The following is a 72,089-nucleotide window of genomic DNA, read 5'->3' as shown; positions in this document are numbered from 1 at the left end:
TTGCCTAGTATCTGGTGGAGTATAGTGGGTTTAATCTCCAGTGCATTCGTCGGTGGTTGCAAATGATCATCTTTTTATTTCTCTAGCCACGCGTTTCCAATCCTTCTTGCTTGCCTTTGCTCCACGCATTGCTATTGCTAGCGTGGCTGGTAACACGGATATATCGCCTTGGTACAAGGGCTTGGTTGTTGGCTAGGGAGCATTGTATGGATGACGTCTAGAAACGCTTGCTGTGATGTGGATGGCGCCCGTAACATTTGGCCTTCCTTGGAGCTTCGAAGACCGTTGTTCCTTAGACTAACAATAGTAACAGAAGCCCGGACAGACAAGAACTGAGCGGATGAACGTCTGTGGACGCCTTGTGCGACCTTCTGACGCCATCACGCTTGCCGCGCCACTGAGCATCGGCTAAGGATGGACAGTAGCCGATGAGCTCTATGCGTTGCGGCGGGCTGAATTTATTTATCTGATGGTTGACAGCCAACAACGGTGCTACTGTCTTATGCTTCAAACTCTTCATCTGCTTCTTTCCGGATATATATCATCATCAGCTGTGGGCGGGCCCACCGGCGAACTCGATGAAACGATCGAGCAACGTGGAGAGAAGAAGATAGAAACAACATGCCCTTCTTGATCAACTACGGTAGCCAATGGTTTCCATCAATGGTTCCATGACTGCTAGCTCCCCAACTCTTGAAGAGTTGACGCGGTGAGGCTTTTCGATGCGGATCAACTGCGCTGCACTCACACTACCCCTGGGGCCGGCTCTATTAAAACCGAGGCTGGCTTGCAAAACGCAGTCAGAGTGTCCAAATAGACTCGGTACCAAGTCAAATGTATTTTCAGTACAATCGTTTGTAGTAATAACGTTGGTGGCGGCAGCGACGACGGAGGCAATGGAGATGATGGCGCTGGACTTGACTAGGTCGAACAAAGTCTTGCTGTTTCCTTCGGTGACCTCGTTTAGCCGATAGCCTCTAGCTTTGGCTTTCTGTCTCCAATTCCCGGGGGTTGGTTTGATCAGTCGCCTGCTTCTTGGATATAGGTAGCGAACGATGACCCTGATTGTTTTGTCTCCGACTGATAAACGAGCAAACGGTGCGCCACAGTCGAGATGATGGTCCTTGCTTGACCGGATAGAGGGAAGATGATACAAATGCTTAGAGCCCTTCAGGACGGAGGGACGGCCTAGTGCTGCCTATGTGTAGGCCGCTCGTTCGGCCGTCCTTTTTTCCTAGCAAGACGAGCGACCGACGCGAGTCCGTACAAGAAAAAGCCGGTGGCAGGCAGCAATGATAAACAACGATTACGAACATGCCCAGTGGGATATCGTATACTAGGACTTGATGTGAGGATGACGGCAAGCCATTGTCGCCACAAATGTGGCTCGTGTGAATCGTGTTCAATTGCGTCTACATTGAAAACAGTTATCACATGTTAATCAATAAATAGTGAATAGCTATACGAAAAAGCGATCCTAAGCATTTTTCAAGCAAAAAGCAGTTTAGCTGTGACAGCAGTAATTAAGTTAATGTATATATATATATAGTATTCTACTAACTTAGGTTTATACACAAGCAAAAACTACAGTAACGGTGACACTACCTAGCTATGTATATGCTGTAGTCATTTCAGCGGCCCATGAATCAGTTCGCATATATACCGGCTACAAAAAAACAAATAAAGTAAAGGAAGGCTGTTAAATATTATGGATGCATTAGTAAGATCACGCTCGCAAAGGGATGATCTGTAACAGTTGAGTGTATATCTCACAACGACACATCTCACCTGTTACGCCGACGGTCATCCTAAAGTTACGATTTATAGTTTTGCAGAAGAATGATCAGCCGATATTATCTTCGGGTGAAGTGACTATCAAGCGGTGTCGTCAGGATCCTATTTATTGCGTGTTCGGTTTTATCTTTCAATAAAACTCCGAAATGTATCGCAGACCAAGCATAAGTTTCCACCCTTTTCCAGAATCTTCTTTCTATACCCGTCTTTAACGATCTGTTATACGATTCTATGCTAAAATAGTGTTGCTTTTTTTGTTCGTGCTATTCTTAAAGTGACAAATACCGCGTGAATAAGACTGTTATTACCGCAGAGGTGTTCCTGTGCGTTGTGGTACAAAGCATGAAGCATATAAGCGTATTCAACGGTCAACATTTTCCCAGTTATCATTACTCCTATGGGTCGCCACATGTGCCATAAACCCGTGACTTCCTTGTCAGGACGAATCCATCCCTTGAACGATCTGTCAGACTGAAGTTCTCATTCCGTCGTTGGATATTCTTTAAATGGGAAGCCATCCTCGCAAGATTAAAATAACTATGGCTCCACAAGATCGTGTTCATAGCATGGTTTTCTAGGTCACGCATCTTTTTTGCCAGCCGCCGTCTAACCTGTCAAATCGAATGCTGTTCAAGTCTGCCCCACGCACACTGCCGTCTATTGAAACAGAAGGGCCGTTTGCCTCCAATAACCCCCCAAGCAAGGGTTCCTATAGCGCTCAAGACTTCCGCGTGTAATCCGCCTCGCCCAGCTCGAACAGCCTTTGCCGCATCACCGCCTACGAAGGTGTTTCCACTGGCGCGTTAGCCATTAATCTAATCGACGAAGGGCAAAGAGGCCGAGCGACTGTTACACTCCACAGCGTAATGGGCTGGCTATAGGGCAATCTCTGCTCCCGAATCTCTCCACGTCCATACGACGACAGACGATATCCGTCTTACCTTAGGTTGACGCAAGGGTTCGGGTGTGTGAGGGCAAAGCAAGCGAAGGGGCAAATCTAGATGGGCTAGTGATCTAGACAAGGATGGTGAGTGCACCAGATACCAATCACTACAAGTACCTTTACGGGGATTTACATATTACATGGTCTCGTGGTTGTGTCAAGGCTGTAGTCGAAGGCGCAGTGCGGCTGCATTCAGTGCTAGGAAAATCGCTGTACACCCCCACACCCCCGTAAAACCAAAACAGACACTACTGGCAGCGGAGCCATGCAGGCCGAGTTTGCTGCATGGAGGGCCGGAACAGAACGAGCATCAAGGAAAGTAATGGATGGTTTGCATTTATAATTGGTGGGTTTCTCCGAAGCCAAAATTCTGACGAACTGGATATAGTAGCAGTATTGGTGACATTATAATCCATCTTGATTGTCTTCCATGCTACATCAAGTAGCGTCTCGCTTTTAGTGGGACCGACCCCCCTATAGTAAGCCCGATCCATGCCCTAGTTGCATATTCTCCTGTAGGAGCAAAATAGCGCCCAGGATACTCGTTTCTGCCGCGTCATTCTTTCAACCCCCCCGTAACAGTCCTTGACGTTTTATCAATTCTACTCGCAGCAGGGCTTCGTGGGCCCGCTAAGTTATATCCTATCTACATTTTCCTCCGTTAATTTAGCGAAGTTTTTCGCAAGATTTTTAAGGTCACGAAACATACTTCGCAACTACTTCTGTCGATAGATGTCTGAATACGTGTACTACGTCTAAATACAGCAGAGTATATGATTTATAAGCTCTGGACATAAGTATTTGCTCTTATTTAGATGATCCGATTTTTCAAAACAGCGCGTTCGTTCGTTGATTGACTCGCAGTCGTGTAATTCGACTTGTACATGTAAGATGGCTGAACCCAGCAGCCTGTCCCTGTGATGGCTCAATGTTTGCTTTCTAAATTGATAGACAAGCGAAGTAATCTAGACTCGAAGTCGAACTTCTGAGAATGGCTTGACAGTGTTGAACGAGTGGAATACAGAGGAAGAACCGCATGGAAGAACCTACAATTTCGATCCGTTTTGGCTGCTCGTAACGAACGTTATGGAATCTGTTGTATTAAATGCCGGATAAGCCACTACCCCATAGACTCTTGTAATTTTTTGAGCTTTTCAACAGTTTACCTGTGCCAATCTATTAAACTTACAACGCCACTAAAATATATTGTGCGGGCCTAAATTTTCCATTCGACAATGCCGTTAAGCGTCGTCTCAGACAACTGGTCTCCAGAAAGCAGAACGACAAGAACGACTCTGCATCCAGTCTATTTAACAACTTCACCGGTACTCACAATTCATCTGCGATATCGCTATATTATACCGTGCGAGTGTCTAGGATGTGCATAAGATGATGGCGGAAAATGCTTTTGTCTTCACTAATCCGGCAACAGAAACTTGTACCAACTACAATGTTTTCAAAGAAGAAAACCCGCGTTCGCAGCCGACATTGTTGCGATACTACTGCCGTCATCGTAGGCCTTTCTCTTCAGCGGACTTCGTTTATTTATGCCGTATTAGTCGTTAAGCATTATTCTTCAATAAAGTGTCCTTGAGAGGGCCCTATGCAGATATAAATCCTGCAGCTAATCTTTGCGTGGAGCGAAGTCAGCTAGCGCCACAAAATCGACTTGGTCCATTATGGTGGCCGGTTTGATTGGAAAATCACGTTGAAGCACAGAAAAATTCTTATTTTTTGTTATAGATCCGATCATATCAGCGTGTTATCATAGTCATCATAAATAAACTTGTGTCCCGTCATTGTTTTCATATTACAGTCGGCAAAATTATCTATAAAGAATATAATTATTGAATTTAGTGCGAATTACTGCCCTTACGACGAGCTTAAACCTGAAAAGCTGATGAGGAACACGAGAAGTGTTGGTCGAACTGGAGAGGCTCCTAGGAGTGTGCACATGTCCACGATTAGCAACAATGACGACAACAACCTTAGACCTTTTTCCGGAAATAACTCTTCTGCGAACGTACGTATGTGTTTCTTATTGGCGTTATACAATAATATGTTGTACACGGTAATCGATCTAATGACTCGTTTGCAAAGTATGACGACTCACTTTTCTATGTTGCTCATTCATTTGCTAGTGCATAGCAGTGGGAAAACAGGATCATATATTACTAAACAACGTTATTACCGTTGAGGTATAGTAGACTTATTTAGCAACGTTTATACTAATTAATTAATTTCACGATCAATTTTTTTTTATGATTATATTAATTCACGATTACGTAGTAGCATTGACGAGTCTGGGCTCTCAATACGAAGCAATCTATAAAATACTACAAAACAGCATGAAACGAGGCGTCATCGCTAGGATTCAAATCTACTTGCCCTAAGGTTTAATAGGAATGTTTGAATTTTTACGTCCGGCAGCAGACGGCTGAGTGGGTTCCAGCACGAAATAGAATGTGTCTATACTCGGTAGATCACAGTCCATCCCTAACATTAGCACGCAAACACGCTATCCTTCGGGGTCATTTCATTGCGCTAATACGTTACTACTCTACTATTAAGCTATTCCTGCTCATTCTTTACAATGATTAGATCAGGCGGTCTATAAGCAATTGTGAGCAACCGCTAAAATAGAACGGAAAACACAATTTTTTTACAATAATTTACGTAGTTCTTTCAAGAGACGCTGTGTTTCGGTCACAGCTAATGCAAGCAAGCGATTCACTCAGACAATTGATTTAAGTACCGCTAAATCGACTAAGCCGAAGGTACTTTTTGCGATTTCGGCCCGATAACATCGGGGCCCCTCGATCGTCTAGTTACTAAGAGATCGCCTCGATCGCCTAAGAAATCCAGGGGGACACGTAGAAATCTAGATTCGAAATCGGCCGTAGGCATAGTTCGTTTAAGTCATAAAGTGTGGAACATTTATCACGGTATAGACTAGCGCGGGTCTTAATGTGTTCGACATCTTTGTTGCCTGCTTTTGGCACTTTAATCCAACAATTGGCTCAGCCTACAATACTCTACTTAGCAAAAATGGTCAACTAAGCATACTTATTTAGTAGCGTTCTTCAAAGAGGCTTCAGCAGCGACTTTAAAAGGCTGAACGGGCAGACTGACCAATCTGTATTCTTAGAAACGCTTTATCTGAATTTCGTCAACACGGCGAAATTGAATGTGTAGGAGAGATTGTTCCTTGTTTTAGCGCAATCAGAACAGACAATCACAGCGTTTTACTTAGACAAATAGATTGATAGAGTCCTTTAAAATGTATGCGGTGCTCGACTACATCTGCTTAGTTTGAAGTATAGGTATCACATAAGCTAAATGCAAGAATAAGAACAGACGTATTTTAATGAGCTGGACCAAAACTTATGCGACCCCATTACTCAGCTTCTATATGCTAATAATAATAATTAGAACATAAGCCCTTAAGCTCACTAGCTAGCAGCATGGAAACAGGCTCTTCGGGAGTCACGTTTTCTCAGTCAGTGATTAAGGTTACTCACACTATAGCTTAGCACAAGGCTCGCCGGCCTACCAGGGCATAATCGTGTTTTCAGAGCGATTAGAGAAATTCTATAAATTGCAGTAAACGTCAGGAATAATAACTGTCTCTAGGTGTGCGTAAAGTTTCTACGGACGCATACTCGATAAATTGATTTCGATTAAACGGAACGAGAACACAGTGATCACAGATTGGTAATTGTCACTTGTCCCCACATAATTTTACATTTATCTTCTATTTCATTTGGTTAAAACCCGCCGCCAACCGAGGTCAAGATTAGCGCCATTTTACCAGAGACTTCCACTATAGATATGTATATATAGGTTTACTTGAACCGTCTGCACCTGGTAGGTGCGGTGCATTCGTCGGCCGCCATCATGACCTACCTTTACGTCCTCTAACGGCATCTTTTTTTTGGATCACAAGCGGTGGTGTCATAACAACCTTTGCTATAGTACAAGAGACGCTCCGAAGGGACCGGGGGTCGGGCAACGAAAAACACGCGAAATTATTGTGGGTGCACAATGAACAAACAGAATAAAGTTAACATCTCAGGCGTTTCTGCTGGCAAATATATTCCACTTAATAGGCGCACAAACTCAGACTTTCGTGTCTCAGTATTTCCGACTAGCTTGTATTTGCACTCACTGGGTGCATACCTTACAGACATATGCACATATGTAGTTGCATACGATGCTGTATCGGAAGAAACGGGTAAAATATTGCGCACGAGTCGTACCATTTACTACAAAAGAGAGTTACTCCTGAGATAGTAATTCTTGATAAAAAAAAAAAAAATCCGGTACATATAAATTCAGCTAATTAGTCGAGGGTCTTTAGGCAAAGCGCATACGGCTTGAAAATCAAACAACAACACCAATAAGTGGTAATGAGGTAATTCTCTATCGCGTTTGACCTTGAACTAAGGTCCTTGTTACTGTGACCGTCAAAATAAAGAGCTAATTAACATCTTTTAAGGACTTTTTTTTTTACCAATCATATTATACATGTTTTCTACTGCGTCTCATTATCATTGTTGACATTGGGGTTGACCTGCCTTCGGCATGTTAGACACGTTGGTAAGTGTGCTTTCCTGTCGATAGGTTTTGCTCATTACTTTCGTAAAATATGCACGCACTAGGATTGGCCTAGCTAGTCTATTTTAGATTGTGTGTTTCTGTTCGCTTTAGACACCTGTCTATTTCCATGACGTTACAGTGGTAATGTACTTGCCCACTAAACTTAAGGACAGGCAGTGGTTTAAGCTGTTTTAGGCATACCTCGTTTCTAGCTGGGATCCAACTGTCTGAAGCTTTGCTCAATAACTTACGTACCGTACTATGTATCGGAAGAGAAATTCAGTTGTATATCTGCATACATGTTTTAATAGGATTGCCGTATCAATTTCAACAATGCAACGACATGGCAACGACGGCACTCTTAGTCGTGGTTATCAGGTTGCTTTGAACTTGCGTAACGAACGACGCTTCTTCATGTAAATTCCAAAAAAAATGCAACAAAGGAACATTATTTACTAAGGAGAATTAATTGCTCAACAAAATTCTTACAGACCACAGGCTCACTTAGTCTCTTACGACTTGAAACTTGCTAAAAACATGTTCACTATCGTTTAGGATAGTGGAAGCCGAAACTAACAAACACAGAATTACAATTTTATACTATAAAAAAGCAGTATATAGTATAAGATGCACAGTTTGGTCCAACTCATAAAAAGTGTTTAATTGCTGCCAAAATCAATTTTCCTGACATTGACTTTCAGATGATGCAAAAAAGTCACTTACTCATGGTATAGTAAATGGGTAATGATCCCACAAAGACACAACCTTGCCTTTCGTCAAAGGTAATAACAGTAGACGAATACCTCCGACCCGACCGCCACGCTGTTGTCTCATGTACACCTTATTGTTAATTGGCAATGAGCTTATTTAAAGCGATAGGCAGAGAACAAGCTAAATAACAGATGAACTCATTTTGTAAGCACTGCTTTGCTTAGCTCCTTCTCCAATTAGCTGTGGAGCGTGTTTGAAAACGGCTGGCTGAGTGGGGGTTTCTTGAAGTGCTACGACGGCCCTTCTCCTTCATGATCTTTATCCTTTCGTGACTCTGGCTAAGAGACCTACTACCCCAATAGTCATGCATCTCCTAGACTTCCTTTAGAAACCGTTACTATGTTTATGAGTGGTGGCGAGTACTTTCACACGAGCAAAGATGGCCACTGGGGATCTCTGACATTCGCATCCCCCGTTGCAAGTAAGGCTAGTATAGGGGCTGCCACGGATGCCAGCATATCGTCGTGTAGGTGGGGTTTTGCTGTGGGGTCAGCAGGATGCTAAGGCGTCTGATCCATAAGTTCAACTACCTCGTTCAATTTCGCTCATTCACTCAGCGATTGGTGACGGTGAAACGCTAGAATGGCGGAAAAATGAAAGCAATCTCTTCGTATTGCAGCTCTTAGTTTCTGCTATCAGTGACTGTGGGTAACTCTATATCATTTGCACCGTCGTCTATACACTTAAAATCAGCAACCTGGAACAAGCCCGCTAATGGTATACTACCACAACATCGATGGCCAACACCAATTTGTGATAGCATGCTTTGGCCAAAAGCATTCGAGGTTTGAAGAAACAATTCAGTCTAATAATGAACATGCTGACATACTAGAGTTTCCACAGTATCTAAATTTATCTATCCAAGTGGCTTACACTTACCTGCGCTTATCTGGTAGAGTACAATCTATAAATTATTGCACCCAGATAATAAACACTTCTCAAACTACGGGCAGTCAATACAACTACGGGTCAAATCTACTCGAGTTAAAATTTGGTATGTGTTTTTATTTCATAGAATTCGTAACGGAGACTGGGCCTCGCTACTACACAGCCTGTCATAACTAACTTCCCGCCAACCCACCAAGGACTAACGTACATGCAATGCTTTTTGCAAACGTGTAAGAACTTGTGGTTGGACGGAGAGCCGATACAATCGAAGGGGCCAAATTGAAGTTGGCATTACGATATGCTCACATCCAAGGCTGTCGCTGTTGAACTTGGTTTGTGACAACTTGCTATTTGCTTCACTGAAGTGCCTCAGATATGGTGATCTGATAGCATATGAGTGAATTTTTAGAGATTATATCATGAACTTAATGTACAGGTTGCTATGAAAGCTCGCGATTCAGTTTAAATCCAGAGGTTCAATTGTCAGATATTTCTTGCTTGTTGTTTTGGGCTAGCAGGAAAGGACGCCGAATATCAGGCCCATTTCCATTTCTGGCATATTAGCAAGATGACTTTAGTTTGCTATAGCAATTTAATTCACCATTAGATAGTGTTTTCTGTTAATATGTTCCGTTTTTACGGATATATGACATTCTGTTTATTGGAAGCTCATCTTCCAGTTCGTTGTAAAGGTACTTATGCAGCCGCTCTACGCGCAAAGGACCGCGTGCTGGAATTAATGCATCGAAACGGCTGCCAATCGCAGGCAGAATCGCTCTGAGGGGAGCCAGTAGTAACATCGATCAACATGTGCGCATCTAACTGTTTTATTTCGATTAAAAAAAAGATAGTTTACAGATAAATTTGACAGTAAAGCAAATGACGATAAAATTTCATACATAAGGAAAAGTAAGTGTGAATTTTCGGCATCCAAGCTTTATTGATACTGTTATTCATTAATTTAACCGATGTACTCCTAGTGCTGGGCTCTACTATCAGAGTCCCGAAGACTTTCTTCCAATGAATCAAAGTGCGACCTACATGTAAGTCTATGGACAAAAACAATGCAGAGCTTCCGTCTAATCATCTCTGTGCTATAGAAAAAGTTTTCTTATTTAGGCTGATCCCGCTTCCTTTACCCTGTGTCGTTTGCTTATAGAAATATATTCTTTTGACTAGCACATCCATCCAACGCTGCAGGGTTACCGACTGTGTCATAGATCCTACATCTATAAACGCTACTGACGCTAAATACCACTGATTCAGCGGCGATCTGCCAGCCAGTGTTTGCTAATTGACACAGTGGCCTTCCACCAGTCGTTATTTCATTCGCACCCCCATCATTGATACCGGCCTGATCTCTGACGGGGTCGTCCCCCTCCTTTCACCTCGGTTACAGCAACGCCATTCTGCGGCTTCTTCCCCCGTGGAATCAACAAATCGGGATGGATCATTTAGCCCCACGCCTGGATTAGAATTTCTGATGTCTCCGGCTCGCTGTGTTGTTCGGGGCTTTTGGAGCTTTTGCTTCTTGTCCTTTGGTCGGTTGGAGGCAAATCGTCGGTTTCGGGAGCGACTCTCGATGCCGCGGAACCTCCTCCTTAGAGGGGTCTTCCGCGAGGCCTTCTCCTCACCAACGCATCTTCGCTTGGCTCGGCTCGGCTCGGCTTCGCTCGTCTTCGTCGTCATCGTGCCCGACTTTGTTGTTGTCAGCGTCATCGTCGTTGGTGACCGCTGCTGCTTCCTCTTGGGTTTTTTGATCTCCGTTGCCGTACACCGTCACTACTATGGATCCTCTCTTTTCCTTACTGTCGTCCACTAGCGGTTTACCTTCAACGCTCTATTGCCCTCGTTTTTTTGGGCGGCTGTCGCGCTATCCGTTAGTCTTCTATACCTTCTTGCGACACATACATGCCAAGACATACATAACGTTGCAGGCACACACATGCTGACACACACTGTCTTTTGCTGTCCCGTGCAAACGTGCGGTATTCGCCGGCGGTGGGTTGTCGCCGCTGCGCCAACCGTTGACGTAGGACCGTAGAACTAGCGACACAGGCCATTTTTGGGCTCACTTGCGTCCACCAGCCGACGGCGGTTGACAAATGGTCCCTCCTCCCACGACGCTCTTGCAATCCCAGGGTCCTGTGGAACCGCTTAGGCGGCATCCTTTGCACCCGGCCTCCAAGAGAATACTGCGGCCTTGTGGTGGTATACCCCCTTCCCCTACTCCCGGGGGTAGCTGTTTCTCCTATTCGAGCAATGACTTGAGCCCTCAGCGGACGACGAGATACGACCTGCAGTTGCTGCCGATGCCACCGTCGCCTTTACGTTGTGGCAAATGCGGCATTGCGATGACAGAACGAAAGGAAAAGAGATATGTGAAAGGTACGACTCGAGAAACGTTTTGGCCAACCCATCTCGATTGCATCGTTGACGTTGTCGATGTTGTAATGGCAAACTGAAGGAACGAGCGAACGAAGTCGTTCTTCGGGGCACCCGTCCAAAACTAGCGAAGCACTCTGCCGATAAATGAAAAAGATAACAGCGAAAGGTGTAGATATAGTCTACTTATAAAAACAGTAAATAAGCCAACTATATTGCTAGAAACAGATATTCACATCAAGTTTAGTTTAAATGGCTTTGTTTCATAGCTTTTTTAACACTAACGATATTTTGACACTGCAATCTATACATGCTACTTAGGAAACCTACCCTTATCCTCTATTGAGACTTGGGTTTTGCACAAAACGTCAGGTGTACGTTGTGTATCTTGTCTTTCTGGAGAACGACGGGGTGTGACAGGTCAACCACCTTAGGATGTGACTGCACGTGAGCTCATGCTGTAGCGTAGCAGGGTGGTAGCTTCTCACGGAGATAGACGCAGCAAATCTATGCTGGTGTATAATGAATTGTTCAGGTAATAATTTATTATGATTCTCATTCACTATTCTCAAGTCACCAATTAATAAATATGGCGATGTTGACCATCAGGACCGTAGGGTATTTAGAATGAGCGCCAAATGAGAGAGGTTTGTTTACGTTTGTTTCATAAGTTGCCATTGCAGAAAAAATAGCCCTAACGGAGAACATTATCAATCCTGCTAGACATTTGGTAGCACGTATTTTTGATTATTAAGACATCTGGTATAAGAATTGGTGTTTACCCCCGTAGGATATTGAAAAAGGGGATCAACTCCAATGTCTTGAAAACGCTAAGAAGTAATTTTTTTTTGCAAAATTTGTTGTGAATTTCATATCTTCGCGCTTAAAATTATTAGCAAATATATAGTTCGGATTACTTAAAGGCGAATTGGTTCTTATATATGTATCGTAGAGGCCGTTTCGGCCATAGTGCTAGCAGGGGGCTGGTGAAGTTTCAGATTCTTAGCTTAGAGTGAAACTCAGTGATTCCTCAGATTCGTTAGTGTTCTTGATACCAATTTACTGTGCAGTTGCGTCCTATTCCAATATATTTTAATATATTTAAAATGCCTCTTATATTGTTGGCATACGATTGGCATATAAAACGAATTGCGTACTCAGTTACGATGACGTTAGATAGGGGACGGATTACGGACTACATGGCGATCTGAAACACAAATTAACCAAAAAAAACGTTAGCTGTTTTTATTAAAGTTAACTTGTCGATTCCTTGAAAAAATTCTGTTTTTTCACTGCTTCAGAACCAAACGAATGAACGATGCTAGATGATCTAATACGACATACCAACTGTGAAATTTATATATATATATATATATATATATATATATGTTGCTTTGTAGGGTAACCATTACATAACGATAATCTATTACAGGCATTACAGAGACGCCTGAATAGTGAATCAGAGACAAAAAATAATAACCGATTTGTACAAAGCAAAAATCATCAATAATAGAGATTAACGTTAAGGGATCTGGCAGCGGTCGAACGGCTGATTATCTAACTTCAGTCGTATATTGTATTCATTCTTAGCTCTCTATGAGATTTTAGTCCATAGTTATAGATAGACTAAGGTGGCTTTCAAGTCAGCTTCGACGTAAACGAAGACACAACTATTCACTGAAACATATACTATGTTATTGTTAACGTCGACGAAACTACAAGCTTTCTTATTGCCCAGCATATTCCGAGTTCGTTTGGCAGTACTCCGAAGCTTGCCTTTCTTCTATTTGTACCTTTCCACGGAAGCTCTGCAGCAGAAAAGTAGCATAGGGAAAAGGTAGATGATATGGCCCTCGCCAAATCTGATATGGCGGATATACAAGCCATCATCAAATGATGCCGGCAAACGTAACATCGTCATTTGTCGGCATTGTAATAAAACGAGCAGCAGCAACAACGAAAGAAGCCGAAAAAGGTTCTGCTCGAACATGGGAACGTAAAAAAAAACAAAGAAATAGATAGCTAGAGAAAGGATGACCGAACCTATGAAGGTTATCCATTGGCACAGATAAGGGACAGCAAGATGGGTTGAAAAGAACGCTAAAAAGGAAGCGGTAGCCTTTCCTGTACAAAGACTTGACGCTTAGGTTATTCTGCAACCGAAGTGATCGAGACCACCAGGCCGAAAGCTGGCGAAGTAAAATATCGAGCGGAAAAGCTGACAGGCCAGTTAGCGCTTTACTACTGAAGCAGTTGAAAAGAGAGAAATTGAAAACCTCGATATCCATGAGCGTTGTAGCATAACGTCGGCCTGCGTCCCGCTATAATTGTTTATCGGTGCTAACATTTCTTTTTTCATTGTGATGTTATGGGAGTATCAACTCTAGCCAATATCTTTGCGACCGTTTTCTGATAGGAAATCTGTAGGGTAGAGATTTCTAAGATGGCTGTATGCAACATACAACGGGACAAATTGTGCCTGGCCGGCCAGTTAGTGCTGCTTCGCTTAGCAAACACAGAGGAGAAAACACTCACGACAAAAAGAGGAGCAAATCGGGGATGATGGAGTCCGAGTGATGTGAATGGGACAAATCTCGCATCAGATCTTACTTGGTCTGTGTGCCAAATTGAGAAAAGTCTGCGGCCAATGGATGCTACGCGAGTGGCAAAGATGTCTAGACAAACGAGACGAGAAACGACAAGGCGAAGAAAATCGTTGAATCTGCCAAGTTGATTCCAACTTTGATCACGTTCGTTTTGGCACAATTTATGGGGTGTAGTTTGGGTTTTAGGTTAGGTTGGTGGTGAAAAGATGAAGGGAGTGATATGAGACAGCTACCAGGCTGCTTTCGTCAATGAAATAGCAACAGATCTTTCACGAAAAGAAAGAGACCTTGGCAAAATGAGTCTAACGTTTGGTAAAAAAAACCTTATTGTATAATACAATAGGTCGGCCATACTAAACCTAACTTTCCGCATCCGCTGTCCCCTTAGGGTGGCATTGGCGTTAAGACGACATAAGCTCAATGAAATAAAATACCATTCTCAGGACTCTGATCGACTCTGCAAATGAGCCTTTGCGGCCGAAACAGCGGGCGCGAAACTGGTGTTTTATAAGCAAGCCTTTGTGCTGGTTGCTGCTTAGCCTTTGTTGTTGGTTCTGTTTAATGAGTCCCCGGAAGAAATGACACAGACTTTTACACTACAGAAATGCGAGATCCAGAAGCCGAAAATCCATTCCAATCAGAGAGCACAGAGGTATGTCCAAGAGTGCACAGACTCTCAGCAGAGAGGAAGCGTATGCGTTTCAGGAAAGCAGGGCATGAAACTGCGTACGTGCGTAAGCCCAGTTTCAGAGGCGATAACTATCGATGTGAAGATAAGAAATAGTTGAAGAGAACGAGAGACTCGCTAAATGTAATAATAGGACGTTGCTAAGGGTGGTTTGTTCACGCGACGGAATTTAATGAGATTTTGTACAATCAAGGTCGTTCGATGTGCAGGATAGAGGCCTTCGTTTCGAGTTCTCAAAACGAGTGTAGTCAATTCTATGTTTCAAAGATAGAACAGCTCGAATATCAGGCGTAAGTGGCAATTATCATCTGCTAACTTGACAGTCGAGGAGTTGCTTATGATAATAACAAGTTAGGGCGATGATTGTTTTGCCTAAGGCAGCATTTTAATGATTCGAAGCACTGCATTTTACATAAGTTTCCTACATTACTCTCACCAAAAACAAACACCAAAATGTTATATGAAGATATATATGAACTATGACACTAACAATGGGACATATTATTATTCTTCTTTTCTTGTGGCATTTTTATGCAGATATTTAATCCATGTTTGTTTAAACTACGTTACATAATTACGGAAATTATCTCAATTTGCCCCTATCTGCGCAGATTTACCATCGGCACTAAATCTGTAGTACTTCATTCACCAGGTTTACTAGGCCAGTTGATACTGGCCTAATAAACCTGGATTACTCAGAGTCAGTCGCTTCGATGTGTTTCGTAAATTGCACCCTTCAAATCTGAGGACTAAGGAGTACCTGGACCCTTGTAAAAATTGATATGAGCATTTAGGCATTGTTATAATAAAACGCAGAAATTATCCATTGCACACAAAGTTGTCACTCACTCGAATAATCTGGGTAAGCTTGAGCCCGGGTGTTCCAGTGGTTCGGAGATTTTAAACAGCTCTTAAGTTAATGCGTGTCATTTTCACTGTAGTATTTGAAAAGAGTATTAATATTTGTTCACCGAGAAAGCCACCGATCTCAGCTAACGTAAGGGTCAACATTAGTATCATCTGAAAACGGCGATTCGCTAGTTGTAAACGCATGAAGATTGTTGGAACGTCTCGACTCAGCTTTAAAATAAAACGTTTTAAAGACAAGCAAAATTTTTGCAAAAATTCTATGAAATATTTCGCAATTTTTCTATGATAAATATACAAGTGCTACCCAGGCCTATAAAGAATATACGCTGTTTGTAGCCCAGGTGAACAGCTCTTTTCATCTCTCCTCGTGATCGGCCGTTTTAGAAGTGGCCACATTTTGTTTCGTTTTAGATGAAAATATGATCGAGTATATTCTTTTACTTCATACAAAATATCGAGCTTATCGTTTAAGTTGGCTTACGATCTTTTAGTTTTTTGACAATATTATGGCTACTCAGCTATCGGTCTCGGTCGATCTCCGACCTTTGACGTAATCACTCGACCACTGCGAGAGGTACCTATGACAATTTTCAAAACAAACTATTTTAGGCCGTTTTTTTTCCAATAAGGCATCTTGATGATAAATCGCATACATTTTTATGGACTTGGACAGCATTTGTATTTTTATTATAACAAGTGCAAAGTATATCAAGTTTTTGTAAAAATTTCATCTTCAAGGCCCCATGTCCTAAGTCTGTATAAAGGCATTTTGTGACTTTAGCACACCAATTACTGTCGAAATGATGCCCGACTCATTTTATTTGAAAGATATAATTTTAAAGCTATCTAGCTAAAAAACGGTTCATGCCTTTTCTACAACTTAGCACTATCTTGTAGCTCACTGCGAGCCTTGTGTTTGCTTTACGATACAATTTAAGACCATCAGCGTAAAGCTTATAAATAACTGCTGACGAAGTTATACTTTTGATGTCTGAACTGAAATCTACATATAAAACATGTCGGATAAAGCCTGAGCAACTCGGCTAGAAACCCTCAAAGGACAGCGGCCATATCAGTGATTTGAAGCTGACACTGATGCGCGCATCAAATGAACGCTCGTTGTCCATGGAACTGATTCCGGGTTAATTTTTCTTATTACTTAGCGCTTAAAATAGTTCTATTAATCAGAACCGCTTTAGAAAAACAAACATACGTGGTTGAGAAGCTTCTTGTTGTCGACATCAGTGGCCTAATCTGGAACCTTATCAAATATAAGCGATAAACAATAATAACATAAATTTTTTTCAAGTAGCGTTAATCTTACTTAACTTATGAGACTGGCAGTTGATACTGTGTATCAACTGTTTCTAATGCCTTATCTTGTTTAAGCTTTTAGCCTAAGAAGCGGTTCAGGGTCACAATATAGACCTTTGCTATAGTGCACTTGTCATATTATTATGGTTGGCTAGTGCCAAAACTCAGCATGACACCCTTAACATTAAAAAACTTTTTAGGATCGAAATGTTTTATCGTGCAAACATTTTTGCCTCAATCCAACTGCAACATTCCGCATATGCACGCCGTCTCGTACGTGCAGCGTAGAAAATGAACCAGTAGTAAATTCAAAGATAAATTTGGCATGGAATTGCTCGGAGTCGCCCGAAAGCCAAGGCCCGGTTCAACGTTCCTGTAGCATTCGCAAACCTCACTCGCTCACTGCAACATGCGGAAGATCTAAAAAAACTTCAATTTGTTTACGTTTATTTTGGTTGTGGCTCCTTCAACGCAGTCTGGGCACCAACGCCGATCCATCTATTACTCTGGCCGCGTGTTGTATTCACAGGCACCTTGCAACCTTTTAGCCTTGACAAATAAGAAAATAAAAAAGAGCTGAAATTCTCGTTTGATGGGATCCCAAGAAGCTTTTTTCGCTTTCCTTAGGTACTTCATTCGTTCGTTCGTCCGTCCGTCCGTCCGTCCGTTCGGCGTCCGACTCATCAGCGACGTCAGTATGGCTCCAAGACACACAATTCGTCTGTGTACTAGGCCGTACTATTGGTTCTTTCTTCGACGCTATGAAAATGCTTCATCATCAGAAAAGAAACCAGTTTTGTAGCTTTTTGGGTAGGCCACGCAAAAAACTGAGGACTACAAGGAGCATTCAACAAGTAATATAACTCCAAAAAATTCGAAGTGTCTTTCTTTTTATAACTTCAGTTAGACAGGGAATGCCACGGCGGGTTCAGAGCACATTGATTGCTTGCACATCTTATTTCAGCATTGGGACAGCGCATGGCCGACGCATGAACGGTCACGTCATGACGCTGCTGGCCAGCTGGACGTTGACCTCAGTACCACGAAAATCCGATACGTTTGTTAAGCGATTGGTAGCGTGAAAGTATTACTAAGGCTAGTGAGGAAGCCGACCACACCTATGGGCCACTTCACCATCAGAGCGAAATGATTCTCCGAAGCCGGACGTCCAATCACCGACGGCCCTTCAACAGAATGCAGCCGAGTCGAGCACCGATCTATTCATAGAGAGTATCGACGCTTGTAAGTAACCATGATAAGGTAAATGCGAAGGAATACACTATAGAAATTGAGTCTCAGATTCCACACGGTGAACAGCACCTAGTAACTAATCACAGTACTATATATAATGGTTATCAAAGGTTTTAATCAATGAATAATAAAACTAAGGGTTTTCTAATCGTCATAAAATAAATACATACTGATCACTCAGGCCAAACAAACCGGGTATGCAAATACATCGAATTTGTAAAAAAAATTATGGTGAACCAAGGGTGCGAGGATTGGAGATAGATAAATAGTAGGCGTCAGTATTTCAAATTACGGTACATTAGGCAAAGCCGCTATCCTTCGACTCATACAAATAACGGATACTATTTTCATCTATAATAAAAAAAAAAATCATGAGAATCCTTTATAAGGATTTACATACAGTCAGCTGTTTTGAATCATCTCGGCAATCAGCCTTTGAAACCACTGGGAACCGCTTCAGATTCTCGTTAACTAGTTAGTTAAAAAAAAAAAATCATTCAGATTTTGCTCATATTGTTAAAAAAAAATCGATTAAAATGAAAAACGATCTATTTTATACTGTTGTTATCCTGTTTATACTGTTGATCGAAAACGCCGGAACTAGCACGACGTCCTAATTGAATCGTTTATCCATGAACCGTATGCCAGAAAATTTGTTACCATAATTTTATTCGCAACGCTCGCGTACGTAGAGCACACCCTCCATTCCGTACCCTCGGAAATACGTCTCATGTTTAACTACGTCTAAATAAATACATCGTTCAAGTTTCCGCCAGTACAGCGGTTAAGTGGTGCCTCAAACAGTTGTTTTCTAGTCGCCCGGACTCCTTAAATTTACTAAGCAAACATATCACCATTGCAGTATGACGGAGGCGTCTATAAGTCTGTTGAGATTCAAATGATTTGGCCCATGGCGGAAACACCGATGACTCTTTTTAAAATGTTTTTTTGTATGACTCTCATGTTAGCATTAATCAAATTCGATGATGCGAAAATCATCATCTCCGTATGTTGAAAATATGCTTCCCCTGATAAGCTTGTTACCGATCTCGCGTTGTTCATGCATACACTTGGCTAGGGAACTATGATTCTCTTCCACCAGTTCATATTAGCTTGTTCGTACTGACTTAATATATCTATCTACCCACTGATTGTAACTGTAGAAAACTTAAGTAGTAACTTTGATATGCTCTCTAAGCATTGCATACAATGCATACTGTTTCAATGTTCCGTCCAAGCCATGTTTAAGCTTTTTTTTTTTTGAAACGACCTTCTTGATCATTCGACAAAGTCCTTTTTTCAGCTTACTTTTTATTTATCAAGCCTAACCATAAAGATGTTCGTAAGAAGACTGTCATTTCTATAGAAGCAATTGATAACACGACCGTGCACTTCAACAATAGGCGTATCACAATTCACTAGTCGGTAGCAGAAGCGTTACACGTGGTGACTTCGACGTTCTACCTATTTGTTAAACTGAACTTGACACACGAAAAGACGCCATGGTGAGCGCCTACAGTGAGGACGCATAGGGACATTTTTTAAGGTAAATTTCATCATAGGCTAGCTCAGGATTAGTGGTCCATGGGCAGATTGATCAAAAGAGTTGGAATCAGCATCAACCCTCCCTTGTATCATTGCCAAGCCCTAGGTGTCATCGCCTTAGTCCTTTAGAAAAATCCGTCTTGATCCAAGACAACGACGCCCATGATGATAGAATTCGAAATCATCCACTCCCAAAGAGTCTAGAAGCCCCTCATCCGATTGTTCACAAGAACACGAGCAAGCTTTGGACACTGCGAGGCTTGGCTATGAGCTAAACGATATCGGTCGACCAGGAGCAGCTCCACCGTAGTTACGGTACCCGTCTGGTAGTGCTCTGCAAGTCTGGAGCTTCATTCAATCTGAGCGGCAGAGTTTCTCGTTTTTTTCTCTTCTTCTTTTTCTTCTGTCGCTATCAATTAGCGTGACAGATCGTCGAATCTGCAAGCTCTCTACGTCGATAGCTCAATTCAACCATTATCGAGACGAGACGCCTTTCGAGACATTTCTAATAGTGTAGTCATCGAGCCGTTGAAGAGAAACTATCGAGATTGTTGGAACACAACACTTCTATAGCTTTCACTCTCGTCGGCTTCTCCAGAGATTCCCAAGCAAATTTTACCTGTAGCCAGTTACGTATATATGAAGCGCTTACCAGTACATTGACAGTGACAATATATTGGTTGCGTCTGCGATGTCAGGACTTCTGTCATTGGCTGGTTGATTTTATGAATATCGGACTTTGCGCACTCTGAAATCTATTCGCTGAAGTTTATCGAGCAGAAGACATTCAACCTAACGCACCTAGCGCAGATATCTTTTAATGGGTAACAATCTGTAGCAATACTTAAAGATTCTAAGGCCTACTAACGTGCTTCAAAGCGCAGATGATTCACCCATTATTACATCAGGTGTAAAACAAATATATCGACTGGTATACGGTTATAGATTACTACTATAATTTAGTGTTGGTTATAATTATAGTTATAATTAACTATAAACGACGCCCAACCCTGAGAACAATACATATTTAGCACAAAGCAGACCTTCTTTACGGACGCAACACAAATTATTCTAAAAGCTCTATTTAAGTCAAACAGCATATAGTTTTACCTCTGATGTGTTAATAATCAGCACGACAAAGCTCACCAAATATTTTCACTGTCTGCCAACGTCCAATAGGTCACTAACTTGCACTGGACTTGTGTTAAGGCCTGTTCATGTTGTCTGTCTATATCCGCACCAATGCGGTGGCACTCTATAGGGCCCATTTTTCTGACTTGTCTCGTTCATAAGGCCCGTAGGCAGTTTGCCACGCAAGCCCAGTCTACCCACAGTCAATTCTCAAGAGATGCGCTTTTTTGCAAACGTTGAACGTTTCTAGCGCGCAAGCCACAGAATTCACTTTTTCGTTTAACTTTCCCAAAGTCTTCTTGTGTGGTCCTGCTGATATCACGGGAAGTTAAAGCACTCGTAGTTTTAGCACGATTTTCGTTGTGCTGCGGGAGTAGCCAACCTGTATGCGGTCCACGAACGCAGCGGCAGAGGCAGTTCGATTGGTCCGGCGTAGCTTACTCCCAGCAATCGCATTAAGCCTTTGCTAGTTGCACTAGGCGCGCATAACCTCACTTTTGTCAGCCTTACAGCTCCTTAAACATAGTTGACTACTGGGCCTGTCTATGTGAAGTGCCTGTGTGTTTGTTCGTCACCTTAAGGAACAAAGGCGTGCCTGCAGAAGTAAATGCGAAGTGTAATTCCGTAAACAAGTTCAATTCAAAAGTTAGCTAAGTTCGCCTTAGTATCTGCTAATGCGCTGGGAAAATGCATTCCACTGAATTTGATGACAACGGAAACGGCGAAACCTTAATCTCGGTAAAGCAATTTTCTATTTCACTTTCATAAAACTTTTGCGGTCCACATCAACTTCTACTCTACCCCACTATCCGCAGGCTTTTGGAGATGAACCCGCTTAATCTTCAATGATAATACATTTATTTTGATATTTGACCAACAAATCGAATAAAATTTTCCACCGAGCGTTTGAAATATATGTATATCCATCACATCATAGGGAAATTCCTTCATTAAACTTCTATGTAGCCGAAGCGGAATCCTTTAATTTTATAATTTTACCCCGTACTTGATTCCAGAACAGTAGTAACCTAACTTTTCATATTCCGTTCTACATCTTTTTATACCGTGTCTGAGAATACACGATTATCTCATAGACAAATTAAAAACATATTTTCCGTCAAGTGTGATGATTTTTCCGGATCTCCTTCGCTACACCGCCTCCCGAGAGCGTGCGGTCCTCTTGTCACTTCGTTTACGTCTACGCTCTGAGCATCAAGACTACTGCACAGTGAGCGTCGCGCGATCCACCTCGCACCATGTTCACCCTGATCGTAACATCAATTGCTCAGCTTGAGCGCCGTTGTAGATTGGTGGCCTGGCATCTGGTCCTATTGCTTTCGTCATTCCTACAGCGTCTTCCTATCAGTTTAGCCCTGTCAGAAGTCGATCTCGCCGACGCGATTCGCTGGATGACGGGATTCTGAACGTCACCGGCACTGTGCTGTTAGTTACCTGCCGTATACTACGAGTAGACGGCCGACGTACCTTGGGGACTATCGGACGTTCCAAGTTTCTCCAACCCACCGGGCGCTTTTGGTGGCTTGAGTCCACACGCTGCTATGCTCTTCGTCAGGTAGCTCCTCAAAAGCGAAGGCAAACCTTTGGCTGCTTCGTTCTCTTCTACCGTCGCCGCTGTTCCCATCGCCGCTTTCGTCGTGTAGTTTGCGATCTGCAACACAAAACGGGTGGTGCAACATGAGAGTAGATAGAAAAGAACATCTAGAGCCTTAAGAGTTCTACGTGGCAAACAAGTGGCGGGCAGTCAAGAGATAGTCGCTTAAGGGACCGCGGCATAGCCCACCAGTAGGGCAGTTGAAGGCAGCATAGTGAGGAAAAGAAGATGAGACGCGAACGGATGAAGAGGAACCGGTGGCACACACCTTTAATCAATGTTACCGGCTGAGTCGGCAGTGAGCGAGAGGCAGCCGGTGGGCTGTGAATTCTAGCAAACCGAGCCGGAGAAGGCCATTGACTAGTAGCGACAGGGCTGTACTATGGCGTTGAAGGCGGTCGACGGCTAAGACCTTGGCCGAACCTCAGCAAAGGATCCGATCGCTGGATAAAAACGCATTCGCGGCCGCGTCACTCTGTGATCTGTATAAAAAAACGAAGGCCTCGGCTACATCGCTCTGTGATCTGTACAAAAAATGGAAGCCTCGGCCGCGCAGCTACCGCCAAAGAAAAGTCGGAGCTCGCTTTCATAGGTCTACGCCCCAGTCGAATTTGGCACCGTGTAGAAAAACACGTTGGAGATGACGCTGGCAAAGGACGGTAAAAAGGCTGGAAGGCGAGTGGGCATTGGCTATCGGAGGTTTGCAGTAGCCGAACTAACAAACGCAGCAGGTAAATGGCAACATAGTCGGCATTTATTCGTCCGGTGGCAGACGACTAGATGAGGGAGTAGCGGAAACAAGACCTTCTACGAACATCCAACGATAACACAGGAAACATACAAAACTACGCGACCGACGCCATAGCAATCCTTGGCCAACGTTGGAGGATGCAATAGGCAATTTACTAGAGATATACGCAAGCATAGTCTGCTAGAAATGTATGTTAAGTGGTAAATGCTCGCTGCTCATATCAGAGTATGTACAAATAAAATGGATTTTTTAAATATATATGTCAATCAAATGTATGGGTGCGTGATTTTTAAGAAATACTCGCTTTTTGGAGCGAATGAGGGGAAACACACTTAAATTGTGCAGTCCATAGAAAAATTCGCGCACTTCCATAGTTGACGTATCAGGAACCTCTGCCGTACCTAACATATAGCATAAAAAATCCAGATGTTTATTCCACATATATTCGCTTTTTTAATAATATCATCGTCTTTGTCAGGTGTCGATAAGTATTGGTCAGTGGAAACACTTCAATGTCAAACAACGAAAACAGAAAATCAATGAGAATACTGATTAGCCTCCATAATTTTTCTCCGATTATCCTTCAACTGGATGAAGTACCCATTCTTCCACAGCCGGTATAGGTGATCCCTTCATGCAGCTTGGAGGTAAACGCCAACGGTGAGCTTTGCACGATACTGCTAGCCCAGGCAATCAGTAGTTATTATATGTCCACCTTCCTTTGCCACTTATTAGATGAACCGTACACGTATGTAGCTGCCACAGCACCAAGATATTACCAGCACAGCGTAGAATACGACCAGATACACGCCACCATGTATCTAGTGCTCCCTGAACTAGAGCTATTTCGACTATCAATACTATAACTAGAAGCAGAATTCGCTGTCCCAGTTGTGCGCGTGCGTGTATGACTAGCCAGTGAACGGTGGCAACGAACCGAGCCGGGTCAGTCATTCGGTCCTTCGCATTAACATATATTATAATAATATTGTATGATTTATCACTCAACCCACGAGAGCTCAGAGCAAAGGGACGAGCGCAGAGCAAGCTCTGGCCTTCGCCACAGAGCGGCACCCTCAGCAGTGGCAGAAGCAGTCTGCGCTGCGGCTGTGAAACAGGACTACGAAATAGGAGCGTAAAGCCTACGGCCAGAAAAGCCGAAGGACAACGTAAGGACGGCGGACGAACGTGCACCACTCTTTCGTATGTGTTGGCTGGAGCTGAAGCCAGCGCGCTCGTGGGGCCTAGTGACGGGCCCTGCAGGAATGCCTTACGGGGATGATGTCCTTGCACACTACATGTCGTCCTGTTTCGACTAGAGGCGTCCAATATATCACAAGACGACATGGTGCCTGTTGCTGCGAGTTGTGGCGACAGTAGTTGTGGTCACTATGGTGGATGATTGCAGCGGTTAGGAAGGCAAGTTTGCAGAATGTACTTGCAGCGCGTCCGGTGACTGCAACCAACAAAATGAGGTAGTGAGTGAGTAAAAATAGAAGACGGCAGCGTTCCTATGAGATGTGGGAGCACTTTACCATTTGAGGTGTACAAAAGAGAGCGATTAACGGCTTGCGGCCGATGTCTTGCAGTGGTACGCCTCTATTTGTCAGGCGGGATCTTGTCTACGTTCAGATTTGGGGTTTGCTAGGACCTGACAACTATACGTACGTACGGCGAAAGACATGAAAAGATAATCGAGGAAGCAAAGATAAAGGGTAAGCAGGATAATAGTTAAAAAAGGGGTAGTTCACACTAATGTTATACGAAAGTACGTTGAAGAAGAACGAGGAATGCATCGGCGCCCCTGGCGAGAGACTATCCGGAGAGAAATAAGCTAGAAACGGTCGGATGTGACGCTGCTCAGACAGATAGAACCTGGACAGTTATATCAGTTCGAGCAAAGCAACGTGTCCTGTTATCCCTATCTCACAACGGAGAAAAAAGCTAAGAAACGAGGACCACTAAGGAATATAAAGAAACCGAAGACAGTGACAGTGAAACGGGCTGTTCGTTCAGCAGGAAGAGTCAGAGGTTCCCAAAGCAGCAGGGCAAATGGTGACTCAACAAATCTCGATTCCTTAGTACTGTGCAGAAGATGACCGGCATGAGGAGACTCAGAAGGAGGCCCATGGGAATTAGTTACCCCGGCTTTGCTTCTCCAGTTTCAAAGAAGAACACAACGGGGGAAACATCGTGAAGAGAGGAAGATATTGAGAAGAATCGAGCACGGTGAGGATGCAACAAACGAATGTTCCCCCAACTGGTCGTCGGCATCAATATCCTAAGACTGAAAGATAAAAAAGGAGCAAGCGAAAACTAAATAGAATTAGAAGATGGAAAAGCTAGATTGTGGTTACGCTGTTGCCATACGAGACCGCTACGAAAATCGCGACTATGGCCCATATGCGTCATCTGTTCTGCAACTGATTCATATTATTAAGGGCATTGCTATTCACGATGACTGGAACGATATGGAGTTACATTAAGCGTCGAGAACGTATTTGTACGTCCCCGATAGCTAGACAAGATACAAACAGTAAACATATAGATGGTGCCATGTGAAATTCGCGTGTGTGACTAAAGATAAAGATTATCCGTAAAGCGTGCCAAATATAGATATAAGGTAGGGCAAAGATCGCTTAATAGTTTGCAAATTTTCAGTTTACATCTGTAGGTGAAATACATGTATTTCGTAATAGACGCGTTTTTTGTTCTAACTTCATTTATAGATATATTCAGTTAAATAAAAGGTACTGCAGTGCAGCTAATTCTGAGATGCCCCCACCCCCACTGATTTGGGGGTATGCAGGACAAATAGCTACAAGAGGCTACATAATAATGAATATTATATCGTAGCTACTTTGAATCTCAATGTAAAAAAAAGTCGCGCTTTCTTAGTATATACTTACTTTTAATGTCAGAATTGTGTGAAAGGAATTGTGTTTCCTGTCTTCAGATAAGTTCGCATAATCCCGTTTTTCCACAACAGATGCGGAAAGTTTGAGAAGTCGTATGTCTTTGCTCTCACTAACCTTCGTATCAACGGAATCTTTCTCTGCCACTAGGCAGATCCTCCTTCTTCTTATCGTAGCTATCACAGACGTGTCAGCCAACATTTGGCTTTTCGCAGCTGTCTTTCATCATCTTTTCCGTAGCGCAAGGCTTTTGCCTGGGCCTATACTTAGTCCTAATTCACATGTCATTGTAGAACCAATCAATTTTATGGCGGGCACGAGTTCTACGAACTGATCTGTGTTTGATTTATTTTGTTAAAACGCATATGTGCACATGCCATCGATTGGCGTTTGTACGGTCCTTTACAGCAGTTAAAGGTCTATTTAAGCTACTAGTGAATTTCACGTTATTCATTCGGGAAAAATGGACATTGTTTCTCCATCTACAAACGGCGCGTCCATTGTTTACACGTTTACTAGCCTCGGATAGTTGACGGGCGCATAGAAGCAGAGTGATGGAGCAAAGCGTCCGATCGCTTATTGTACGTTCACAGCGTAATCTAAGCTGTTGCTCTTCGCACCGAACATTGGCGCTTCGCCGTGGTTTCTCAGATGTTGCCGCAGCTATTTCTCCAGGCCTGTGAGAAGCTGCCGGCGAGCCCTGTCTAAGCGAGACTGGCCAAATTGGCTTCCTGTTTGGCTGGATGGTGCCGCTCTAAAGTCACCTCAAAAAATCACCAAGCTTTCCGCTTTTTCTAACGCTGAGAAGCGAACGCAAAGGGCCTAAGTCAAGAATGGGGAGTAGAGCCTACGGGACCGGCAACTCTCCTCAACCACCTATTCTGTCTGGCTTCCTACTTCTCGTGCTGCATCCGCTGGCGCCGTCAACAACACATCCTGCTTCCGGAAATTCGTTTTTATAATTTGTTTCCTTTTCACAATTGCATCAGTTCTGTTATTAATGACGACAAGCAGACAGATGCACAGGCAATGGGCGGTGGGCGGGGGGCCTGTCGACGAAGGCAACGAAACACAGTAAAATGGTTAACCCAACTGGCCAGATACATTCTCAGATGACACAGTTATAGAGTACATTCACTATTGTACTTCGTAACTTTCAACTATATACAGAAGCATGGCTTAATCTTTCTTCGCCGTCGGAATGATCATTGAAAGGGGAAAAGACTCAATCGGGTACGAGTGAAGTGACAAGAGGTGAGAGAATAAAGCGATCAATGGAAATGAAAAGATTAAGTTCATATATCATTACGAGCAGAAGTTTTAAGAGAGTAACAAATATCAAAGATTCATCTATTGTCTGACCATGTGGGTGAACGAACGTATACGCTAATCTTGTGGGTTAGACAGTTAGATATACTCGTATATACAAGACAGGATAGTCTCTAACGAATTAGGAGGCAATATTCAAATATGTTTCGTTAAGCCTTATAATTTGCCGGATCTTATTTGCGTTATATTTCTATAAAATCGGAAAATACAAATCTACGAAGCTACCAGATTTAGCTCGACAGTACATGACTTTTCCTTGAAGTACTTCAAGCGGTACCACTGGAACCTGGCAGACATGAACATCCTTCACAGAATGGAACACCATTCTAAAGACTGAACGTATAATCGGTACTCAAAGGCTTGTTCGAGGGTTGTTCAGCTGCGATCACAAAAACAGTAATGCAACTCTAGTAGTCGTATGGGTGGCGAAGCTCACAGATAGACAAATCAGTATGAAGAATCAACACGTGCTTAAAAGTAGATAACGGAAAAGGTTTTTCCATTCATCTCAATAACTAAGTGACCATTGGTTGGGACCATTTTTGATTCAGGCGCGTTCAGGCGGGAGCGTAACTGTATACCGATTCATGTCATCATACTGTGTATTTGATCGTATTATGTATGATAGCCGTCAACATCTAACTAATCTTTATGTAGCCCGAACAAGCTGCCATCGTAGCGCGTTCAATATGCGCTTTTCGTGTTCTCTTTTCGTAGACAAGCTCAGTCTGCGAGAATGTTTATAGCCGTTAGTACTCTAAATGTTACGGGTAGAAACAAGTTAGACGCCCTAATAAGAATGGTTAACGAATCTCACTTTTGATAACAAACGAGATCTAAGGTCACACGAACAGGACTCTACGGACACTCTGACACTTCGAAACCGTCCGTAAGATCTACATGAACCTAATTTGAGTGACTAAATGAACCTAATAACACGTACAATGTTTAGCCGTATGGCTAAAAAAAGATATACATTAGTTGTATAATAGTCCCGATTAAAACGTCACTATTTGCTAAGCTAATTTGTGCTGAATAATAATGTGCTAACATGTAAACTAAGTATTAAAGGTGGTATTTTCATGGCTGATGGTGAAAAAGAACTTCTTCCACCCAAAATTTACCAATTTTTATTCCGTATCAATAAAGTTTTGTCGATTTCAATACGGCCATTTTCCCGTTTTTTCCTGTAACACAAAGGTGATATCATCGAACGCCTCAAGGGGGAAAGCAATAACTACACCCAGCCTCCTTTTCGAAGAATTTACACGCAATTCGGGTAACAGCTGCGGCTGCAACTTCGACCAGCGAAACACTATCAAAGGGATTTATAACAAAGAAATGTTTCAGATATTTTACACGAAAATTAAACATTATTTGTATACAATATCTCAGCTCAACCAAATGTTAGTACTAGCATTTTGTTGAAGTCTCACAATTGGCCAGCCTCAGCATAACTTTCTCTTTTCTGAAGCGAATATATAGACAAAAGTGATTATGTGTAAACGATGACTTACGAAATAGCCGTTAATTCCCTTGTGTTGATGAACATAATTATAAAACCAAGCTCGCGGACCAAATGGTACCCGGTTCCTTTCCATGTACCGTCCTAGTTACTTGGGGATAGAGCATTGTCTTTGGCTGAGTGTTTTGTAAGCTTGAAGTTCATTAAAAGGAATTGCGATGATGTTTAGAAGCGCTTCTCATTCAAAGCCGTAAACTGCAAACCACAGAATTCTTATCATGAGCGAGTAACCGGACCAACTTACAACAAAGAGGATGTTGATCACCTCTCATTCAGAATATTAGTCAAGCGTAGTCACCGGTTTAGTAGTTATGCTGTGATACAAGGTAACCTTAAAGTTGTTGCTTGTTTTTTTGTCCGTTGAAAGTTCTTAAGCTCGAGTTAAAGTGTTATTTTCCATTATTTCGACATATAACCACATAATGCTTTATGGAAGTATACGTGAAATAAATACAATAATTTACTTTGTATCTCTTCTTTTACCATTCTGTGGTTCCGCGTAGAATACGTATGAGTTACGCTTAGCAAAGCTTTTCCAGACTGTGTTGGCTTGGATGAGAAAACGTTAAACGTGTTTTCGTTTTTTGATACCAAGCAATACTTCTGCCCATCCAAAGGGAACGTCATTTGGCGATATAATTGAGCGCGTTTCCTATCATTTCCGCAACTGTACCATAATATAACAATGTACCATTACCATCTTACCGAAGACCTAAAAAAGCTGTGCTATAGCAATTAACTATTGACAAATGCGTTCATGTTGGTTTTTCGTTAGCATAAGCGCATGCACAATGAAACGCCATTCAGCTATTTTGCCTTGCGACTTCGACTTTCCTGCAGGAATTGCGATTGCTTTAGCTGTTACTACTACAGGTTCGATTCACTTCCACTAGCGCCGGCGTCGGCCGCACCGGCTTTGCTCAAACTCGGAATCGACGCCAACGTCCGCCACAAATTTTCGCAATTCGTGTTGACGGGCCACGTTTTCGAGACCATTTTCGGGCGACGGCATCCATTTTAACGAAAAATCCAAAAGCTTTCAGCCAGCGTTGACCGGCATCCCATACGCGTCAGCCCTAAAAGGGCCCACTTGGCAAAGGAAAAAACATCAGTTGGCCGATCCAGCCGCAGTTCGGCATGGAAGGCGGGGGCAATTGACATCGATTTTCTATACATCAAATTATTTTCCTTTTCTTCCATTTTAAATTCCCTCTTTATTTTTCACTGGTACCCGCTTTTCTGCGTGTTCTCCCTTACATTCTCCTTTTTCGATTTCTCCACTTGGCCCTAACCCTATTTCCAATGCCGGTCTGGCCCTTCAACGGTGGTTGTAGGCCCCTCATTGCGACTTTCTCAGTAGAAGCTCGGAGGAGCAGCGGCTTCCTTAGATCGGTAGAAGTACTGCAATTTTTCTCTTTTTCTTCCCCGCCCTCCTCTCTTTCCATTCGTAGTGTATAGTGGACCGGTGGAGCTATTGGAGATGGCAATAGCAACCTAGCTTGAATGGATATTAGAGCAACAGAGAAGGGCGAATCCGAAGGAAGACGAAACAAAGGTCGAACAAGGTCCCACGGGACCTATCGACACACATGGATGCAAGCACAAATTGGTAGAAAAGAAGTGCGTGTACGAAAGCAACCAGATGATCTTTCTCATGCGTGCAAGGGTCTAGGGCAGGTTAACGAATATCGCTTGCCAAATGACGCTGCTTCGCTTGTAGATGTATGTTTCAGATGAATAGATTGATATTAAGCTGTATGTTCTCATTAAATACCATACATAAAGTAAAAATGTATTGGGGAATCGGCATTTATCTTTGATTTTTAAAGACACGAGATCGTATCGTTGATTCTTAGTAATGAATTGTGTCCCTTCTTATTTGGAAATGACCTAGCTTCAAGGTGCTATATCAACCTTCTTGTAGTCGTAAGCATCGCTATGCATAATGCCTGTTCCGCTCAACTAAGATCAATCAGGTCTGATTGTTTTTAAGTGAACCGTTGTCGTCGCAGTAGACGTTAATTATATCTTTTACAGAAGTCTGAGAAGAAGGATGTATATTCTCGAATAAATATGAGTATATTCCCTTAGATGCATTTACTGCTCTGTCAGATAATGTCGTATGATTACACCTTTATTAAGGATAACACCCTTCTCTAGACCCCACGCATAGTTACACTTTGCGATTTTTAACACTTCATTCAGCACTTCGACCTTATACCACAGAAGGCAATTTAAAATACCTGCACGATGCTGCATGAAGACGAGTGCCTGTCAGACGTACATGTTTATTGAGGACTACCCTTCCCATTATAGCTTCCTGAGCATAGCTTCATGCACGGTAAGGCTCAACTTGGTTACCGTAATATTTATACAGTATTGCCGCACAACTGTTTGCTTGGTTTTGATCCGACTTGTAACTGAAAGAACGATTGAAAAGTGGCACGCCACTAGAACATGTAGAAACTGGTAGTCAGCTTCGTTCAGAAACGAATTAAGGACATATGTGATCTGAATTGTGGCCGATAAATCGCCTAGACAATGACTTAGGAGGAAATATGCATAGCCAGGTGAAGGACCCGCAGCGAAGCATAACGCCTACGGTCGCTTAGTCATACACCCCCTTCTCTGCTAAAGTAATTGATACAAAGTCGACTTTGCTGACTTTTTTTTTAATACGGGAAGATGCCGCTGCAAAACACGGCACCCAAGCTTTCGATATTTTGACTTCTATACATTTCTATATTATGCACTCAAAGCAACGCTACTTAAAGCTAAACTGCTTATTATTCGATGAAATATAATCAAAAATCATTCTCGGCAACAATTCTGTGTTATCATACATATGCTACGAAGCGTAGTGTTATGCGAACTACGATAGCTACGGCCGTTCCTCATATCCAGCAATTTTCGAGTACAAACTCGGATGCAAAAAAAAAGTCCGTCCTGATTCCGCTGTAGAAGCTTATCGCACATATCCCCACGCGCCTGCTGCTAGATCCGTTAGGCAGACCTATAACGCCACGAAGACGGTATAAAGAACGTTGTTCGGGAAAAAAAAAATGATTTAGATGAACCTATACGCTACATTTCACTAATTACATATCGTAAAGGGCCAATCAAATTTGATAGTTCACTGTTTTGGACAGTCGCGAGAAATTACGGATACGATGGACTTGGTACGCTTCTAATTACTTAGTAACCCGTCACACACAAACTTGTCATACTTCTAGCGATAGATACTGTTACCCTATAATAGTATTGCGCCATGATCTGTTAGTCTTGTTGTTTTAAATATGCAAAAGGAACCGTATCGCCTGTACATTTAAATGACCTCCCATTGAACCTATTCGCTCCTATAACTGACCTAATCCTAAGCAGCTCGCCCTTTCTGTTCTTACTTATTCAAAACTTAAACTTATTCAAGTTACCTCCTTTATTTTTCCGAAATTAATTTTAAGATTTGCTCATTTAAACCTAATTCGACACTGAATGTGCCCATATGCATAATGTTGTCGCTAAATATATAAATATCCGTATTTTGCTGTAACACTAATCCGAATCCGATTTGTTTAGTAAACTTTCATAGATATTCGGAACAATCCGAAGTCCGTTTTAGGTATGGTCCTCACTCCACACATTACGCAAGCATTGCTGCACACTTCGAAGACGACCTTTCAAAGGGAGTCCGTAAGATCGTCTTAGAAAGTATGGGCGTGTGTTCACACACACACAACAAGCAGTTAGCCTTATAATCTAAGTAAGAGGTACCATTTCCCCTTGCTACCGCATTGTATACGACCTTTTGACATTCTGACAATATCAAAAACAGTTAATTAACCTTGTACTGGCGGGGTGACAAGTTAGACAGCGCCCGCTCAGCTAAATCATTACATGAGGTAAAGGTAAATAAATGCGTTGAGGTTGTACAGTTTTAGTTCGCATGTATTAGAGAAATAGAGATAAAATGAGTTGTCCAGCTGCCGCTTAAAGCTGAGTCCTTTACCTACAGGCACGTCTGTAGAGTCATACATACAGACACCAAACTTACTTCACACAGACACTAACTCGAAGGGAAGTCAACTCCTTTTCCTTCCTTCCTTTTCAGTCCTCTTTTCCTATGGCCCAGTAGCACCTTCATTTCTATTACCTTTTCCTACGTCCACTACTAATGTCCCTTTTATAGCCCCACGTAAACACTTTCCTGTAACTAAAGCTAACAAGGGCTTAACGCACCTTGAACTTACCTCAAGGCTTAAAAAAAACATTTAATTCCCTAAAAACGTTTCCGTTAGTTACCTATCCAGCCACCCCAAACGGATCATCGTGCAGCGGTTAAAGCATCTTTTGTAGTCTGTCGTTCCCCCTTTCATCGAATTCGCCCGTAGCAGCCGGCCAGTTTTGACCTGACCATTGTCCATCGCTTTTTTACAGAACTCGGCTGCCTAATAGGCCACTCTTGGACGGCTAATAGTGCTCCACCCATCTGTTCGTCTGCATCTAGTATGTATTTCCATCTTTCCAGATGACAATTGCCAAGATGTCGCCTTGCACCTCCGTCAGGCTAGAGATACAAAACGCCGAGCATTCACCTCTGCCACCGCTTCCTCACGACTGTTGTGAGGTGTTAGAAGGCTGAGGTGGCTTGGGGCTTCTGCTGAAGGTGCTGCTTCTGCCGGTGAAGAGAATGTGAAGGGACATTGAGAAAGAAAGGATGATTAGAGGAAAAGAAAGTAAATGGGGAAAGGGGCGGGGAGTGGTCCGCACAAGCAGAGAGACAGATGAGAGAGCGGAGTAGGAAGAAACGCGTGATGAAATAGAACCAGTGGGAGGAAATTAGAAAGGAAGCATTTTGGGCGCGTATACTATGCGAATGTTTCGGAGGTAAGGGACAAAGAGGCAAAAGCTGGGATAATTGTGGCTAAGCGGTTTACGCGGTGCCGCAGAAATGGCAGAGCCCAGCGGCTCTAGAACAGAGGAAGGTACCGGCGAAGGGAGCTAACCGTGTGCAATTACAGGGCGAACTATCTGGGGCAATGTGAGGTTACGACTGGGACATTGCCCTCTCTAGAACAAGTTACCCGTACCGGTCGCATGAGCAAGACTCTAGGGCCTGGAGGAAGTGCACGACTTTAGGGGGGAAGTGGTACACGTCCTGCGACTGCCATGTGGCCTCCGCCGTCGGCGCAATCACAAACAACAGTTTCGCAGCCTCGTACGCTGTTGTCTCTATTGTACGTTATAGTTGCTGTTGGTGTTGTGACCAACGGAAGTGCAAATAGCGGCGCAGACAGGCTTCGTTATGAATAGATCCCGTGCTGTATTGCACAGAAGCGCACGTAAACTGTATATACCTACTTACACAAATTTAATCTATTGTGTATCCATTGCAAACAGCTGTAATTTTGTGGGTAGGGAAAGAGTTTCTATGTGCAGTATCTATCCAGCTACAGGTGTACATAGCATAGAATTCTATGAATTGACGTTTTCATGGTGGCCGTAGCTATATATTTATTAGTGCGTTTCGAAATAAAATGTCCTGGTTTTTCAAATTGTCTAGATTAGCTACTTTCGGTTACTTTTTGCAAGAGAGAGAAACCTTGACCTTCATGAGCGTTTGTAGCGTATTAGGGTCTCCCAACAGTGTTTGTTGTATACATGTTCATTTTACATATAGGTTGTATATGTGTACATATTGTGATGCCATAATAAAATCTCTACTACCTTCCTATTTGTCTCTACCGAGTGCGACGTGGATTTAAAATACAGACAACGGGATTTCATACGCAAAACATATACGAACTATTTTCGAGTCCGACCTAAAATGACGACTGCCCATTTTAATAAAAAAATTTCGATTTACACAAGAAAAGAAAAACAATGGAAAAAAATAAAAAAGCATCATTAGGCAAACAACTACTAGCTCTTACCTATCACATATTGTCACGTTTCCGATTATCCGAAGTGACGCCAATCTTTCTTTTCCCAAAGACCGAATAAAGCTCTACTGCTGTGCAATGCAGTTAAGAGAGTGTTTCATTCTCTTCCAGAACTGCTACAGGATCAGCCAGTTAAGACGAGGTTTCTAAGGATACTACAGATCCTATCCAACCACGTTAATTGATGGCCGCAGCTGTACCGGCCGGATTTAATGCACTAGTTCGTGCATTGCTGATCTGCGTGCGCCGAAAAACGAAGATGACGAGTTATAAATATCGCGCCGATTGTCGTTCTAGTTTTTTTTGGCTAGGTTTGTCGTCGTGGGATGCTGGAAAAGATGCAGTGAAACAAATAAGAAGGGGTTCGATGTCAATAACTGCGTGTATGTCTGCTGGATGAATGGGTTTTGCGGAGCTATGAACCGGGAGGAAAAGGAGCAGAGCAGTACTGCCAGCAGGCGGCACGGGGGTGCGCTAGCGACAACAAGCAGAAAACAAGCAGCACCGGAAGGATTGTGCAGTGCTTTTTTATACAAAGAACGCCCTCTGTCACCCGCACTCCAGTAAAGCCACTCGACACCACTTTTGTCTCTGCCAGGACAGCCGTCCAGCAGAGACAAGGGTGGCGACCCCCCCCCACCCCCTGCTTCTGTGTGGCCAGCACCCTGAACGAAACCGGCCATCCAGCGGCTATCAAGTGAACGAACAAACGAAGCTCGGTCGGTCGATTGACGCTAGTGGGGTTCACACCTAACATATCCTCCCATTTAAACCGCTTGACGTCTTCCAGCTTATACCCGTGATTCTATACTGCCCTCGCCCAGAACAGGCGGCCTGCTGGCTGTGCCGTTGCATAGTAAAATGATTCCACAGGCATTGGGGAATGAAACAAATAAGTGCTTCCAAAAAAAAGTCGGAACCAACGAAAAAAATAGAGACAAAGAGAGTGAGACTCGTGCGAAAAGATACAAAAAAGAAGGAGAGGCTTACTGATACTCGACGTGACGTCGCGAAGAACTTACTAACCAGGCAAAATTTAGTGAGATAGCCACCATTTAGTAATAGTAATAACATATGATGTGATATTACTCTATATTTGGAACTATAATCAGCTGTTCGCCTATAATATATGTTGTATACGATAGGATGGAGCTTGGCTGCCGGTTGAGTAGGTTTGTATTTTAATTGGGCTAAATTATCCAGCGTCTCACGTAAAGGAACTACTGCATCCAAAAAGTAATGACTGTTCACAAGGGACCGGTTTTGCGTGATGTAGACAGGTAGAAGAACTTTGAAGTAAATAATTGAGGTCAGCTGCGCAATTCTGTATTCCTCATAAAATTGTTGATCGTCTTTTGTAAAAGAATGGACAGCATTTATTACAGTTAATGCTACCTATTGTTATTATATAGGTCCTATCCTATAGGCACACTCACCTTTTTTTTATTTTATTGTGTATTATTCAGCTATAGTAATAAACATTAATACCGTAAAAAATTATGCTTCGCATAATCTAATCCATGCAGTATTGTTCCACAGGAGCGACTAGTGGACTCTGTGAGAAATTATGTATCTATAACTTAACAAATCAATCAGTGTTGAATCCAGCTAGTTTCCTGTCTGTAAGAATTCTGTAAAAGTATATGTTTTAATTAACGTTAGATCTTGCTTTGTGTCCCGGTGCTATATTTAGACAACCTTTGCTTAGGCTGGACGTACATGATAGTCTGTGCCGCTTCACGGACTCTATTGTACATATTTTTCCTTGAGCCCATAGGACGGCATGCTGGCCAAAAATCAGTACCCTTAGTCACCCTATCGTTTCTTTATGGCATTTTATTTCATTTGACAACTAACTTGATCGATTGTTGAATCACAGATTTGAAACATAGGCTTTTTATATTGGCTCCACGGATTGTATCAGTCATAATCACTGCTGTAATATAGTATACGCATTACTTTTTAACAGGTCGCCCTCTCATAATAACTAAACTTTTATGATGGACTATCTGAACAGACTAATAATAAACTTCAAAGGTCCACATATAGAGGATAGATGAACTGCAATACGTTCGACCGAATAATTCGTACTTCAAACTGTGCAGAAAATGGAGTACACCGTATTCACGACTTCACTCCATGAACAATGATCGCGTCTCAGTCGGTTAACTGAGTAGTTCCCTTTTGAATGCCACCACTCGGCCACCGCTTATTGGATGTAAGACTTTGGTTGTATGCCTTTAGCTTTCTGCAATTTAAGAGGCTCACACTTTCCAAAATCCCTTTCACCCGCAGCTGAAGTAGAGACAAGTGAGCACTTCGAGGAAGGAAGTTGACGTGCGCGTTGTCTAGCCTAGTAGGCGGCAGCCATGATAACCGGAACCCTGCGCGCCCGAGCCTCTTCACTATAAAAAGGCGCGCTTCCAACATTCTTCACAAGTTACTTTCGTGACACAAAGTAAATTCTGCTTTTGAATTAACCACCTATTGCTTTCAGTACATTCGCAGAGACGTCCCTTCATTTCTCCCAAACAGCCAGAGTCCTTATCCTTTTCTAAAAGAATTCTCCTCACCCCAGACAGTCTCCTGCAATTCGGTGCGGAGCAGTGTCCAGGATCCTGTACCAATAACAACGATCACGAGTCCGAATGACGTATCGTCTTCGCTTTGCTATTTTCTCTTCCGAAGGCTAATTGACAGAGCTAACTAACACGTCAGGCTTTTAGTTTGGTAAAAGCTACCAGACGTAACCACTTTATCGTTGAGAAGCGCAGTGTGAAACGATACTCTTCGTTGAGCGAATTCATGGGTTCTTTTGTAGGCCTTTTAAATGAACTTCAGATCCACTTCGGACATGAGGGTCTTTGCTCGAAACTGGTTTCTTGCTCGTTTTCTTGCCTTAGGTCGTCTTAGTCCTTCATGCGACCTAAGTATTCGAATCCCCCTTTACACTGTTGACATGCTGCTATTTAGAAGCACCTCACATCTTCATTCTATTTTCAGAAAGTGGGCGAGTATGATAACCGCTACGGTCGCATGAGTGACATGTTGGCTCGATGTATTTTTGATATCTCTCATTTAGCCGTTGAACTGTGCCGTTTTTGTATATGTTTAAGCTTTAAATTTAAATTAAAAAAGTTTCTTTTAAATGTTCATTATTAACAATACTAGAACTGATCATGTAAGACATCGACTGTGGCTGTAAAAAGGCAACGATCTACTTTGTTATGGGAACTAGCAATCTCTAGAAGAAGTTAATAAAAAAACAGATTTGCGGCCAAAGTACGGTTTGCCGACGTACATACACATATATATATATACAGTAGTGATGTTAATCTTATGTTTATCTTCAACGGTAGCTTTAGATGTCTAAAGCAATAAGGCTCTTTGATTTACATTTGTAGCTACCTTAAATTAATGTAAATGTTGATACCAGCGATAAAACGATTTGAGGGCACATCCATATAATCAAGTTTAGGCAAGGAGCAAATAGACGTATGATCTTTTTCCACTCTCTTCCGTTAGAAATAAGTGACTTGATACCTTAAAAATATATTTACTAAATAACATTTAGTGAATGTACATTTTGTGATACAAACAAACGAGTCCTAAACATATTTACCTAAACAACATTTTCTTCTAGCAACTGCGATCCGTTACGGAGTGCGAGCCTCTTGCTCACCATATATCTGCTATGTATTTGCTTATTGAATCCTCAGGCCATGGCCGTTATTTTCCAGAAAAAGCTACATTAGTATACTAGGCTATGTCGGTTACGGTACAGTTATTAAGAAGTACAATCACTCTTTACTCAAACTTTAAGGTAGTTTGCAGTATATTCAGATAGCACAAGTCCTTTATGAAGAGCTCCTCGCAAAGGGAGCCAATATTTTAGCACTGTATTTAGTGTATCTATGTAGAATTGCTTCATGAAAGGAAGGCTTAAAGAAAACGCTGCTTAGATAATCCGCTTAACCTAGCTAAATGTAATAGCTTATTCCTATAGAGGCACCCCATGTATATATTGACATAGAACTAATTTTGTTGGAGGACGTAAAAAAGTCTGTTTATTGATTGACCGTACTTACTTCACCTGTATAATTAGTATTTCTACGTTGAATCGTCCCTGCGTCTACGGTAGACTAAAATGTACTATGCATGGTGCATACAACGTTCAGACCTAGATTACACAAACCCCGGCTTCAATAGGAATGGCCAAATACAACCTAAATCACAAAGATTCACCCGCTGTTCTGACTTCTATTTTCGTATAGGATGTCTTTGATGCGTCGAAGTTTTTCGTATACATACAATTGCAAGATTACAGATCCTTTTGCAGGGGTTGAGATCATAGAAACACCGAATTGCCTGTAAACGAGCGGCTCAATAGCTTCTATCTTCTAAGAATGTTTCTCTGTCTCCATTGCTTTATTTTTGCCTTCACTTATTCCAGTGAAGTAGTAGCCTAGAAAGCGAAGGCATCCTGCCGACATGCTGACCCTCCACACTCGCTTCGGACTCACTCGACGCCCGCAGCAATAACAGGTGCCACAATCCACTGCGATAAACCTTGAGCTAGTACTAACTATTAGCTTTGTAACATTAGAAACGTACAGGGGTCTCCAATTGCTGCCCTGTTGTCAGTGCAATCGTCGGAGGTGAGGCGATGGAAGCGTGGCCAAAATGGCGTAAAGAAAAGGCGCCACTGAAGCTCGCAGCGGCCCACAGTAACACGCCGCTCAGTGTGACAGTCAATAATAGCTATAGGCTTTGCCTGCTGATATTTCGTCACGCCAAAGGTGTATTAAGTTCGATATGGCTAGCTCTTCTTACAAAAGCAACGTAGTTCACATTCCATGAAATCTATTACGTTAGTAATCTTGTGTATCTATTCTAAGGATTTCTACGATTGACGAAGCTCTCTTGCAGCTTCCTAAGAATGGGGAACGCATAATACTGAAACATGAAGACAATTTAAACGATTCTGCTTTTTTAAAGAAGTGTGCTTAGATAAGAAGAACATAGTTGTTGGTTGACACCTACGAAAGCAAGCTTAACTAGGTCAATGCCAAGATCTAATACACTTATATTGTTCATGGGCATACCATTGATTGTCCAATGCTCGATTCACGGCTGGTTCTGCTGCTCAACAGTCTTCCTGAAGTATAGGAAGAGGGGACAGGTAAGATATATTTAAATCGGTAACGTATAAAAAGTGGTGACTTTCACTAAACTGACGGTACAATATGAACTTTCATGTACATGCTCAGATCCCAGCGATGAAATTTTTTAATTGATTATGCATACTTGTTAACGTATAGCGTAATTATAAAAAGATGATTTTTCTCCCTAATAATTGAAAAACAATACTGTGTGTCGCTTCAAATTATTTTACGAAACTTTTATTGATGCTCTTCCTAGTGTCTGGTAATTACATTCATTATGTGGTTTTGCGTTCTGCTCTTTGTTTTTTTCCATAGAGACGTTTACTTCACATTATCATATCTTACTATATAATGAAGTCTGGCTCTCTCATTGATTGATTCTACAAAATTCGATTTTACTTGTCATATCTAGAATCTCGGGGCCGATCTCGGTCAAGCATCTTCGGCAATTAGGATTAACAGTCCTAAAATTTACGTACAGACAAGATTATCATTACAATCCACACATGATTTAGACTCCCTGCCTACGACTTTTTAAAATATTATTTCGCTAAGTCTATTAAAACATAACAGTAATTACTTCTTGCTCTCACACTCTTTTTTGTAGCACAAACGTTCATTGTATGTAGAACATATAGAGAAAAACCGGTTGTTTGCCAAAGAAGAATTCACCCTTGGCTCTTCCCGTCCGTACTCATTTCTATGGACATAAATTTTCGTAGCGCAAAAGAACAGCTATGAGAGCAATGTGTGTCAGAGGCGCGCACAATTTCTTAGCTTTTAACCTCTGCAAGCAATTGTTGGCAGACTATTTTGGCTGCTTGCTCGTGGGAGACGAGGGGATTGTTGGCCTTTTCGCGGGGACTATGGCCTGATGAGGTAGCAATCTTTTAGCGCAAATCCTACCTCGCCAACAATGACCGCGAAACAAAACCCGCGAGACGACTTCAGGAACCCTGTTGCGGTAAAAGCAGCATCAGCACTACGCTTTTTGCTGTGCTCGCTGAAAAGTCAGGAACTTCAAGTCGAGAGAAGCAGAGGCCAGTAGCCATATGTGCACTCAACCTCGAACGCAGATTCTTGTTAACAGCAAGAAAAAAGCAACTGGTACTATTGCTAGCATCATCTTTCTTTCAGTGACACCCCTTATGGAAATCATAGTGTCTGCAAGACCTTAAATTTTAGTAAGATATCCCGACCGCCCTTGTTACTCATGCTGCTTGCACGGCCATTCCGTTTCACCAGTTCTCGACACTCAGGGTGGTGATGACGCCTACGACGGCTATTAGTCGAAAAATAGTAACATTGGAGTCGTTGACTACAACGGAAACGTCACGGACAATTTTACCAGAGAGCGGCGTGCCGGCGTTCCCTTCTTCCCGTCATTACCTCCGCTATGCGCTGCTGTACACAGGTATAAAATTATGAGCGAGGCTCCTAGTCTAGAGTCATACTAGCTCTGCTACTTATTATAGACCGCCGTTTTCCACAATGTGCTATTATCCTTAGCGAATCCTCCTGCGTTTTGACGCCGACGCTAGCTAAGGCCTCTCAATTCTTATCTACTGGCCCCATCTTTTATCCGATGCCCTTCCCCTGTATATAATTCCTCAGGGCAACAATGTACAACAATTGCGCAACCTCATATTTCCCTGCCTCCGCACCAAAGGGTTATTTTGTGATTACGCCGTAAGATTTGCGGGGGTCCGTCGTAGGCGCCAATATCCCAGGTCTTTCGCCAGCTTCCAACCTAGCGTCTATGTTTCGCAATTGCGGCTACCGAGCTGGTTGTCGTTACCGCCACCCCCTAGTCACTGTTGCATCCGCTACACGTATCGGCACTCCACTCACGTTCCGGATGTCATCTTTGTCCCTGTGTCCCTTAGTTGAGCTCGACGATCATAGCTTGCTAGACAGAAGCTGATTGGTTTTAAGCGCATCGACTTCGCGTGTTTCCCGCGACGCGCCATCATTGGTGTCGATATCAAGTGAGCGAGCCCACTATCGGGTGTTCGATGGGCCGTCGAATCAACGAGGTCAAGGAACGCGTACGGTCGGTGGCACTGAATCTGGTCATTGACGGTAGAGGCTAGGGCTGTAACTTATGGGACGATGATTGCGTTTATCGCAACGAAATTAGCTGGCGTAATTCCACTGTTGCTCTTACTGGAGGTAGTCCACAAGGGTAGCTGAAAGAGAGAACTTTTAGCCCCCTTTAAAGGTAAAGGGGAGTGCAACAACGAAAACGAAACCTTCATAAAAAGCGTGGATACATGGATTAAGCGAAGCCAATAAAGAAGCTTGGCAGCATTTCGATGATGATTTTATGATACGGGTGCCCGGATGTTTAAATATTGATATAAACGAATAGGCGATTTCGAGCATACTCAATGACGTGTGTATTTGTCGGCCAACCTTTTGCCTTCTTTACGTAGAGAACCGACTATAAAATACCGCGTACACTAACCCGAAGCCTCATACATAAGCGTTTGCCCAAAAGTGTAGAACTGGCCGACTTTTGCTAAACCTACCATCACCACTATTCCTCCTAGAACCTCCGCTTTTTACACCGTTCCATCACAACTTTATCTGATACTTTGATTTCGAATTCATCCGCGTACCCAATGGCTCTTTTGTTTCCAGTAATTTCAGTGGCCTTGCCGCCAGAGCGGAGCCAGACCAGAAGCATGGACCAATCGACAGAGAGCGCGTTCCGGCAGACTACTATTTTCAGTGCCAGCCCGCCGTGAGCTAACTGACAAAGTCCCCATGACGACTGTGTCGCCGAGTATTGATCCGAGCCGACTGGGTCTGCTTGCATGATACAGGCACCACCTTTATGCCTTTGGGAAAGTGAAACGAAATTGGAGATAGATGCAGGGCCCGATTTTTCGAAGAGTTCAGCTGTCCCGGAGGGAAAACGTTAAGAAAAAGAGAGAGTTAAAATGAGAAAAGAGCCGAATCCATAAAATGGCCGTTTGTGTAACGGGCTCGTCGGTTTCGTTCTGCTCTCCTTCTGCTGTGAGAACTAGTACAGAAAAAGAGCAGTGTGGTACACCGGAAAGAACTATAACGAGTAGCACGAGAAGCCAGCGCAAATGGGCCGGTCACCTCAGATTGAACCACTTTAGCGGTACTGTAACATACGAACACGCAGGATAAGGCTGAAAGAGCTACGGATCCCCTAAGTCTTTTGCTGCGTCTGCGGACGAAACGGCGTGAAAAGCAAGCGCCAAAGTGCAATGGACAGATTGCCTTTTAATTTGTACATATACGCACAGAAATAGCAGACGATTGTCAACAATAAAAAGTTGTATGCATCTTAGAGTCAAAAGATGTGATACTGGAAATAATTCAATTGGTTCATGTGCGTGCCAGTTCAAATCATGGTCATCAAACGTAGGCGTTGACTCGCAGCGTAAACGTGATTTTAGCATCATTGCGTGAAAATAAGTGCCACTCAGATATTCCTCATAGTCGTCTAATTGATAAGACGGTTTTCAGTCCGCTCGCAGCTTACTCGTACACGAGTGTTCGCCACCATCTTTCACAATGGTGTGGTCGCATCTCAGGCGGAGTGATATCCAGAGCGAATCAACCATGTTTGCACGTACTGTCGCATCGTGACGAATCCGATCCCCGACAGCAGAGTATAAACGTTGGACACAAACGGTAAAAGCACGTTTTTGGACAGCCCCCATAAGTAGATTTGAATTACGAGGACGCTCTATTTTGATACATAGAAACCGTATTTCACAGTGTACAGACGCTGTGAAGAAGGACTAGTACAATAACACTGAAAGATAGGATTATAGGTCCGCCGGCTTTACCCTCTTCCTTATTTGTCAAGTATACGATGATTTCAGTACAGCGGGTACCCTTTAAACAAAATAGTCTGTGAGTTGTTAATTAAAAAGCTGATTTAAGAAAACACTTGTTGCAAATGTCAGACCAATAAGGCTAGAAATGAAAGCAACCGTAAAGTCGTGCCTATTATACAAAAGTGAGATCAGAGAAAGAAAGGAAGTTTTACTTACAGAAAAAAAGTTTTAACCTTTATTAAAAACAAATCAAATTGAAGTAACATAATAACGTTTAAGCATCACCAAGCTTATCTTAAGAACTGAAGCAATAATCATGCGTATAGACACTATGGATTGCACGAAATTGTCGCAAAAGTAGATTTATCTATTCTCGCCTAAGGATACGGTTAGCATTACTTTGCATATCAACATGATGATAATAGTGAGAGAGCTTTGCCAAAATTTCCGAGAAAATTATCGCAAGAGAAACACCGTATATTAACGCGACCATTTGATAAATAAAAAAACATTTCATATTCAGAGATTTTTTTCAACACCTATAAGATAACAACTTTTTTTTTATCAACAGCATTGCCTAAGGTATCGGCAGTATAAAGATAAGTATACAGATTTAGCCATCAGCATTCCAGGTAGAAGAAAAAATGAAGCTCCACTACTTAGATCCAACAGTACTGCTTGAGGGAGTATGCGTATCGATGTATAGCATCACTCTGAGAGAAAGTCAACAGGCTCCCACTGCGCGAGTCCCACTCGTCAGAATCGTCGAATCCAATGGACGGATTGCTAGTCGGCCGGGATCCAAAGGCAGAAGCTCTCAGGAACACTTCGATGGGCAACACTGCGACAGGATGGCAAAAGCTTATTCGATTCCCTTTTCGCCCCGGCGATGCCTTCGAGCAAGGACGCGCTCAGAAGGGGCCTAAAGCAAGTGGCTAGATCGACTGTGTGAGTATGATGTTGGGGACGATAGTCCACGAGGGAGTCGATGCTGGACCGAAACCTCGGCCCAGAGCCCCTATCGGCTGAAATGCTGTGAATAACCGTGGAGGCGCGTACGGTAAATCAGCCTGTAAGCCGATGAGTATCTGTATACTTGAGAGGAAGTCCGTGTCTATTAGAAGTGTTGGCCTTTGCTATACCTTATGGACAGGTAGTCTCGAGGAGATGGAGGCCGACTGTAGGGCTAAAGAGCAGTACTGAACCAATCTTCTAGTTCCTTCTCTTTCTTTCGCTTTCCTGAGCCACTGAGTAAGGAGAGCGCTTTTTGTCGAGTGTCTCGACTAGACCAGACCCTGTCGGTACTAGCGCTGCAGGGTAGGCGACGCCCCGGGCTTCGAATGCCAACGAGCGTTCTGCAGACAACAAGAAACCTGAAGAGAGATAGAGTCCTAGAGGGAGTTAGCGAGAGAAAAAGCAGTGCCGCACCTTCGGTGGTACGCAACGAGGTGTAGGCTCACTAATAGCGCCAGAAGCAGGACGCATCGAATAATGCCATCCATAGCTCATCTCAAGCGGACTAACGGAGCGTGGGCCGAGAAGCTAGCAGATGCACATCGATGAAGGAGAGATCACAGGGGAAAAACAAGGATGGGAAAAAAAAGCGCGTTAGAGTGAGATATAGGAGTCCTCCCTAAAGGGGTACTCTTGAGCAGTCTACGGCTCTTTCAGCCCGTGCTGGTGATAGCGGCAGCGGTATGAACCGTAAGGCATGAAGGTGGCAAATTCAATTCGGATGGACGACCCTATGCGTGACCACGTGAGACGTCAACATCCTTTATTTTTAGCCAACTAGCAAGCGAGCACTTTTGTATATGAACAGGCAGGGTCCGATCCGCTGAAAAGTGCCAGGATTACGCTAAAAAATATGAAAAAAAAACCAATACATTACGAAAAGGCATTGGGGGGTGGAAGTGTCCAGAAGACGGGATGATTCGCGAACGAACGAAAAAAATGGGCCGATTGCTCACTTAGCGTACAACATTATTTAACTTCGATGAGGTATGGTTAAGTACTAATTAGAGTATGTCATAATCTTCATTGGTTACACGCATCCTAAGGCAATGTTTAATGGCGTAAAATTTGAAATAGTATTGTCTGAAATAGTATGTTTATGGTTGAGTTAAATTGAACTCATCTTTTAGTGGTCACACAAGAACGATTTAAACCGCTGATTAAATGTATTTAAAATGATGTTTCAAGGGGCCATAATGCTTTCAGTTGATATTTCGTTACTGCCGTTAATTTTGCCTGTCCGTTGTTTGTTACATTAGCGATTTAGCCGAGTTATAGATCGGCCGTCCTTATCGAAATAAGTAACCTCGTTCACTTCACAGGTAACACACCTTATTAATATCGACACTGACATCCGTAACTGTCGTAAATATGTGAATTTGCCGTGATAACATAGCGCACGCTATTACAACTATATTTAGAGGAGATTCCACTTAAGGAAAAATATTTAACCCAAATTGATCGAATCGGCATCGAAGTCTTTTTGATTCTATGACAAGGTTCTGCCTACTATATAAACGAGGAACGTCCAACTGATCAAGCTATATGCTGTTAAATCGTAAGTTACACTATTCTCGAATAACTTATCCGTGTAAACTGTGCAAAACAAAAGGGGCTGTTGGCGAGCGGTTATTTATGAATCTGTTACTTATTAACTGTTATTTATTTTTACAGCAGTGAAAAGTAGACATATATTTTACGTTTAAATAATTTTTATTCTATTTTTATTAAATTCATTAGAGCTTTTTGTTATGTCTATTAGTCGCAAATGACAGCTATAATAAAGCGTTAGTTAAAATACTTCTTTTTTAATTTTTCTGGATAATTGTCGTAGCATAGATTCTATCTAATATATACCACTCGTTCTGTAAATGGACTAATTAATTTTACTTCGAAAAATGTTTAATTAGTTGCGCTGATATGTGATTATTAAAGTGTTGCAACCTATGGAGCACCATTTGAAAACCTTAAAATAGGATCGTTATCGCAAAATATATTCTTTTTTTTTTTTTTTGGTACATTCGTGCTGCTTACATAAACAATAAATTACTTGCAAAATTTACACGTTAAACTGGAAATGTATATTAGGTCAACGATGTGAGAAAACAGTATTTAATTAGCGACACTCGTCATAACCGGCACAGCACCACCAGGTGTTGAAATAGACCGATTTATTGTCGATTTCAAGTGGTATTATGCGTACGGTACTTCTGATACGCATTACAACTGCGCCTCTTCTCGATGAACCCTCATCGCTAATCCGCCGATATTAGGTTCTATTTCAATATGTATCCAATAATAGACTCCTTTGCCATAGTCATACGTTTTTCCTATTTGAAAGCGAATTTAATCTCCAAACAAACTCTTCAATGTATAACATGACCCATGTTGATGTTGTTAGCACATTGTGCTTTTATGATGACGCGACCCACAAAGCGTCATGTACTTTTAAACGTACATCGAAAATGCATTGTCATATTCGCTTTGTTCAGATCACGTTTACAAGAGAAAATGACGCAGATCTATTATTACGTGGACCAATTGAGGAGCTTAAACTTCCAGTAACAAACTTTGCCCTTCATCACCGATGGGTAATGTCCACTGTCTTATTTTTTTACCCTGCTAAATTTCTAAAGTAAGCGCACTTTGTCTACATTCCATATAACTTCCCTGTTCATTCAACTCAATACCCTCAAAATGTCGCATTCCTCTGTGTAAATCACAATTATGTTCCCGTCCTACAGCCCTCTACGTAGTCGAATTGACCAGCACAAACGCAATTTCCGCACCGCCACCTGCCTTCATTAAACCTGGCCAGGTCGCCGATTCACATGCATCCAGCTATAAAGAGAATTTGCCGTCAGCAAGCAACGACACTGGAAATGCCGGCCTACACAGATCACTGTCGTGTAGCAACCGCGACAGCGTAGACAAATAGTGAGTCGCACAATAGAGATGTGCGTAGGCAAGAGTGTTCACCGTAACTAGAGAAATACTAAGCCACCTACCCATGGACTAGGATTTAAAGGGGTAAGGCTAGGCTGCCTGTTTCTAGGGGTGGCTCGGAGAGACGATCGGCACTGATTAAGACAGCAGATGGAACCTAATTCGCTTAGAAAAGCAGAAAAGGCCACGAGCCAGAGGGAAATGGGGATTTGGGGGTGTCTTCCGAAACCCGAATAGCAGTCGATGTCTGCTAAGCACGGCGGACATGCAGACGAACCAAATCTGTCTGAACAAGGGACCACCATCGTAGGTCAGCGCTGCCCAGTTAGTACGGGGGGGAGGGGGGGGGGAATTCCCATTATCAGACCGCTGTTGGTATCTCCGTTTGCTACACAAAATCGGATGAAGACAGCCACTGATGAACAATGTGTCTGTTATGAAACGGTATGGTTTCGTGAGCCACTACGGTGGGGTGGGACAGGGTGGACCGACAATATAGGCAATGTCTTGGATCAAGGGGAATGGGGGAAATACAAAAGTGAAGGGAGACGAAATCATTGAGATGTCGCTAGTGACAGCGGTAAGAGATTTTTATTAAGTGGCACACAGCCTGCACTGCAATATAGAAAGAAGATCCGTACATCCGCTAAGCGTGAGATGCTGGCCCAAGCAGTAATGTGCACAAAGACCATAGTAAAGGAACACATAGGGAGCGGGGAAAAGAACAATAGAATAAGGAGGAGTGAGTGCCCTAGTCGTTCAGGATTGTAAGCAGGGGCAATACGGGCGGACATATAGGTACAGACAGGCATGGCCGACAAAACACGTTTGCTGCTTACTTCTCTCATTCTGTACTTGCTTCCTGTAGCGAAAGGCGGTTGTATAGGGTTGTGACCGTTGTGGCCTTTCCGAGACTACAACCTATGTGGAAAACTGGTGGCTCCGCCAACAGTAGCAACCGTCTCGGCTGATTGTCGTCGTAGTGCCCCTAAAAATGCCTCCATGAGCCGATGCCCCTCTCTTGTCTTTTTCTCATCTCCAGCTTGGCTTAACCCAGAACAGCAGATCTTAATGAAACAGGTAAAACGAATGTGTCGTCTCTTTTCATTCCGGTCTGGTCCATCCAGCTCGATTTGGCCTGCCAGAGTGGCTGAATACTTTCTCCAACCAACATGAAAAAACTGTCCATTTCATCGGCGAAACTGAGAAGGGCCCAGGGATAAGACGGGGGGACAACGAGTTGCCGATGCTACAATTGTGGAGCACGGGAATAAAAGAAGCGGGAGTCGTGGCTCGAGTAAAAGACCGCGCGGTTGGGCACGTACACCGACGGGTCTCAACTATTATTGACTGGGAATGTCTGTTATCGTCAACGCCGGGCGGTAAAATAGACAGATAAAAGTTTCGGCTACAGGACGACGATGAGGTTCTTGCTGCAAACCATGTAAAGTGCAGATTAAAGACTGGCCGTGTTTTTCTGTTCTTCAAGATGCCTTAGGATGAGCATAGGAGAAATAAGATCGTAGGAGCACGTTCGTCAGGACCGTTTACAGCTTTAAATTAAAAAAAGAGTTTAAAAAAGAACTATGGTTGTGGAAACGGCAGGAATGGCCGTCGCTTGAGAAGTTGTTGATATTTCTAAGATCATTTATCATATTGTAAAGTCAGTAAGTTGACGGGTGTACAGAGAAACGGATCCGTAATCAGGACTGAAGGTGCTTCTCTGTCGTGATTTTTAGCGACCTTTACTGATGAATTGCACGACGCAGACTTCTCCGTCGTAGAAGTCTAATGGCTCGAGCTACGTACGTAGATGTAAAGACCAAGACTTAATGAGACGCCTTCCATGCTAGCTTTTATTTAGTTGTTGCTATAACAGTAGGGTCCTTCAGCACTAGTTGTACCAATGCCATGCGTTCCCCTTGCCCGCCTTTCATCGCCAATCTTCTTCCTGTAAATTACTTTCTGGCTTTTATTTTTGCATATATTGCATAAAACCTGCGCCTTCCACAATTTTCCATGGTATATTTCGTGCTTATTATCGATTCCAAATTCGTAAAATTATTATCTCGAACCATTTCATCTTTGCTTTCGTCATACAAGCTGAACAGATGATCTTTCTTTATCCACAGAGACGCTTCTAACTCAACGCCAACAGACAGCATCATAAGGCGCACTGTGCAATATTGTAACAATGACGGTCAAAAATGGCGGCAAAGTAAAACGTTCATAATTTTCTGTCACGACCGGAAACGACCAGTTCACCCCACATCAGAACCGATTGTTTCTTTCCACGGCGGATTGCATGAACTAAATCCAGTATTATAAGATTAGAAGGAACAACGGAGCGCAAACGCCTTCCGCCGGCCAGAGTCGTTGATCTATTGACGAAAAAGAAGTAATGCAGTAGCATGTCTTTCCTGTGTTCTGTTGTTCCCCAGGTCTTTTAGAGGCTGAACATTTTCAAAGTTTCCCTCCTGGCCTCATGATTCTTTGCGCTACAGTCGGTGACCGACCGAACAGTATATGATCATATCTTCGCCTAAGTCATGAGTCACTATTTCCATTCATGGTGCTCGCATGAACGTTCCCCTGATGATCGACGGATAGCCTTCTCTCACTGGCGGGGTCTAACAATTTCGCTATGCTAACTTATCCTGTTCGTCTGTACCCAAGCAAACTTCAATGGTCCCACGTTCGCATGCCTTCAAACTGCGATGGGCACCTTTTCGCAGATCTGTGCCCAGCCGCCTGGCAAGTCGACTAGACATTATCATCATCCTGGTTGACGTGTCTGATTGGACTTTGCCGTTGAAGGTTGCTGCATTCACAGAAGCACGAGAAAACCTCGATAGGTTTTCCACGACGGATGTGAAGTGTGACACTATCGCTCTTGGTGTACGCCTAAGCAGTCACAATTAACGCTCCTATAGAACTCCGTTCGCGGCTGTCTTGATTCTCATTATAACCTCAAGGTTGTCCGTGAGGCAACTGAGCAGGAAGTGGCCGTGATCACGTAAAGCGATAAAAAGGCTGAGTAACATAAACAGTAGTACGTTTATCAGGCAACGGCTCACTGACATCTATGCGTCGTGCAATGACACTCCAAAGACACGCGCGACTTTTCAAGCTTGCGTTTGGCTAACAGAAAATTCGAAACAGCGTCATAGATTTTGTTCGTTCAGCAACAAATGTTATTACAAATGTATGTTCGTTCGGAATATATGATTAATTACAATCAGATTCAATAGTGATAAACTGGATCTGCTATGCGATACGATGTATATAATGGCTTTACGAGCCGGGTTAGTTACAGTCACAAGGCGGTTCTGGAAGTAGCCGTCCTGAGATTAATTGAATTATTATATTTAAAGCGCACTAGTGCACTAGATTTATTACCGAGGCAGGTTGATCAGTGATTGAACTCTCTGAGCATGATAAATATTGCGAGGTACCTATATGTACTAGAAAGGTAACATCGGTCAGAGTCATGAAACCCTTGTTTCCTATATTGATGATTACGAAAATCATGAATTAGCATAACGCGCGCGTAGGGTATTTGTTAGACTGATTAAGTTCTTTCCAGGTCTAGTTCGTTATTTGTCTCTGCTCGAGAACGTTCAAAATCAACATCCGCGAATTTTCAGTGCCGAGGTTGACGATACGTTCAAACTGTTACATGGCTTCTCGGTGACAGCGGCGACGATGCCGGACAGACAGTTTATTGCGGATCGTTTAAAATAATCCCATTGCGCTTTTATGCTGTAAGGCTTTGGACCCTGAATGTTTTTAATATACATAGGACGAATGCTAAAGCGAGAATATGAACGAAAGAAAATCTCGCATAGTATTTAATCAGAAGCGATTATTGTTTTTAAATGTAAACTAAGCATGTAGGCAAACGTATCAATCTTACTATTTGAGAATAAGGGTTACAATAAATATTTTAATCGAATTGGCCTGTTTGCTGTGTTTAAGCGAAGGAAGGACAATCAAAGACCAGAATGACTCGTTGACGAAACTTGATGAGAGCAGCTACTTGAAACAGGAACCTATCCTTTTATTTTTGAATAATTGAATCACCAACATCCTGAATAAGCATATCTAGTAAAATTTTTGTTTCCCACGGATGTATGATTAGAAAGCATTAGGAGCTGAACAGTTTAAGCGAGCTCTGTTCCAGCCTCGAGGGCACATCTGGACCAAAAACCGAATTCGATTTGCCCCTATTCCTGAATTTTTTTACTTGTGTCTGCCGCATTCTATGCAAGCAGTTGCGTTGAGTATTGACCCCTCGCGGGAGGATTTGCTCTTATCAAAGCTCTAGCTTTTTTTGTTAGTGTATAACTCATGTGAAAAAAGGCTGGCTCTATGACCCGCTTTCAGATCAAGGCTGATGCGCTAGAAAACGGCTATTGTAGGCAAAGAACGAATGACCGAAGAAAGTCTTGTGTACTTGTTTTGAAAGCTATGATTTGAGAGACCAGCAAAAATGGCTTTTTAGGGGACTGTGACTTTCGTGACGAACTGTTAAATATTCTGGAGCTAATAATAATTAATAATAGCATCATGTACCTTTTGCTAAACCTCTAAAGGCTCCTGGAAGTGCCTGAAATTTCATCACGAATAACCCTGATGTGAGCGTACACAGGAGCAACGATATAAACAGCAACAACAACAACTCTGGCAGTCCAATTCAACCGTAGAAACTCAGTATCCATCCAGAAATGATTTTTTTTAGCTGTACAAACAACGTTAACGTTCTATTAGGGTCGCTTTTTATCAATCCATAAGAGGCAGATAAAGGCCATTAGATGTTGTCATAAAATAACGTTTTAAGATGTTAATTAAACATGTTTCAATTTTTAAATTATTACCCTGATATTTAATTTCGACTATAATGCAACGCATGAGTGCACTATCTTTTTAAATCGGGTCTGTCAAAAACACCTCATCATTACACGACCTTTGTAGGTCTGTGGCCGTTGTCCTAAGTAACCCTATCGATAAGTGTTTAAAACAGTGTTACCTTCCAATATATAGGTTATGCAATTTTAACACAATGATCGTCGATACCGTTCGCCTATAGCATAAAAGCATTGACGGTTGAATAGTTCGATGCACGCTTTCTAAAGTTAGACGATTGCTGTGTAGTTATCTGTGACCATGTACCACGATAATCCATGTCATGCCAGTCTAGCCTACACACTGTGGCTAAATCAACTTTTCAACTTCGTCTACTTTGCTATAGAATTTGAAAAAAGCTGGCAAAGTTACAAGAAAAACAAACGGAAGCAAGCATTAACATTTCCTTAAGTCTCGCATATTTGTTTTGCAACGTTCTATTTTATACAAGTTGATTGGCATATGTGTAATAATACATCACCAGTACGCACTTCATTGAGATACACGTACCGGTGCGATTGTTCCTCTACCGGCTTGTCTGGGTCCGCTTTTTTTTTGTAAATGAACAAAGACTTCCGTCGCTACTAGCACGGCAGGGCGGCAAAGAAAGTGTGACGGCGTTGCCCTTGCAGACCGCTTACTGACGAAGCGCGCCTGCTTTCTTTGGCGAGCAAACTTACTGAAGATGGCTTTGTGTTAACCATGGCCACCGAACCAACTCTAGTAACGCAATCAGGAAAAGAGACGCTTACCGTGAATCCCACTTCGCCACTTCTCTCCACCCTTTGCGCCCTAATGCCCGGCCAGGACGAGACAGGGGCATATCTGTAGATGGTATCAGCGATGTGCTGCATTTAATGTCCCCTGCAGACTCGTCGCTGATCCACCCAAGTCCGTTCGGGCCGGCGACCACGCTCGCTAGGCAACAGTGACGAGACTTAATTGGAAGAGCTCGTTCGGACGTTGCTGCTCGTCGATAACCCATGGACTAGCTGGTCCGTTTTCATGTGACCTCGCGCCTAAGGTGAGAAGAGCGAGAGAGGTAAAGCTACGTACCAGTACTACTACTGCTGGTGTACAAAAAAAGCTGCTTGAAGAGGTTTTTGGCGGATACTGCCGTAGCAACGATGGCCACTGACTGTGCCTCGCAATCTGGCCCGTTTGCCGGCAAGCTTCACAAGGACAAACAGGAGATGGCAGTGACGAATAACGGATATTCTAAGACGCAGCAGGCTTCTCTACGCGTAACTAGGGTATCACGGGTACGGACGAGGCCCCGAGAGCTCTAGTAAGACCACAGCTTGTGGCAAGAACAGCACATGGCCGAACTGCGCAGTGTGAGTTGGCAATGTAGTGCTGTGTCACTTGCTAGGAATTGCTCTAACAGATGCCCTTTGCGTAAAGGCCGAGTATCTTTCTTGAAGATGGGATGCCAGGAGCGGGATTTCCGTATGCTTGGGAGACAGAATTGAAAAAGGTAAGCTGTAAGGCCCTATAAGAGTAAAGGACATGGGGTGAGGGCAAAACGTCGAATAGATAAGCCAGGACGGTGATGATCAGCTTGTCTGTTTGAGTATTACCGCTGTTAGCGTGCACAGAGGCAGCAGACTCTATTACAGATAACTGATAGGAACACAGTGGGCAAAGGCCGATAAAGACGAAACAAACGACAAGATTTACATACCATCGAGAATAAAACACACTTTTGTAGGAATAACGTGCATTTGAATTTGGCTCAGCTGTACGATCCATCTGCGTGATAAAGAAAAGGTGGACATTATTATCACTTTATCTGGTTGGATTACGCTTAAAAGCTATGACCACGAAAAAAGTGTGAAATTAAATTTGTTTGGCACGAGTTGTTTCCTGGTACATAAAAAGTTTACTTAGGCCACAGCATTATTCCTTCTTTCGGAAAGAAACCTAGCTATGTTTAAGCTAGGCCTGTTATTGATGTACATCACTTACTTAGTCGGGATGCACTTGTTGCGTACAACACGAAATATACGTAGAAATAAACTTTGAAGCCCGGCAGGTGTAAGGCCACAACATAGAGGTTCTGTCGCTCACCTAATTGATGCTCATTTCACATAACAGTGCCCTCTTGTGTCAATGGCAAAGCGTCAGCGGTGCTAGTAGTAATACTCAAGCAATGATGATGTACATTCGCCCAGCGTACTATAGGCATCGGGCGGCCCGACTACACCAAGTTTCGATCAGTCCACCGCGCTTTGGTATTTACGTCCTGCAGCGGCGGCAGCAGCAGCAGTATCAGCAGAATGAAACAAAAGAAGCCAAAGAAACAAAGCAAGGTAACGAACGTCTTTTATCAGTATACTAGAGATACTAACTAATCCCCTGGAGAGTCGTATTTTCTCTCTGTGTGCTCTGTGCGTTCTCAGCTTTCCAAGCGTATATACTCTATGGCGTATTATTATTTTATCTCACCCATCTGCAGCCTACCAGGCAGCGTAATATGGTGGAGCACGCAGCTGCCGGCGTGGATGGGTAGATGGCGTGTTAGCAAAAAAACGCTACAAAGGCTATGAAACGAAAAATAGTACAACATTAACTTGAAGGTAAAAATTACTGTGCTTCACTATGCGTTTTGAAATGGCTTCGTATATATATATATGTATATATATATATATATATATATATATATATATATATATATGTGTAGATGAATAAACAGGAAGAAACAGGAGTAGGCTGAAATAAGGTAGATTTCGGTCAGTAGCATATTAGTTTATCTAAGAATGTGTTCATTAATCGCATATAAGAATATCGCATAATAGACATACTTGTTTATATATACATTAGCTCTGCCGAAAACATGCACTACAAAATAAGTGTACTTAAATAAATAAAAAAACATACAGGTTCTTAAAATTCTCAAAATTGTAACGTGTACATTTATACATAGATGTGCGTGCTTCAGAAACATCTTTTCTAGATGGACACTATCTTACAGGGCAACTCCCGTTCTGCCGTTGTATCTCCGAGCCTTTAACATGCCTGAAACAACTCCACTACACAATTAAGAGCATGGAGCCACTCAAATCTCTGCGATCTTCTTTTTCTCTCTCTATCTCTAACGCTCTCGTCTTATTTCTTTATGTTGGTTATACGGACTGCTCGTGCGATCACTTTATTTCAGGTCTAGCAGTAAACTGCTAGTGAGCTTTGTTCTATTCATTCCATCGGCGGTCGTCTTTTGTTTAAGATGTTTCTGTGATATCGTTTTTTCAGAGTGGTTGCCCATTCTGCTTCTATATGGGCAGGCACCGCCATGTTATCTCACGCGGTAAGCTAATGCCAAGAGTGTCGCGGCAGGAATTTGTTCACGATACAACATTTTTCTCGCAAGCTTCTGTGACGACGACTTTCGCTTGCTGGCCTCTATTACGGCTGCTGCCTGCCTTCTCATTCCGACTCCTAGTCCTTCGTGCTACTCTGCCCATCGTGGGCTGCCTCCTGGCGTCTTCGAGTACCGTTACGGGAACAGCTAGAAGAAACCATGCGGCGAAGCATTTCAAGATGTTTCTCAAGTTTCCTCCTAAAGCTGCGAAGAAGTGAAAAGCATGAGCTCATCTGCTGCGCTTTGCTAAGATAAATGTTTAAGATACCTACATTTACGTGAAGTCTATGCCCTCCGTACCTTTGTTCTCTTTTTAATTTCTTACTACAATTTCCTGCTGTTGGCAGGGAAAACATCTACCGGTTACCACGCATAGGTCACGAAGAACATGAGGCGCCAACATATCTTGGTCTTTTCTAACATGTTTCGTTTCCGAATGACGAGTCTAGCTACATGGAAAAATCATGAAGCAAGCGGAAGGTAGATATATAAAGGAAACTATTCCAGTGGTGGTTCTGCCATTGTCTAACAGGAAAAAGTCGCGTTGAGGAAAAAGGATGCTGACAAGAAAGACATGAGGCCAGTACCGGTCCTCCATAGTTTAGTCGGTACCCACTTCCTTTGCTATATATGTGTTACGTCCCTTAAAACCCGGTTTGGAAAAATGACGCCGCCGTATATTTCTTTAAAGTTTTAACGAGTTTGAAGTAAAATAAACAGTAGACGGCCCTTGGTTCCAACACTCCAATAATCCATGAATATAGACAGTTGTGTGAATTCACCTAAACCCATCTGGTTTTCTCATAGCTAAAATCTACACTGGAATTGTTAAGAGACAACACTTTGAAAAAAAAGTATACGTATCTGCCGCAGGTCTGCTTCAAGAGAAAGTGACTAGCCAGACGCTGATGTCGAACATCTTGCAATATTTTTGCTCTGCAAACATGACAATAAGAATTCTTGTGGAAAAAAGTCCTTAGTCACTCTATATTCTCCCCCTTCCACTCTCCGTATTTTTTCTACTTTGCCCGTAGAAAACGTGTGGATGCTCGATGTCTAACTCGGTGTACACGCTTTCCTGTACCAGCCCGCCACTAGATGACGGTTGACGCAGGTTTTTCCTTACACAACATCACATACAGCTTTACGCCCCTTAAATGCATCAACAGACGCCTGGCCCTTTTTACCGCTCGTCGAGGCGAATATATATATATATTCTTGCTTTGCCTGTCGTTCCGTAGATCTTGTCAATAATAGCAATAATACACATGTTCATATATACGACTATAGGCATGCTCTTATAGCCTTTGGCTTTGCACGCGCGACTGCTCTTTCTATAGACTCGTAACGGGGGTACCATATGGGAACTCTCGCAGTGCCATCCTTTCAGTGAGTAAAGCTGATACATATACAGACATTCGTATGCACTCATGGGCACGCTACAGGCAACTAAAGGGTGAAAGCGGTTCAAACGGCGAAAAATTTATTCAAATATATTTCGAGGAGAAATCTATAGTAAATAGATGTGTGTGTCTAGGAAGAAAAAGAAAGTAGGTCCTTTAAAAGGACTATCGTTGGCTTTTATCGAGCTGCATAACCCTTTCGCTTTTTTTATTTATTTCGATCGTGCTTTGGATATTGGTTTTACCCCTCACACACAGGCTCGGTCGAGCCCACATCCAAACCCATCTAACCATGGGTTATGTTTGCAGCCTTGCTCCTTAAGTGACTTTCAAGACGGAAAGCTTCAGGCCGAATGATGCGTAGCGGCATTCCTATCGAAGTGCTGAGCTCCGGACGGGCCACTTATTGGGTTCGGTTCAGACAATTTCATTACGATGCCCAAGCGTCCAGTCCCCAGCCGTCGGGTCTGACGGCAGCTAGTCCCTATTTGTGCGGTGAAGTAACAACGTCCTTTATGGTGGAAGGCACAAAGGATTTAAAGGACGATGAAGATGGGGAAAGTAAATGATGAAGAAAGATGCAAGAGGGTGGTTTTTAAATTATTCTCGCCGAATCAGTGCCCTCCCAATGCCCTCACGAGCGACTCGGATATATACAGTTGAGATGTCGGAAGTAAAGGAGCTGATCCTTACTTTTTACCCTGATTAAAGCGTGTAGGACCCGAGGCTTGTTCCATGGTTCAGTCATTTCACTTGTTCAATTGCAGCTATAAAGGGACAGGTAGTAGCAGGCTGCTCGCATGGTCTACGATTCTGAATTATGGGAGGGGGCTTAAAGGGTTAGCAGGTCAAGTCAGGTGGAGTCATTACGAGAGTAGTCATCTAAATATCTAGGCGGCTCTTTAACGTGTCAAGGTGATATCTAAAAATAATAATTGTATTTAATCTGATTTTAGCCATATAATGTGACGCTTCTAGTAAGAGTAATTAACGGCTTCAAATGACAAAGTCTGTTACGAGAATGGCTGCGCCTTCCAACTATGTACATATGTACTGCAACGCAGATCTGTTGTTATCGAGGACAAGCCGATATAGAAAGCTGGAAGCGTGGTGTGAAAACATCATTTGAAAACAGAAAATACATTTTTGGGAAAGTTCTAGCAGTCAAAGTGTTTTAACTTTTTCCGTTAAACGCCTGAAGCAATGCTTTGACGTTGTTAAGCAAAACATTACGGGATTATTCTAGACCTATTGCAGGCAAAGTAAACAACGCTTGCAAAGCCTATTTCGTCAGTGGCACATATGACTGACTGTCCGTCAGTATTGAGCGTATTCATCTTCGAACACCGAATATTTGCCTTGCATATTTGTAAAGATTACGCGAAGGCCAAAAGCAATCGCGAGGAGGCAAAGGTAGTTAAATCGACGTCATGTCCTCCCTGCGTCCGTCGAGTACGACATTCGAATCCGTCAAGTACACATGCTTCAAATAGTCAAATGCTCCGACCGGCGCGAAGTGATGTCATAAATACAGGGCTGGATGGCCTCAATTTTCCGTTAATAAGTAAACGCCTAATAATAAGTGATTTAATACATTTCAGTCCGATAAACCAATAAATAGTGTAAACAATGATTTATATGCGCTACGTTTTATTCCTACGCGCGCATACGTAAAGTGTGACATCTAACAATTTTTCTATACGATTTAAAACGATTTGAAGTTCTCAAGATTTTTAGCGTTTTGGTGGGTATTACCGTGTCGTAGAGTAGCCCTATATGGATAGACTTTAGTTATTATTATATTATGATTTCGTTATAGTCTCTTTTTTTCTCACATTGTTTTGATTCTCGTTATTTTTTCGAAGCATTTTTAAGAGACGTTTTTTAAGCATTGTCATTATAATAGATTTACGAGGTACCCTTAATGTGCATACGTAAAAGTTAGCTAGTCTAACAGCACTATTAATGGTCTTAAAGAGCTTGCATTGGAAACAAAACAGACTGTACAGAGAGCATACGAAACCTAGTCGAGCATATATTTTACATAGCCTTAAATGCATCTTAGATTGAAATCTGCGGAAAACTATTTCATGCATAAAAGGCGTGTAGATGAGTGGCGTTACGGTCGCTATTTCACCCCTGCGTATGTAACGGTTTTCAGGGCATTTTGTAAACTTTTTTTTCTATTTGCTGGCCATATGTGCCCGTGACACTTAGCCAAAGGCTCTGAATCTTTCTCTTAGAATTTTTCTATAATTTTTTATTTCATCTAACTACGCGTGTATCTCCAGATGTCAGGCCGTGTTGACAGGTCATCCATAAAAGGTAGATAACGTTTTACACTGCCGCCCTGTTCAATAAACTAATCACCCTTTTCGTTGAGGTAGTCATCGGGTTGCCGAAAGAGCTCTAAGCAAGCCTCATGCCAACTCGGCAGCTGGAACCGGGCAAATTCACCAGCCCCTGTAACGACGTCGTAGTTTTCTGAGAACCCGAATCCGGCCAGGGAGTGAGGTCCACACAAGCGGTGTCCACCGAGCAACAGCTGGCACGCCCTCAGTTTTCCCCTAACCCTCGTGCCAGGCCGAAGAGGCTCGCTCTTACGCTAGCTGGCGGAGTGCTCAAAGCAGCGGCAGCCACTACCCTCCCAAGTATGTGCTGTGGTATGAAATAGGGAAAATAAGGCCTGAGCGAACGGTCAGTTGATTTAACTGAAAAATATTCATCTCTCTGCACCGCCTGCAATCTAACCCCCATCTTCTTGCATCGGTTCCATAGAAACAGTGGCGATAGCAGAAGCCGCGGTAGCAGCTACGTCGACGGGACACGAGTGAGGGAGATCCACAGATGAGCTTCCTTTGGAACAGCGATGGACAAACTGCCTGGTTGGTTGGACGAATGGTCAGGGGTCGTTCAACCCACTCTTTTTTATCGACTGTGTCGCTCCACTGGTCCTCGTCTCTGTTCATTCCGCTGATACCCCCGGCATTAGCCGCTGAGTGGCGACCGCCGGGCGTTGAGTGAAGAATTCATTGAGACGGGCTGGGCGTTACGTTGTGTTTTGGGGAGAGCGGACACTGATTAATCATTATCGTTAGCAAATGGCAGAGTAAGTGGCGCGGCTCCATAAAGAGAGTGCTGTTTGCGGTGTTTCCACTCTGTCGAAGCTGAGAGAGTTTCGAAAACTTTGAGGAGCTCGCTCGTCTCGATACCACCACAAGCAGTGGCAGTAATAGCAGTTGGAGTAACCAGAAGATGCAGTCATGGCTGGTAAGTGTCGAAAATTGAAAAATTATATGTACCACGGCTTGGCCAGAAAAAAAAGAATGCCTGCTAATCCACCGCAATAGTATAATCGTTGTCAGTTGTTGGCTGGAGGGTTAGCTATTCGGAAGTCTCCAATGTACTAACGTTGGATCTAAATCCATTTCGATTCATCGAAGTGAGGTAGATGCGCATGTGAAATGAAAGTTTTAAAATAGCCTTCTTTCAACAACTTAATGTTCGATGATCAATGTAATAGATTAGCTATTTTTAGGTCGTTTTTATGGAAAAAAGAATCTACGAAATCAGGACACTCTCAAAAGCAAATGATACAAAAACGTTAAACTATAAACACTTCGATCCGTATAATTTAAAATGAGATTTCCCACAAGCGACTCAATCTAGATGGACATGTTAATAAAGGTACTCTAAATAATTATTTATTTAAGCGTCATAGGACGTATAATCTGTGTTAATTTTTTCTCGGTGCAAGTTAGTTCGAAGACGCTAATGCAACCAGGAGCCTGCCTACATCAGTGCCACTACTCGACCATAGATTAACAAACACCTAAGGCCGAAATAGAACGCATGGAGATATTATTTGAGGTCACAAAACACAATACCAACTCTATTGTGATAAATGCTACAATGTGCATATTTTACATGTAGCTATATTAAAAGAACTCTTGGCTTGATTTATACATGTTTTACTCAGTAACCGCCGGGAAGTATTGCGTGAAAACACGCAAATGCCTAAGTTACATGATTTTGATGTGCTACATGTACTTCCTATCACTATAAATAGACCAGCTATATATAGTCGTACATATGGTTTAAAGCAGCTACCCAAGCTAAAATGGCTCTAGTAATAACAATTCATACAACGCTAATTTTGTCCGTTAGCTCTTTAAGATCCAGTTCCCTAGCCCCGATATACTAGTATTTCTTTCACAGTATAGCAGAAAGCTGACGGATAGTTATAATGATCAATGAACGTCAGTCTAAACGTGTCAAAGGTACGTGATGCCTCTAGATGTGTAGGCTCATGAGGTGATCAAACTTTCCTGATTAAGCAAGATTTCATTTCATAATGACTGAACAGGAAGTTTCATAGTTACGGAGGAAATGGACAAATGCTTAGAAAAACAGTAGTAGCTCTGACTGACCCCAGGCGTGACAGAGTTTTCGATTGTGCTTCTCATTGTATCCTCTCGTCTATTTTCGTTGATGCTCGACGTTTATACGTCTCGGAGTTCATGACGGTACGCTTTACATTCTTGTTCCAACCGTCGTAGTCAGCAACGTACTCATCAAGCTGGGCGCGCCGTAAATTGTACGTTTCATGCCAAACCGACATCTCGTGGTGGTAACGATCGGCCTTGAACAATGGGTGAGCGAGATGGAAAAGTTAGAGAGAAAACATTCAACAACGTTATTGGTGGGCCTCGACTTTGGCAAGTCCTGCGATCAAAGCCTCTGGCCACAGCAGGCCAGGTAGTTGGCTCTAGGCGGTTATACAGACCAATGGCCCAAACTCCGATGAAGATTCATGTGCAGTAAGCGATGCTCTCGCACCTGTTAGCCATTGAGGGCTTGAGCCATCGTGGTGACCAGCTCCTCAATTTATTTTGAACACCATATACTCTTCGTCGGCAAGTTTGTCTGGCCCTACATTTGATTCTCGTGCTACTTGAGGGTACAGGAGGCTTAAGCACAGATTCTCATAAGAGTCAACGTGAACAGAAGTGTCAAAGGGAACCTTCGTTCCTCAATCGTATATAGTCCGGCGGGCCTGAATATATTCCCCTTGCCTATATGTATTTGCTTGAAACACCGGGAAACCCAGATGTGGTCCAAGCTACAGGCGCACCATTGGTCGTGTGGAATCGGCCGGCGGTGGATAAAAATGCAAAATTGTTTCCAATATTTCATTTAGCCCAGGCCAGCCTCACACTCTGAACCAGCGTCATCCGCCAGCTTTCTCGTTTCGCCACTCTGTAAGTAAAGAAGCCATAGAGCTAACAGATGTTTTCCATTACCTTTGCTTTCTGTTCCTAGCCAGCGTCGTCTCTCCTTCGTTTCCTGCTACCGCAACCACTGAAGAGATCAGAAAGAGCGACAAGAAAGCAGAATAGCAGCTGCTGGCTGCTTTCTTGATTTCCCTTTTCTGATCCGTCACTCCTATCCTAATTCATTCATTCCAGGATCAAGTGCTCCCTGTCAAAGAAGTCAGCGAGAGTCGGAAAAGCATGTTGTAAAGAAGAAGCAGGGTGCACTGTGCCTGTGTTACTGCCACTGTGATCTCTTTGCCCCACTATGGCCGATGTCGATAGTACGGGATAGCCTCGGGAGCGACGCGTGCTAATACGCCTCCGTTTGGCCATAGCCATGCCTATGGACTTGGCGGCTAGGATGTGGCAATTCGTGTGGCACTCGTTCCACCGCCGTCTCCTAGACTACTACGGTAGCGGCGACAATGGAAGGCAGCAGTGGAGCTATCCAAGGGGCTAAAACAAGCGAGGCAGAAAATTATTTCTCGGTCGCCTACCAACTATGCAATGAGCACAGGATTTCTCTCCAGTGCCTTTCGTAGAACCTGAAAGAGCCTAAGTGGGTTCGACTGGCTTATTTTCAGAGTACCAGATCTGGCATTGGTAGTAGTGGAATTATCCTTGCTTCCCCGACTTCTTCTCACTAGTCTTTGTATGTCCCACGTCTCTCCCCATGGACGAATACGGTCATAAGGCCCGTGAGGCTTGGAAGCCCAACTCTCATGCGACCACCGCACTTATGCTCTGCAGCATCTAGTTTCATTGTAACAGCCGCTCTCGGTGGCGCGGCCTCTGCCATCACCGGCATCGCCTTTTCCTCCCGATCCTCCTTCACCGGAAATTTCGCCACCTTCGCTTATCGCCAGTAGCCTGCTGTCCTGTTTCCAAGAATGGACTTCTTCTTGCTTTCTTACGTTCCGTCTTTCTCTGCGTGTTTGCAAGTCTACGTCAGCTGCGATTTTCCCCATAGAGAGAATCCCCCTGGAACGCTGTCTTAGCTGTCTTCCTTGCCAAACCCCTTTTCAGAAAGAACTTCACTCATCGCCGCTTAGATGGCTCCTATACCCGCTCTCGTTCTAGTTGAAAAGCGTTGGCTTTCTTTGGCTCGTTCTTCCGGTCACTGATGCTTCTCGTAGTTGGGGTATACTGAAGTGTGTGCGGCTGCCTTGAGACCAAAGAATACCACTATTGGTGGTAATGGCGACTTCGTGTCTGTGCATGCTGCTGATCTAGCCGCTGCTGTATTTGCTGTTCGCGCTGCGGAGGAAAAGCTGGAGCCCAATTTAAAGTTTTTGTGAGTGAACGTCGCCAGAACGACGTTCCTGCCGAACAACAGGGAGGAACTGTGGTTGATTTCCAGTTAGAAGCAAATGTTGAGAGGGCAGTGTAGCGCTCTCAAACGAGCCGCCTAGCTATTAGTGCCAGCATGAAAGCAAGAGAATAGCAGAATAAAAGAAAGGAGTTTGTCTTGCGCTCATCCGTCTGTCGTGTTTGCCTTGACTCATACACGGGCGCGTATATCATGTGAAAGAACAAGATGCAAATAAACATTCGACGCAGCAGCTGCAACTACAATCACCGCCTCTGTTAGAACTGGTGATGTCCCACACCTAACTTCATTAGCTGACGACAATGACTTGGATAACTGCTGGTTTTTCATTTGTTTGCGTGCTTCCAAGACTTTTCCGTATATTTTACTGTTGTCTGGGAGAACTCCGGCAATACGAGAATAGCCAGTCCGCGGAGGCTACGTTGTTCCTTCTGCATTTATCTTTTAAAAGACAGAAAAATCGCCGTCGAATAAACGTCACACTGCGTCAACGTCAAATGGCTTGGCATCCAGTCGGTTTCTAGGTCGAACAGTGGAGCGCGACTAACACTGACGCAGATCGTCATTATTCTTCATGCGTACCAAAACAAGATGGTATCTTCCTTTTACTTTATCTCGCCAGTCACGCGCCTCGCGTTACTGCTGTTGATATACAAAGCATCGGAAATGGGTTTTCTTGCACGCAGCGTTCAACCGCTAACATTAGTGGTGTTTACCGTGACGTAGCGACCACGCTTGACTAACGCAAAGGTTGAAGACGCAAGTAGTGGCTGCTCCGTCGTCTGCGTGAACGTATCTCTGAGGGCGTATCAGTGTAGCTAGATTTTATTCTTCATGGGTACGCAAAAATGTTGATGCATGGCAAACACACAGCATCTATGCCATACATGAATTCTACAGTTTTGCTTCTCTCATTGAGCACAGTTTTTAAAGATGAGTCACTACTGGTCGATTATGTGCGTCACATCGGCCAGACGATCAAACCAATGAATGCAACAGCAAAGTTAACAGAGATTGAGAGGCCGCAGAGTGTCTAAAACCTGTGTTCTCAGTGCACCATAACGGATGATGGTTATGTAGAAGAGTTGAGAAGTAATACATCCATCACATAGCTCCGCCGTGCACGTCTAGGCCTGCCAAGGCTGTGAGGACTCGATTAAGGCCGGCAGAGCAAGCGGAGCCCTAATTTAAAATTAAGTTAAGCTACCTCGGGTTCACTTCTCCACATTTCGTTCCCGTCCTTAGTTCTTGACTTGTGGATGTGTGTGTGACTGTGAAACAGAGTCGAACAACAAAGCACAAAGCAAGACGGAGCTAAGCAAAAGGCGAACAAATAAACGTCTTATTGCACCGGCTCGGCAGGCGATTGCGTCGAGGCTTCTAGCAAACTCCTCGCGACTTTCCGACACAGTTACGCTTAGCACCTTTCAGCGTTCTGCGGCGCCAGGCCAATACTTCTACCCTTGTCTTCCCACACATCCTCGATTCTCTGGATTCGCCTGACCTATCTGTTGGCTTGACCTAGGGAGCCAAAACTCTCCTTGTTATCTCACGTCCTTGCCTGCTGCTTTCTCGTTTCTCCCGAGCGCGAATCTGTGGCTTGGCTCCCTTGTTGCACTTACCCAATCGCCGGTGCGAGTTCAGACTATTCGTGAGCCTTAGAATACAGCCAGCTTCTGCAAACTTTTCCAGTAGGTGAAAACAAACGCGGTTCTATCGGTGCCAGGCGATGCTTAAGTGAGTCTGTGAGTCTCTAAAGGGGTAGACAAAATTGGTGTCTCTACCCAACGATTGGAGCAATTTAGCATTTTGCAGTCGGAACATATCAGCCTTTCCTTTATCTTTCGAAAAATATCTGATAACAAAATAGCAACATCTTCATACAACGTTCAACTAGTGAAGATAGCCTTATATTTCAGTGTACAATTAAACAGAACTACAGATACGAGTGCCTAATACAAAATATAAAGCAACACCACACGGAAAAAAGTCTTCTAGCGATCCACATAATGTAGTTAAACTATAGACCGAACATACTACTGTCATCTGAAGCCGACGTGCCTGGGGCTGTGGGTGCTAAAGCTGCTTTCCAGCTAGCAATTGGTGTGACAGCATATGAAGTGGTCTACGTTTGAAACCAGACGTAGACATATTTCGATTCGTGTTGGAAGAAGCTAGCTGCCATATCTTTATATCGATTTGTATTCCACACACTACGCCTCAGATAACATAAGTATAGTCAGAAAACACTGAAAAGCTGGTCATAAAACGTACTAAATAATTCCACACTGCCATCTTTACGACCTCGGCCTGAAATTTTTTTACTGGCATTTTCAGTTCCGGAGCTGACATTGCCAGCACCTTTGGGTCATCCATAGACACGAAGATCTGGCCGTATTTGCCAGGCACTGACAGCAACAAAGTACAAGTAAAGTTCTGTGTAACTGGAAGCGCTTTATCTACGGGTTTAACAACGCAAAAGCTCAGACCGAACATGAATTCCAATGAAGGGAAGAGCAAAAGCCTTTCTATTGAAATTATTATCAAGGGAGCGCTTGGCCGATATGAATCAGAGATAGAAACCACACCTACAGAATCAGCAAACCTGGCAACATCATAGCAGCTTGCTAGCGCTGGCTATAGAAGAGATAGGGCGCTGCTGCTACCAACTTGTCAGTCCTTCCGTTGTCATAGTGTGAGTTCTACCTAACGTTCTCTCCTTGGCCATTTGCCTTGTGCGACTGTCATCATAGCATCGCAAAGGGGTTCCGCTGCGACGGTATTGCTACATACAGCGTGCTACCAAAGTGTCTCCCTTTCCAGTCCAGCGGAGCAGCTGAGGAGACCCATGGATTCTCTCTCATACTCTGCTATAGCCCACTCGCCCCATCGGCATCGTTTGCGCGCGCTGACTTTAACTGCCGTCCATAAAACACTCATGCAGCGTGCGCGGGTTTGTGTTAGGAGCCCTGAAAGCACACCCAACATAGTTTATGCCAGGAGCCAAGCAGGCGCAAGGGCACCCAACCGGCACCAGCGATTCTGTTACTGCTACTACTGCCTCGTCGGACTGCCACTTTAGCCGCTACGCTAGCTGGCTTCCCGTCGGTAATTATCAGCGCTGCCGCTCCAGGAGTTCCTCACTTAATAAAATTTAACCAATTAAAAACTCCAGAGCCCCCAAGCTCCCCGCGTCTTCTATACATAGGGGGAGCACCCGTCCGCAGGCGTCGCTCCTTCTTCTTCCAGCTTGGTCAGAGTCCACACAGTTTACAGTGTTTGGGTAGCCACATCCCGCTCCGTCCGCACTCCTAAACACCCCTAGGAGACGCAAGATTCTAGGGGGTGGCAACTGGCTGGCAGAGATGGCACGGACTGCGAAAACACCCTGTTAAGTTGACGCCTGCTCGAGGCCGTTTTGCCACCTCTTATATAAGACCGAGACGAGTTTGAGCTAGGGAGTAGTGAGAGACAAGTGGGGTTCGCCCAAGGATAGAGCCTATGGAAACCGGGACGGCCGCTACGGAATTACCCTTTTTCACGTTCTTCCGATGTCGCCGGGTGGCCGGGGTGTCTCGCAGCCGCGGCTAAATTGTCCGGAAAGAATGGACACCGCCACTAGCAAACGGGTGGCCAGGTCATCGGTCCTATGCAGCACTGGCAACTTTAAATGAAGCCTGACCGTACAGTAAACTTCGCGATTGCAGGTAGGGCTGAATCAGTCGAGGACGTTCACTTTGTCTCCATCACCCTGTGCATTATATATTTTTCTTTGCTCTTCGCGGAGCTCGCGCCATTGCTTAACGTTGATTACAATGTATATGTGTGTCTCGCTTTCACACGTCGTGATACATTTGTTCGAATAGTGTGAAATAAATTCTAAAAGATACACAACCTAAATAACCGTTGAATTTAGATGTGATCTATACTAGGTGCTAGGTTCAATAGATCGCTGTCCTCCTGGCCAAAAACCACACTTAGAAGATTGCACATTTATTAATCTACATAGTAAATCATCTAACAATTCCGGCCGAATGTTGTGTTTTGCATTTTACAGATACCATTCCGTTTGTCTTTCATGCTCCCTTTCAGCGAGACAATATGATAAGGGTTTTGCTCAGATAACCTTATCCGTACAAAACCGTTCTGTACAATTTAGAACTAGTGATGTATGCGCGAAGCTTGACAGGGCGCACACCTCCTAACTCTTAACAAAAACACCTTAATTGTCATCGCTTTCCGGATACAATTAGAAAACTCAATAATGATTAAATGAGAGTTAACCTACATGTCTAAGTATTCTTAAATTTTAAAAAAAATGCCACATAGCTTAGCTACATTAACTGTTCTCTTTTCTAAGAAACTCTTTTTGTAGTTTCGCTAATTTTCTATACATGTTATGATAAGTCCAAGTCGAAATTTTGCCTTGCAAAGGGTCTCAATTCTTTTCCACTCGCCGTAATGCACTCATACTTTGTCACATAGGGAGTTAAGCCGATGCCTTCTTACGAATGGGTTACAGTATATCTTAGTTTAAGATTTCAGGTACGATAGCTACCTTGACGTAGGCGAGCCTAATATTAGCTTCAAACGCGGACATCCGAGTCAAAGTTTGATGATATCCGTTGCCATGGTTTACCTCGTCAGCCCATAACATCCAGCATCGGTTATCGGTTACTAGCGGTCGTGTCTACGACCCGTGAGTTAATGCGGCACGGCCCTATCGAGAAATTAGGAGTATAATGGGCGTGTGCGAGTTTATAGGGAAGTGTGGACGAATGTCAGGAGGTAACACTTAGAACAAAGCTCCGGCATTGCTGGCAGCATAGGCAGCTCTCTCATTCCCTTCTTCCTGACTTCGGCCGTGTTTTACCACTCTCTTAGCCCCTTGCCCCGCTTCCCGTCGTTTTAGTTAGGAGCTACTGCTGAAGAAGCTCGAGCGAAGTCATTGATTTACAATTTACAGTTCCCATCCTCGATTGATCCTTTCTACTAGTCCCATTTGCCTCACAGCAGGCGCCTACTTCGCCCCAGCGACATGCGCCGAGGTGATAGCGGTGACTATGACTGTAGTAGTAACCACCCGCAGCAATAGCAGCAACCGGAGATCGAAAATGTAGAGGGAATCTATCCTCTTTGGCCTTCATTGGAAAGCTATTGATGCGATTCACTGGCAGCGGCCTGTTCGGACGTCTGCCTTCATCATCGTTGGAGTGGGAGAACGAATTTGCACGACGACTCAAGTTTGCAGTTAGGGAGAGCTGGGAATGCGTCTTCTGGCTCCAGAACACGTGCAACCGAGATGATAGTCATAGTTCTCTGCCACAACAAACAAACAAGAACACAAAAAATGCTTTGTTGGGCTGGGACAATTAATGGTGGGCATACACCTATATGTGACGATATTCCTGTCCTAAAATTTGTTCCCAATTCCGCATCCTTTAACTTTAATGTATACAACTTTACAGAAACAAGTTTCCGTTAAAATACTACCAGATAACTATACTATATTGATTTCTTACAAGCAAGCTATAGTTGGTAGCGAACTCGTGAAGTTGGCTTGCACATGTCACGAGCACTTGGGCTTTTGTAACGTGAGCAGCCTCCGCGTAGAGCAAGACAAGCCAAACGGTAGATGTCGTGGAGGCTACCCATTACTATTTCAGCGCAGGCGGTTCATGGAAGAGCTAAGCGGGCAATGAATTCACAGACTGCCACGTTGCTTTCAAGGATCCATTGGCGCTAGTGTGGGGTTTGCACGCAGCAGCAGCAGCAGCACCAGATATCCTGACATCACAAACTCCCTGGAAAGAGCGGGAAGGATACGGAGGACACGTTGAGGACCAGTCAACCCGACCTCGCGCCTGTCTGTTCCAACCTTCGCCTTGACTCGGTTATCCTAAGGGGCAGGCATGACCGAGTGCTTTTTGATGACCTTGCTCCTGTTGAGAAAAGGAGACTTAAAAACCAGCGCATCGTCAGTCCGTCAAGCTGCTGAAATAAACCAGCCAAAAATTCATCATTGTCAACTCAGAGGAGGTCGACGGGACAACGAAGCGTTCCCGATTCTCGTTTCGAATAAACTATATATTGCATTACGTTAGAAAGGGAAGAAAGGTCCACTGCCAAAGGGGCATTACTTAGTATTGAATATAATAACTTAACTGAAATAGTACAGTTAATCAAGCCGCAATCGCGCCCAGAACTCGATCCCAGTGAACCGACCTGCATACGAATTACGATAAATAATCTATTGAGAAGTATAAGCCTGAAAAGTTCCCTTCAAAGGCTTTAAAATTGGATATACAGCGCGAATACTGAATATGACTAGCATATCTATTTCAACGGTACTTTTGTAGGTCATTTAATGCATTCCAGGTATACCGTTAGGTGCAAACGTATCTCGGGAGCTGTCTATCAAATGAACTTCTAAGAAATGCAACTAAATTTTTCTTCGAAATAAATGTGTTCCTTTTTATTTCGGTGAATAAAAGATCTTTGTTTTTAAAATTCCAGCGGTCAGTTGATTTTTAGCTGAATACCTAGAAGTTACTTAGATGGCCTGTTGTCAAGACGACCTCATCAAAAAAGCTCAACGGATACGTTATCCCCCTTAAAAGTGGGTATTTCAAATAAGATTTATACCATATTATTTGCACAGCCTCAAGGCGCTAAATAATTGTTCTTTTGTTAAGCCGTAGTACTACTGTGCTTTTCTATTCTGACGAAAGGTCAGAGCAGGACAACTGTTTAACGTGCTCACTTTAATGAAAAGCATGAATCAGGTTTTTTCATGTCAAACAGGTCTACCATTACCTTTCCTTTCATTTTGCTGATCGATAAAATATAAAACTAATGAACATAATTACATTTTCACTACCACTCATCTGTACTTCTTTGACGTGGTGCGTTCTGTAACCAAACCTCAAACGCTTGTGCGCTTCCCATGGCGCGAAAATACGCTAGCATCAATACCCCTCCTTTACAATAGAACGAACGTCACCCGCTGAAGAGCAAAGAAAAACAGTTAACGGATTTAGCGTGTCAGCTCATAATTAAATTTGTTTAAGTAACAATTTTTAGGGGTATGCAATATGACCTAAAACCTTCCGAATTATTCGATTAAAGACGAGTATATTTGAAAGAGGCTACAAAACACGTAAAAACAGATTGAATTCAGCCTTCATGGCATGGTCTCCGACTTTTTTCTAATGAGGATATATTTTAGCTGAAACGCTACCAAAGGCATGTCTGTCCTTTATGGTACTTCACTTGTTCTTCGAGACTTCGAGAATCACAACGAGATTTTATTCCGCAATTTTATTCCGCACAGGTACAAAAAAAAGGCAATCAACGTAGGTATATATTTATATGAATTGAACATTTTATAGGGTTTCTCTTTTCTACTGGTCAGAGTTACCATTCAAACGTTGGAGCGCTCTCGTGTAGTTCACCCCATTTTTATGCTATTCTGCGCCAGCATTTAGGCTGATGTGTTTGATCGTTCTCGGCGGCTTTATTAGTGTTACCCTCTGACATGGATTAAGCTATAATCCAATGAGGAGTGGTCGACGCGGCGTTGACGAAAAGAAAGCCTGTAAAGGACTTCAAAACGTTAGTCTCCAAGGCGTCCGTGCAATTTCCGTTTTACTTTAAAACCCACTGCCTAACTTTAGAGGCTAGTCGCATGTTTATAGTAGAATCAGCAGACGATGACCGTTGGTGAGGTCGCTTTGCCTCGAAAGGGCATTAACATTACTCGAATACGAATAGAGTCAACATACATTACGGGAGCAAAAGCATCACTCCTGAGCCCCCGATGGAATAGATCTGGCCTTCCGTCGTCTTATTGCCAGCAGTATACTAGAAGCAGACGAATGTAAGGGTCGAACGATGCTGTAGGAACACAAAGAGAATTGCAAGAGGAGTCGTTACAGACCAGTGGACGGTATGTTGGCCTAGAAAAGAAATTG

General features: G+C 43.2%; 3 long non-coding RNA genes across 3 annotated transcripts; 2 read left to right on the top strand and 1 right to left on the bottom strand.

Moving 5' to 3' along the window:
- Window positions 1-44,080: 44,080 nt before the first annotated feature.
- LOC111271622 (uncharacterized) lies at window positions 44,081-54,812 on the bottom strand. Its single transcript, XR_002686979.2, has 3 exons — window positions 54,676-54,812; window positions 54,392-54,459; window positions 44,081-45,215 (listed from the first exon to the last, which is right to left on the bottom strand). It is a non-coding gene; the product is annotated as an uncharacterized LOC111271622 (long non-coding RNA).
- Window positions 53,860-56,356, top strand: LOC147751973 (uncharacterized). Its single transcript, XR_015315399.1, has 3 exons — window positions 53,860-54,184; window positions 54,805-55,019; window positions 55,960-56,356. It is a non-coding gene; the product is annotated as an uncharacterized LOC147751973 (long non-coding RNA).
- Window positions 56,357-66,426: 10,070 nt separating this feature from the next.
- Window positions 66,427-70,626, top strand: LOC147751972 (uncharacterized). The gene is made up of 2 exons (XR_015315400.1): window positions 66,427-67,823; window positions 68,174-70,626. It is a non-coding gene; the product is annotated as an uncharacterized LOC147751972 (long non-coding RNA).
- Window positions 70,627-72,089: the final 1,463 nt, after the last annotated feature.

Source organism: Varroa jacobsoni, unplaced genomic scaffold (genome assembly GCF_002532875.2).
Source record: "Varroa jacobsoni isolate VJ856 unplaced genomic scaffold, vjacob_1.0 contig00810, whole genome shotgun sequence".
Classification (NCBI taxonomy): domain Eukaryota; kingdom Metazoa; phylum Arthropoda; class Arachnida; order Mesostigmata; family Varroidae; genus Varroa; species Varroa jacobsoni.
The sequence above is the reverse complement of the archived record's forward strand: the minus strand, read 5'-3'. Positions and strand labels throughout refer to the sequence as shown.